Below are 72,089 nucleotides of genomic sequence, written 5' to 3'. Positions count from 1 at the left end.
TTTAAATCTTTTTTCAACATTTAAATTTCATAAATACCTAGTATCTGATTGGCTAATCGAGCAACTAGCCTATATCCTAAAGTTGACTGACGTAAACGAGATTATTCGACATTGTTTATACTAATCAATAATCATACGACATAAACTTTTATTAATTAAAGTTACTCCTTCTCGTCGTTAATTATCTATTGTAACACGAAATCATGTTGATGATTTAAATTTAAATGACTAGTGTCTACTACACTTGGTGCAATGGGTTCCGTCACCAGAGATTTTGAAAAATCGTAGCGCTTTTTAGAGATCATTACCTACGGTTGCCAATAAATATGAATAGCAATCTCTTCCTATCTCTAGTAAGTTCATCGATTCGAAACCTGAATTAAACAACTTTCGGTCTATAGAAAAAACGTGCGAACATAGGTCTAGAAATCACACAATTAAACATTAAAAATTAAAATCAAAACTGCTTTTAAAAATGCGTAATCTTATTTTTCTCATCGACGACTTATTTTGTTAAAAATAAAAATTCCATAAAACAATGAAATCCCCGATCCCGGGCACGCACGGCCGACCGCTCAGTGCTCAGCGAGCTGCATTCGGAGAAGGACCTGAACTCCTGCACCTACCTCTATCTGCATGTCTGTTACTTTTTCGGCGCTTAACTAACTGAACCCATTGTAATGCGGACCGAGTCGCGGGCACAGCTAGTACGAAATCTAGAGGCAGGGTAGTACAAAATTTTCGGGATATGATATAAATATCTGACTTATTAAACAAATAAAGTTTTAATTGCATAGGGTCGTTTCTCAAAAAGTTGGCACAGCCAGGTTAAAATTTATGTTTATCAAAAATTTTGCATTTTTGCATTTTTTTTTTATTGGGATCGTTAAAAGGCAACTTAAACTATTAGAAAATGCCCATACAACCATTTCCAGTCGCCGTTACGACGCGGTGTTGACACATCTTGTGTCGACACCGTCTGTTTCGGTCACAATTCCAGTCGCAGAGTCGTCGCCGTGTCGACACAGTTACCAGAAATGGGGAAGGGTCGACACATGACACAAAGTGACATAAAGTGTGGTCGCCGTGTGCACACATTGTTTCGGGTTTGCGACAACTTTATGCCAAAATCATTCGTTCATTCGTTCATTTTGTTCCTGTCAAATGGAAACTGTCAGATGGAAAAATACTTAAATAAAAATAAGTGACATTAATACGCCATCTCTAAAACGGATTACAAGACGTAATTATATATTGTTTGCATTTATATTACAATATGACTTAAATTATTATGGGGAATTAAACTGCTCGAGTGATTTGATAAACTAAGTGTAATATAATCAACGCGCCACCACATTGTTTTAGTTTAGCCGGAAATGAAATTGTTTACTTCTCAGTGCCTGTGTTCATAACTATATTATTTGAAGCATTTTTAGTACTTCGATGCGTATACTATACTTAAATAACAGAAATAACGCTTTACATACTACGAAACTTGTTAATTATGATGTATAAATATGGTTCAAGGCTGAGAAATATTGCAGTCACAAAGTAGTTGCAATGTTTCGACTTTGTGTCGACTCTGTGTTGACACATGACACGCGCTGTCAAAAGTAATAACAAAGTTACTGGTATGTTACTGGATTTGCAAAATGGCTCCTTGTGTTGATTTGTTTTCAGATATTCTCAAAGTGTAAAAATGCCGTGGTCAGAGATGGGCATTAATCGATTAACTGTTTATTCGACTAATTAATGGAATAAAAAAAGTTAATTCTCAAATTTTAATCGCGATTAGTTTAGTCGACCTAACATAGATTGAAATTGAATTAATCTGAATATTAATCGAATAAATTATCGATTAAATCTCGATTGAAAGTTGACAGGGGGCCATTTTTGTACGTAAAAATAATAGAAATCTCTTGCATGCAGATGGTAGCAAAACACTTTGTCATAAAAGTCGAGATGGGTGTCGATATATAGGTTTTAGGGAGTGCCGATTTCGAAAATAATGACCATTTTGGATTCCAAGATGGCGGCCATGCACTATGTCATAAAAGTCGTCATGGATGTCGTTTTATAGGTTTTAGGGGGCGCAGATTTCGAAAATGATGACCATTTTGGATTCCAAGATGGCGGCCATGCACTATGTCATAAAAGTCGTCATGTATGTCGTTTTATAGGTTTTAGGGGGCGCAGATTTCGAAAATGATGACTATTTTGGATTCCACTTTTATGACAAAATACGTAGCCGCCATCTTGGATTATAAAATGATCATCGTTTTCGAATTCTGCACTCCCTAAAACCTATAAATCGACATCCGTGACGACGCAAGTTATCTTTATTTTCAGATCTAACAAATTGCTACAGAATACAAAGGACAAAAAAGAAGCGAGGAGGTAATGAAACAAGCAAAAATACAGATGATTCCTCGACGCAATTGGGTGATTCTTAAATTGTGTCCAGATTTTTTTTGTCATAAAAGTTTATATTTTTCACATATTACTAAATCTATGGCAAAAGTTATAATATTGCAATGGATTCCATGGCATGCAGCGATGGCATTGAATTTCACTTGAAACATTATATGGGGGCAATAATGACTGTTTACATTTAGTCAAATTAAAGTGTCGCGAATTGTGGAAGGAATATTTCGACGAGAGATTTGTCCCTAGCAAAGGTATTTGGTATAAGACAATACAGCCACAACCCTTTAATTCTCCTTGGATTGATAATAGTGTGTTGTGTAGGCAGGATCTAGTTTTATTATTGAGATTGCGCTCTGGACACATTCCATTGAATAAGTTCGCCTACCTCATGCGTAAAGTGAATTCGGAATTATGCACCTTATGTAATCGCGTCGAGGATGTGTATCATATTTTAATGGAGTGTGTCCGAAATGAGCGACTTAGAAGACAGATATTTCATGACAATGACAGTTCCATTGGGTTATGTAATACCTACCTTTCGAACCCCATTTCTGAGGTTGTTGAAAAGGTACTAAATATTGTTAAGTGCGGTCTGAGGGACAGAAATGTGTGATGTAATTAAACTAGATGTAGCTATTTACTTTCTTTTAACTTTGTTAATTAAGTCTGTTTTTTATGGGGTGACATATTCGTTCAATCGAAAAAGCCCCTTAATAAAGGAAAAAAAAAATGTTTTTGTTTATCTATGAGGATCTCACTAGAATAGTATAATCAAGGTATGTTCATATTTGATGAATGAAATAGTAACGCAAAAAAAAATATATTTGTGTCTTATATTCCTGCCGAAGACTTTTATTTTACCTTTTCCTTCTACACAAGTTTGGCCAAGTAATAAGAATTTAGGGCTCCCAATTTTATTTTGACTTCTACAACAGTAAAGCTATGAGGCCATGTTTGGTATCGTTTTCGTATAAATTCGCAGTACCAAATTTAGTTAAGGTATCACATTTACACCATTCCGAAGTAAAAACATATAAACTTATTAAAATACTTTCTTTTAAACTCCTCTTCACGCTTAAACTGCTGAACAGTTTTAATTTAAATTTGGTACACATATATTTTGAGTCCCGAGACAGGATATAATAAGTTATCTCAAAAATCACCCTTTAAAGGTGTGAAATGAGGTTGTAGGGGGGAATTCAGAATTGACTTCTTGAAGTTAATACTGTTTAAGTTTAGGTTTGAAGTCATGTTTTTTCATCATTTTTAACTAAATCAAAGATGTAGACCATCCCAAATTTCATATAAATCGGTTCAGCGGTTATTGATTTCCCGTACAAATTTCCACGCCACTTTTCACACCTTCAAAAGATGATTTTGGTTATAAGATCTATCCTATGTCCTGTTCCGGGACGCAAACTATTTCTATACCAAATTTCAACGAAATCGGTTCAGCGGTTAAGCGTCAAGAAGAGTTTCAAAAAAACCGGCCAAGTGCGAGTCGGACTCGCGTATTAAGGGTTCCGTACATTAAGTCCGACTCGCGCTTGACTGCACATTTCTAATAGGTTTTCCTGTCATCTATAGGCAAAGAACTATTTTGTGTATTCAGACGGACATACATACAGACGCACGAGTGATCCTATAAGGGTTCCGTTTTTTCCTTTTGAGGTACGGAACCCTAAAAAGATTTATTTTTATTTTGTGGAATGGTGTCAATGTGATATCTTAAATGGATTCAGCACCCCAGATTTATACGAAAACGATACCAAACACGGCCTAGCACCTTCACTGATATAGATATATCAAGATAAAATTGAGAGCCCTAAATAAACTTTCAAGAGCGGATATCTCAAAAACTATTCAACATATCGAAAAAATTGACTGAATAAACTTGTAACAAATTAAATTAACTTTCATTTTGTATAAGTGGCCATGTCGCTGAGATGCATAGTTTCCGAGATATAATCGAAAAACGGGAAAATGGGACCTTCAAAGCCCCCTCTCTCCCCCCCGCTCAAGGGCTACGGCCGGGAACTTTTGATATGTTCACCTCCTAACTTGTCAAACCGAGTTACGGAGTCAAAAATTGTGTTCCGAGCATTTCCCTCTACAACTTTTGGAGCATTCGTTGCCTGACCTAAGTAGCTTATTGAATTTCTTTAAAAACTTTTCTGTAAAAGGTTGACGGGTGTTGGGTGTTTATATGGTTTCGGTCGATTATTATCATTTGCATTGCCCATGATGACTTACTAGAATTACGAGCACACGAGACACTAATAGTAGTTTGACAAACCTTGGTTTTCAAGAGGTATTTTATATTGACATTTGCTGTCACAAATTTGCTGTCAGATTTAGTCGCAAACCGCACGCAAAGTGCACACAAATGTGTCGACACCTTGTTACGGAAAAGTGTAGACACGGCGACGACACTTTGTTTCGAAACAATTCTAGACACATTGTGTGGACTCTGTTACGACACATCTGACATTTAGTTACCACTTTGTGATTCTGCGACTGGAATGGTTATATGGGTGTGTAAGGGAAGCAATTCCTTCAATTAGTTTAGAAGATATAGGCGGTTGAAATTCAGGTGAATGATATCAAGGACAGGTGAAAGATATTTTGTCTCCAGGTTATCGATAGTAGAAGCAGGTTATCGAGAAATAAGTACAAATTCCAATGAAAATATTGACAGGTTATCGAGAGGCGTCATTAACCTGTGTCCGTTGCCGTTAACCTGGTTTCTTGTCATCATTCACCTGAAATGAGTGTCATCCACCTGTCCACCACACCATTTTCAATGTCTTCTATCTATAATCGGAAAATGTGTCATTTTCTATAAAAAGGGACCTTATTGCCCACCACGATGATAAAAATTTTGGATTCTGACCCACCTCACCTTCGATTCGATTCCCAATTTAACAACAAGTTTCTGTGAATAAGTAAACATTCAATCTTTTGTTTATTGTTTATTTATTAAAGTACAACCACATCATACATATTATAACTTACGCTAAAAACATTTACAAGGTAATAAATACTGATACATATGACAATAGGCCTGTTGCAAGTAACAAAGAATCATGGAAATAATGGTTTCAACGAAACATATATGTTAATATGATTCTAAAAAATGGCCCAATCTCAGTATAAACTGAAGGATTATTAATATATTCAATAAAATAAAAGTGCAAAATTCTCCAATCGGCCATTTTTACTAAAACGCCAATCTGAAACGTTCCAAACAGTGACGTCATCAATCCATAACATATTTCTTAGAGCAACATAGAGAACCTCATTGACCGAAATCTATACGTGGGCACCAAAGAGTTCGAAAGGTGCAAAAAAAATGTTATTTCGCCACTAAACATTTATTACGTCCAAAAAATATTATTACACGATATAAAGTAGATATCTATTTGTTATTATTTAAATAAAATGCTAAATAATACGATATTTCAACAACAAACTTTTTTAATTATTTGGCTGAATGGAACTATCATTGCCATGTTGGCTGTCGTAACTAGAAAAAATGAAAAATTAAAAAGTAAAACCGGCGTTCGGTGATTTTCACTCAAAATTTACATGTATCTAAATAATTCATCTTAAACTGCAACCGTGTGAGAGTTTTTGTGTAAAATGAGTTATTGTGATAAATTTTAGTAATGTATTTATCATCCCTAATCGTAATATATGGTGCTAAATTAACAATATCATTCGGATTCAAGGGAAATTCGTAACTGTAAGTATGTAAACAATATCTACCACCCTACCACCAACTAAATGATGACGTCACAAATGGCATGCGAGGCGTTTTCGCGCGAAGTTTAAACTAGCTATAATAAAATGCAATTATCTATGTTAAATCTTTTGAGTATAACTGAAATATAGTGTTTTTCGGAACCAATACAAGTGTACCGACGATATTAAAAGGGTTTTCAAAATTTGTCATCAGGCCTATTATGGAGTACATAACATTGATAAAGTGTTACAGTGAGATCAAACTTAACCTAAAACTATACAATTAAATCTAAGAATTATACTAATTAATTATAACTATAAAACTACAAACAAAACGGATCTTTTTTTTTTCTTTTTTTTTTCTTGCTGTCTATTCACTCTGGCAGTACCTAGTGGAACTCAGGTTTGGTGCAACATAGGCACATGCAGTTTTGGTCATCCAACTCGTCTTGGTGAGCACTTGGGAGAGCAGAACTCAAGATAGAGCTGATGCTGGACCATCGCAGTACCTAGTGGAACTCAGGTTTGGTGCAACATAGGCACACGCTGTTTTGGTCATCCAACACGTCTTGATGATCACTTGGAAGAGCAGTACCCAAAATAGAGCTGATGCTGAATCCTCGCAGTACCTAGTGGAACTCAGGTTTGGGGCAACACAGACACACGCTGTTTTGGTCATCCAACACGTCTTGATGAGCACTTGGAAGAGCAGTACCCAAGATAGAGCTGATGCTGAACCCTTGCAGTATCTACTGGAGCTCAGGTTTGATGCAACATAGACACACGCTGTTTTGGTCATTCGACACGTCTTGATGAGGACTTGGGAGGGCAGTACCCAAGATAGAGCTGATGCTGAACCCTCGCAGCACCTAGTGGAACTCAGGTTTGGTGCAACATAGACACACGTTGTTTTGGTCATTCAAAACGTCTTGATGAGCACTTGGAAAAGTGGTACCCAAGATAGAGCTGATGCTGAACCCTCGTAGTACGAGTGGAATAGACTTGGTTAATCATAGGCATACGCTGTTTTGGTCATCCACCACGTACTGGGTGAGCAGTAGGTACCCTAGATAGAGAAATTGCCAAATCGCCAAACGTGAACTATGCGTCGTTGAAGAGTTCCGATCTGATCTTCATCAGCAGTTCCACTTCATCAAATGTCACGTTTGTGAATGTATATGCTTGATTTGTAAATAAAAACACAAAAATCACTATATGTATATGTATGCCTTTAAGATTTGAGGAGTTCCCTCGATTCTTCATGGATCCCATCATCAGAACTGGGTTTTGATAAAAACGGGACCAATCTGTATGCATATACATACAATCAAAAAAATAATTTTCAAAATCGGTCAGGTAAACAAACGTTAAGCATTGAGGTTTCAGATTATCATCATCATTCGCTTGCCCTCACTCCGGCCTCATCTCATCACACAATAAACAAAATGAGCAAGTTTTCACCTTTTTACAAAACATTTTAATAAATGTCTAAAACTAAAAACCCTCATAAGGTACCTTTTCCCGTGGGACGTCACAAATCTACTTACGACATTAGTGTATCTAATTTTACACAAATTTGAATAATATGCAGCTTTAACCGACAGGATAGTTTTTATTCCTAAATTAACACACAAAAGCGATATAACCGCTATATAATTATATAGTTACGAGTATTAGTTGTGGTATCAGTGACATTAACCTGCCGCAAAATCTCATCCACCTGGCAGTTTTAGCCAGGTGGACGATATGCAGGTGATGGGGAAAATGGCAGTTATATCGTGAATATACAAAATGTATTAGCTTGATGAACTCCATACTTAGGAATATAAAACTAAACGATTGATTACGTTACATATCTTAATAGTAATGCGATAGGTTACACAATTAGCAAGATATCGACGCCAGGATAAAGAGTACTTACCCATTACAAACTCCAATTTCCGATACTTTGTCGTTTGTGTTTTATTTGCGAAGCACAATAACCACGTCTTCGTCCTACCAGGTGATAGCTGATCAGTGACGGTTTCGGCTCGTGCGGAGTGAGACAGTATTAAATATGAGCGCCGCGCCGGCGCGCCGCCGCCGCCGACAAAATTTTCGCGCCGCCGCCGCCGACGCTGCGCTATCGGCGTGGCATCGGCGTGACCTTGTTAGATACTACTACTTTTAGAATCAAATAATATATATTTTATCTAGTTTAGATCTTTAATGGCGCCACTCCGAATAGCTTATAGACATTCAAAAGATATTTGAGGTCCATATAATTCAAAAATATCGATGGTTAATTCAAACTTTTCCGCGCTACTAGTGTAAGGGCAAAGAAATTACTAAATATGCCAGCTGGCTAGCTCATCCGTCATTCACCACGAATTTAACCATTGCAAGCATGGTTGAATGTCTTTGAAAGGTGTAAAAAGGGGTTAATTTCAGATATTTAGCATTTTCACGTCCAAAGGCCCGGCCGTTGGCTTCGCACGGAAGGGGGTCCTAAACGGAATCGGGGTCTCATTTAAACTTGGCCATTGTTCAAATTTTAAGCTGTGCTCTCTCGTATGTCGATCTTTGGCCTCGCATCGCTCTCATAGAATTAAGCCGCTATCTGAACCTCCCAAGTTTTCGGCCCTGTTTGGAGCCTAACTTTCGGCCCTGTTTGGAGCCTAACTTTCGGCCTCGCTTTTAAATTGGTTCTTGTCCGATCTTAGCTCCACTGCAGCACGGCCTTTGGCTTCGCACGAATGCGCCTGCAGGATAGCTCCAGGTCCTTAATACTATGGCCTCGGTCTTTATCAGCCTTCGGACTTGCTTACACTGGACCACTAGTTCAATTCCAAGCTCTGCTCTCTTGCAGCTTGGCCTTCGGCCTCGCACAGAAGCGCGCCGGAATCGACGACCCAGGCATTCGGCCGTCAGCCAAGCTCACACTTTGCGTTCGATTCTAAGCTGTATGCTTACCTGCAGCTCAGCTTTTGGCCTCGCATGGGAAGGCGTTGGAATGGAATCAGATCTTCGGTGTTAGATGGAGTTCGGCCTTGGGCCTCACTTTTTGACATAGATTGGTTTTGTTTGGTCGATATTGGTTAATGACGGAGCTTGATTTTCCTCACTTCGGCTGTATGGACTGTCGACAAGCCGTTTCCCTGATACAGTCAATCTGCTACTTTTTACTTAGCACAAGAGATAAGGGCCTCGCCAAGGTTAAGACCGCTTCTGTCTGATACCGCGCGATACAGTTTATACTATATAAAACATTTTTCGTACCTTTATTCAATAAATTATGCTTGAAATTGAAAAAATGCACTTATTTCATAACTTTCTTACAGCAGAAACATGTATTAACGGTAAAATTTTGGTTTAAATTCTTTTTCATAATCAAAGGTGTTTCAAGGCCACGCCGCCGATTCGCCGCCGCCGCCGACCGATTTTGACCGGCGCGCCGCCGCCGGCTAAATGCCTATCGGCGCTCATATCTAGACAGTATAGGTGCGGTGGGGGTTATACAATCGTCGTGAACGTGACGCGCCAGGTGAATGTTAAGAATTGCCTTGGACAAACTTTGAAGCCGAATAACTTAAAATATAAGTATAATATTGTTATGCGATAGTAATACTTTAAAAGTTGAGGATATATGTTAATAAAATACGGTAATGACGTTAAATTAAGTTAATAATTTGTGTGGTTTTCTTAGCTCGGAACATCAGTACCTCGCGTTGGGATTGGGACACGGCAGGTTAACGGATAAACGTAGTTACAATATATTTTTTTGTAATCAATTTTTATTAAATCTTTGTCAAAGTATTAGGCCTCTGTGTAAAAAGTCTCTCTAAATATGTGTTAAAATTTTATATATAAAAATTATACATAATGAAAAAACAGTTCTAATAACATAAACCTATTTACAGGTGGCGGTGCCAACTTTTTGAGAAATGACCATAGCTCTTTATATTTTAGATTTTGTTGATATCTTATAAAACCGATTTCGTCTCTGACTCACTCGCTGATGATCATCAAAATTCTTAGGGACTTCCTGAAGTCCCAGAAAGCTGAAAATTGGAATGTAAACTAGTATTAGTACACAAACAAAAATATTTAAAACTTGGACCTTTTACTCACCAACCCTTTAAACTAGGGGATGGAAGTTTGTATGAGATTTCTGCAAATTTTGATGCTAGAAGTCTGAAAATTGACATAGGGAACCTTTGTTACAAATTGTTAAAATACATTTCAGCATTTTTAATAAATCACACCCACCCTTTAATATTAGTGGATTGTTCCATCATAAGTTATATATGTAATAAGGTAAGCAACTTACAAAACAACTTACGATGTCATCCGTCGGGCTCTTGTTAGTGCCAAAGTACCTGCAGTCCTCGAGCCCAGCGGTCTGGCCAGGGATGATGGCAAGAGGCCCGACAGATTGACGCTGGTGCCTTGGAGCATGGGTCGGCCGCTAGTTTGAGACGCTACGTTGATACCCTGGCACCAACCCATGTTCCGAGCACCAACGATTATGCTGGCGCTGCGGCTTCCTCAGCCGAAAGCCTCAAGCGCCGCAAATATGCCGCTCTGGGAAGCAGCTACATATTTGCGGCGTTTGGCGTCGAAACTTTGGGGCCGTGGGGGCCAAGTGCGCGTCGACTGTACAAAGACTTGTCGGCGCGCCTAATAGAGGCTTCTGGTGACCAGAGGGCTGGCCACTATTTCGCCCAGCGCATTAGTATAGCCATACAGCGGGGAAATACGGCCAGCCTTCTGGGCACCTTGCCCATTGACGGCGATCTAGGCCAAATTTTTTATCTGTAGGTTTTTAAGTTTTATTATGTTTGTTTATTTCTTTCTTTGTTTTTATGAATAAATCTTCCAAAGAGTTACAAAAATAAGTGAAATCACACCAAAAACATTTACATGTAAAATGTTGCCAAGACGACAACTTTTTAGCAGTGCGAGCCATATGACCAAAAAGTTCTCAGATCTCATGTAGAACCAAGTTTCTAATTCTACTCGTCTGCCCTAAGCTCGCCCTAACTAACAAACTCTACCCCTACACCTTAGTCAAAATATTTGGCTCGGCCGTTTCGCTACCGTGTTTATATTAGATAGGCACACAATTACTTCTAGTTGCTACAAATTTCAAGATATTTTCATTTATGTGGATGTTAAGAATAAGACGTAGGTAAGGCCAAAAGGATCAAATGATATAAAATAACAGTATCTACTTGTTTAAAAAATGTTAAATCATTTATTTTTATTACTCCTTATCAGTAAACACAACACAATCAGCTGTTAGGTAATTAACCCTTTATAAGGCCCCAGTTATACAGATATGCTACGTGAAAGTTAAATACTCTACCATGTTTGTAATGCACTGGGGAACACATCTACGGCAAAAAAAAAACGAAATCATTAAGAAAAACATGTGGCCAATATATGCACTCAGCCTCCCATACAACCATTTCCAGTCGCCGTTACGACGCGGTGTTGACACATCTTGTGTCGACACCGTCTGTTTCGGTCACAATTCCAGTCGCAGAGTCGTCGCCGTGTCGACACAGTTACCAGAAATGGGGAAGGGTCGACACATGACACAAAGTGACATAAAGTGTGGTCGCCGTGTGCACACATTGTTTCGGGTTTGCGACTACTTTATGCCAAAATCATTCGTTCATTCGTTCATTTTGTTCCTGTCAAATGGAAACTGTCTGATGGAAAAATACTTAAATAAAAATAAGTGACATTAATACGCCATCTCTAAAACGGATTACAAGACGTAATTATATATTGTTTGCATTTATATTACAATAGAACTTAAATTATTATGGGGAATTAAACTGCTCGAGTGATTTGATAAACTAAGTGTAATATAATCAACGCGCCACCACATTGTTTTAGTTTAGCCGGAAATGAAATTGTTTACTTCTCAGTGCCTGTGTTCATAACTATATTATTTGAAGCAATTTTTAGTACTTCGATGCGTATACTATACTTAAATAACAGAAATAACGCTTTACATACTACGAAACTTGTTAATTATGATGTATAAATATGGTTTAAGGCTGAGAAATATTGCAGTCACAAAGTAGTTGCAATGTTTCGACTTTGTGTCGACTCTGTGTTGACACATGACACGCGCTGTCAAAAGTAATAACAAAGTTACTGGTATGTTACTGGATTTGCAAAATGGCTCCTTGTGTTGATTTGTTTTCAGATATTCTCAAAGTGTAAAAATGCCGTGGTCAGAGATGGGCATTAATCGATTAACTGTTTATTCGACTAATTAATGGAATAAAAAAAGTTAATTCTCAAATTTTAATCGCGATTAGTTTAGTCGACCTAACATAGATTGAAATTGAATTAATCTGAATATTAATCGAATAAATTATCGATTAAATCTCGATTGAAAGTTGACAGGGGGCCATTTTTGTACGTAAAAATAATAGAAATGTCTTGCATGCAGATGGTAGCAAAACACTTTGTCATAAAAGTCGAGATGGGTGTCGATATATAGGTTTTAGGGAGTGCCGATTTCGAAAATAATGACCATTTTGGAATCCGAAATGGCGGCCATGCACTATGTCATAAAAGTCGTCATGGATGTCGTTTTATAGGTTTTAGGGGGCCCCGATTTAGAAAATGATGACCATTTTGAAATCCAAAATGGCGGCCATGCACTATGTCATAAAAGTCGTCATGGGTGTCGTTTTATAGGTTTTGGGGGGCGCAGATTTAGAAAATGATAACCATTTTGGATTCCAAAATGGCGGCCATGCACTATGTCATAAAAGTCGTCATGGGTGTCGTTTTATAGGTTTTAGGGGGCGCAGATTTCGAAAATGATGACCATTATGGATTCCAAGATGGCGGCCATGCACAATGTCATAAAAGTCGTCATGTATATCGTTTTATAGGTTTTAGGGGGCCCCGCTTTCGAAAATGATGACCATTTTGGAATCCAAAATGGCGGCCATGCACTATGTCATAAAAGTCGTCATGGGTGTCGTTTTATAGGTTTTGGGGGGCGCAGATTTCGAAAATGATAACATTTTCAATTTAAAAATGGCGGCAATGCACTATGTCATAAAAGTCGTCATGGATATCGTTTTATAGGTTTTAGAGGGCGCAGATTTCGAAAATGATGACTATTTTGGATTCCAAGATGGCGGCCATGCACTATGTCATAAAAGTCGTCATGGATGTCGTTTTATAGGTTTTAGGGGGCGCAGATTTCGAAAATGATAACATTTTCAATTTAAAAATGGCGGCAATGCACTATGTCATAAAAGTCGTCATGGATATCGTTTTATAGGTTTTAGGGGGCGCAGATTTCGAAAATGATGACTATTTTGGATTCCACTTTTATGACAAAATACGTAGCCGCCATCTTGGATTATAAAATGATCATCGTTTTCGAATTCTGCACTCCCTAAAACCTATAAATCGACATCCGTGACGACGCAAGTTATCTTTATTTTCAGATCTAACAAATTGCTACAGAATACAAAGGACAAAAAAGAAGCGAGGAGGTAATGAAACAAGCAAAAATACAGATGATTCCTCGACGCAATTGCGTGATTCTTAAATTGTGTCCAGATTTTTTTTGTCATAAAAGTTTTTATTTTTCACATATTACTCTCACAAGTTCCGTGACATTTCGACCTTGTAATTTTTTAAGTAAATGTTTTTGTTTATCTATGAGGATCTCACTAGAATAGTATAATCAAGGTATGTTTATATTTGATGAATGAAATAGTAACGCAAAATAAAATATATATTTGTGTCTTATATTCCTGCCGAAGACTTTTATTTTACCTTTTCCTTCTACACAAGTTTGGCCAAGTAATAAGAATTTAGGGCTCCCAATTTTATTTTGACTTCTACAACAGTAAAGCTATGAGGCCATGTTTGGTATCGTTTTCGTATAAATTCGCAGTACCAAATTTAGTTAAGGTATCACATTTACACCATTCCGAAGTAAAAACATATAAACTTATTAAAAACTTTCTTTTAAACTCTTCTTCACGCTTAAACTGCTGAACAGTTTTAATTTAAATTTGGTACACATATATTTTGAGTCCCGAGACAGGATATAATAAGTTATCTCAAAAATCATCCTTTAAAGGTGTGAAATGAGGTGTAGGGGGGAATTCAGAATTGACTTCTTGAAGTTAATACTGTTTAAGTTTAGGTTTGAAGTCATGTTTTTTCATCATTTTTAACTAAATCAAAGATGTAGACCATCCCAAATTTCATATAAATCGGTTCAGCGGTTATTGATTTCCCGTACAAATTTCCACGCCACTTTTCACACCTTCAAAAGATGATTTTGGTTATAAGATCTATCCTATGTCCTGTTCCGGGACGCAAACTATTTCTATACCAAATTTCAACGAAATCGGTTCAGCGGTTAAGCGTCAAGAAGAGTTTCAAAAAAACCGGCCAAGTGCGAGTCGGACTCGCGTATTAAGGGTTCCGTACATTAAGTCCGACTCGCGCTTGACTGCACATTTCTAATAGGTTTTCCTGTCATCTATAGGTAAAGAACTATTTTGTGTATTCAGACGGACATACATACAGACGCACGAGTGATCCTATAGGGTTCCGTTTTTTCCTTTTGAGGTACGGAACCCTAAAAAGATTTATTTTTATTTTGTGGAATGGTGTCAATGTGATATCTTAAATGGATTCAGCACCCCAGATTTATACGAAAACGATACCAAACACGGCCTAGCACCTTCACTGATATAGATATATCAAGATAAAATTGAGAGCCCTAAATAAACTTTCAAGAGCGGATATCTCAAAAACTATTCAACATATTGAAAAAATTGACTGAATAAACTTGTAACAAATTAAATTAACTTTCATTTTGTATAAGTGGCCATGTCGCTGAGATGCATAGTTTCCGAGATATAATCGAAAAACGGGAAAATAGGACCTTCAAAGCCCCCTCTCTTCCCCCCGCTCAAGGGCTACGGCCGGGGACTTTTGATATGTTCACCTCCTAACTTGTCAAACCGAGTTACGGAGTCAAAAATTGTGTTCCGAGCATTTCCCTCTACAACTTTTGGAGCATTCGTTGCCTGACCTAAGTAGCTTATTGAATTTCTTTAAAAACTTTTCTGTAAAAGGTTGACGGGTGTTGGGTGTTTATATGGCTTCGGTCGATTATTATCATTTGCATTGCCCATGATGACTTACTAGAATTACGAGCACACGAGACACTAATAGTAGTTTGACAAACCTTGGTTTTCAAGAGGTATTTTATATTGACATTTGCTGTCACAAATTTGCTGTCAGATTTAGTCGCAAACCGCACGCAAAGTGCACACAAATGTGTCGACACCTTGTTACGGAAAAGTGTAGACACGGCGACGACACTTTGTTTCGAAACAATTCTAGACACATTGTGTGGACTCTGTTACGACACATCTGACATTTAGTTACCACTTTGTGATTCTGCGACTGGAATGGTTATATGGGCTGTTAGTGCACTTGAGTTTTCAGATGATCTGTTTCCAATACACCTATTCATTGACATTGACATGACAAACATAAGGTGCTTTGTCATAACTGCCATGTACGTAATACCATGCTAAAAGTTCTAATTACAATACTTATTGATATAGCATGTAACCTTTTATAATTTTATTAATCTTAACACGTTCGCGGACGCTCAGTCACACCAGTTGGACACCTAAATTTTGTATGGAAATATTGGGACTGTTATAGCATTCCTGTCACTACAAATATATCTTATAGGTTTGTATATGACGCGTAATGCTATGCAAGGCGAATGCTATGCAATCCGCGTCAATATGAAGTATATTTTTTATACGCTATGTGACAACAAATGCTATACAATTCGGATGCATAAGCATGTCTGTCACATGACGTAGTCAAGATGGGATCTTATATGACATCGCATGTTATAGCATTCATACATCGTGCTCGATGGACTTGATGGCTGAGACTTCTGACTTCCTAAAGGCGCGATTTTTGCTCTAAAGACTCATTTGCTGACCTCTTCAAACAATTTTCTTCTTCTGTTTTGTTCCCTCTTTGCTTATCATTGTAATATTGAGTCCATCTCATACATGCCCCATCCCAAGCACGTTCGCTGTTCATTCGACCTCAAATTATGCGATACTACCTACAAATTATGCGTTGGAGACCGGCTCTAATCTAAAGGCCCAGTCATGGGTCTCATAGCATGTTGTAGAGAGCCGAGTGGCAATGTTGAGCTCACTTAAAATGAGAGGTTTGTTCTTCTAGCTGTCCAAGGTATACGCAGCATTTTACGCCAACACTACTTCTCAAAAGTGTCAATATGTACCGCATTACACTTTTTGTGTTCCCTGTAACGCACCGCCGCGTAAGTTTTGGACGTAAAGCGTCCACCACTTTTCCTGCCAAGCGATGATTCACCCAACTTTATATTCTTTTTCGGATGCATCTGCACCAAATACCTACAAGGCGTGAAATATACACAGAATGATACCAAAAATGCGTGTCATAAGGTGCTTACCTTGTGGGAGGTGATCATCGAGCGCCAACAGGCTATAATTCACAATTATATGACCAAAACTATGACTATAGTAACGTAATTATTTCAATAATAGATATACACATTCATGCCTCACTTTTTCACATTAACCGTTATCAAAATTTTACTGTAGTGTAATTAACAGCAAGTAAACATGTTTTTTTAATAAAACACAATGAAAAACTTAAAGAAATTGTAAGAAAAACATTAAGTACGATTTTATAAAAATCCGTCAAAATCGCTATCGCGCACGAAATTCACCCAAATTGCATGGGTCCACTCCCAGACGCACCTGCCGGGCTACTAAGGGAGCTGCCATACAAAGACGAATGCTATAGCATCTGCGTCACAGAAAGGGGGGCCAATTTGGAGACGTCACAGGATAATTTTTAACTTCGATAAAACTATGTAATATGGCAGTACGCATTATTTGACTCTGGTGACTGGTAGAGGAAAAGTTGGTGAATAATATTATACTGTGGTTAAGCGGATTGATAAGCATTTCAACGAAGAAATTTAAAAAGAATAACGGATGCAATAGCAGGCGCGTCACCAGGAGGAGTACAAAAACGGATGCTATGCAATCCGCGTCCGCGAACGTGTTAAGTGGCAAATGATACACTTTCCTGACACTACAAACAATAGTACAGTTATTGCAATTCACGATGGAGAGTGGATTTATCAAAATTAGACCTTATCATCATACCAATAAGAGTCTCGCCACTCGCCATCGTGAATTGCAAGAGCTATAATTCAAATTATTAGATACAGCGACGTGTATATTAAAAATAGTATAATGGAAACAATGACGATAGCTTGCTTCCCTTGACAGGCATAGTGCATAAATTGACCACATACTATAGATTAATTAATTACACTAAAATTAAATACTGACCGAAAAAGTATGAATGAGGAAAGAAAGCCTGATATATTCGCTATATAATACCATTATAGTTAAATAAAAAAGAGGATGTTCTTCTCCGAAAATGTTTATTAACTAAGTGGTTTTCAAATCGTCTCTGCCTTATAAAGGGTTAAGGCACACTACACAGTTATTTTTCAAAAGGCATACATATATATAGGATAGGTACTTAAATGAGCATCTAAAACATTTTTGTTTCCTTTATTCAGCACACATTAAGCTGAATTCGATTTAGTAGATAGGTGGGTCCTATATACGTATATTTTTAAATTTTTGTAATATCATTGAGGCTGATGGTTGGCTGGTGGACTGGTGGTGTTTTAAAAATTATGAACGCTTCAGCATGTTGAATAGTCAAAACATGACCACTGTACGAAGCCTACCGGTGTACGAATCCTACCCATCTTCCCCCAATCGGTAAAAATCTTGATATTAATTTGTGACTCGACATGTCAGAAATATAATAATTTACCATTTTACAGGCGTAACTACAGCATGTTACAGAAATACAATTAAAGGAATCTTAATAAAGTTGTTGTGGCAAAGAAGCATAGTAGAGAGGTGACGGGAGCACAAGCCGCACACACCGATAAGTACCGATACGGGTTGCTGAGCCCGTAGCTCACGAGGAACTTCTGCCACTCGAGCCTCTCCCAGCGCCTCACTTGGACCGGATACCTGCGCAAGAGCAAGGAGAATATCCCGCCGTCCCCCAGTTCGGTACAGTGGTTGATTATCATCTCATCGGGAGTTAGTTTCAGCAGACGGACCACTTCAGGGTGCCTTGGAGGGTCGTCAGGATACCACAAATCTGAAAAAAGTACAATCGGCTTAAAAAGGGAGGGGGGAGGAATGAACATGGTGTACATATAATAAGCCTTGAATGCAATTTTTTTTTTACCTCCTAATAATTGTTCCGGAAACATTTTAATAACAATTTGTAGGTACTGCTAGTTAAAGATCAGTGTTACGAAAAGCAATTAAAATGCCACAAAATGGCCTAAAACACATTTAAATTTACATATACCTGCATTTATATATAATTTTCTAGCATTCGTTTTCTATTCAAAGATTTAATTAAACGTCATGGAGCCGTGGGTAACGTGGGTTTCTACCTTTATGCCTCTGACTGAGAAATACATAGTAGGTAGTAAGGACAAGAAGGGCATAACCTTCAATATTATTCAGGTAGGTAGAATTACGTAAACAGCCGGCCTAGCCAAGGTTACAATCGCTATCGCTTCTACAACGAAAAGCTTTATGTCTCTCTATCACTCTTCCATATTAGTGCGACAGTGACAGTTGCGTTTCGATCGCTACGGAGCGTAAGCGATTGGCATCTTGGCTACGCGGCCAGGTACGCTACGTCTTACGTAGGCGAACAACGCGCGAACGCGGCGCGCCGCGGCGCGGCGCGGCTAAATCAATCCTTTGATGCCCATAGAAGTGTCCTACGTAAGCGATCTCGTTGCGAACGCGGCGCGGCGCGATTTGCACGTGAATGTCGGGCGGCGCGGCGGCGGCGCGGCGAGACGCCGCACTGAAAAAACAAACCGCCGCACGAAAAAAACAAACATATGGAAGTGTCCTAGGTGAGCGATTTTGACGCGATGGCGAACCGGCGCGGCGGCGGCGCGGCGCGGAACGGGCGCGATCAATCCATTTGATTTTTGGACGCGAATATGACGCGGCTAGAGGCGTGGCGTATATAGAATTACCGGCTTTGATTTGATTAGTCGACTCCCGTTTGATTTCTTTATAGGTTTTCCTGTAATCTATAGGCACAAAACTAAAAAATATTCAAATTCGCGGAAATTGGCATAAAAGACTTAACTCCAGTAGCGTCTATGGCACTTACGACTATTCTGAGTTCGCTGTCGCTTTAATTTTTTTAAGCTAATTGCGAAGTCTACAGCTCACAGAAAAGAGCAACTACTTTCGTTTTTAACCGCCTTAAAAAAAGGAGGTTCTCAGTTTGACCCGTATGTATGTATGTATGTATGTTTGTCCGTGATTTTGATGCGGTTTTCAGTGGGATTGAGAGTGCGAGTGCGAGTGGGAGAGGGAGTGGGAGTGCGAGTGCGAGTGGGTGGGAGTGGGAGTGCGTCCCTGTATTACGTGCGCGCAGCAAGATCAACCGATCGTAAAAAACGAAATAAAAAAGTAAAAAATAAATAAATCAATTTAAATAAACAAACATAAAAGCAAAATAACTTAATATAATTTCTTCAAAAAAACCGGCCATGTGCGAGTCAGACTCGCGTTTCTAGGGTTCCGTACATAATTCCGACTCACGCTTGACTTCACATTTCTAATAGGTTTTTCTGTCATCTATAGGTAAAGAACTATTTTGTATTTTTTTTTTCCAAAATTTTAGACCCAGTAGTTTTGGTGATAAAGGGGGGAATGGTAATTTTTTGGCTATTTTCTTAAATAACTTCGAACCTATGTATTTTAAAATTATAAAAAAAGACATGTCCATCTTTAGGTTACTAATGTACATATGTGTACCAAATTTCAACTTAATTGGTCCAGTAGTTTCCGCGAAAATAGGCTGTGACAGACGGACAGACAGACAGACGCACGAGTGATCCTATAAGGGTTTCGTTTTTTCCTTTTGAGGTACTTTCAAAAACCCAACCCACTGAAAAGCACAAATTATTTTTTTATATGCCCAGACCCCACCCCTATCCTTGTCCAGTCCCTATCCCGTCGTAAAGCCAATTTCTGCCAAAACGTAATTAATACCTAATAATAAGCAAATTAATAACCACCCGGGTAATTGTGTACTTAGTTTTTGAAGGCGGTGCCAAATCAAAATGCCAGTAAACCAAAATTTTAGACAACGAAGAACGCTGCACTTACATACTTGCATAAAAAGACTAAAAGACATAGTTTACTCATAATTTAAATACGAATTTTCTAATAAACCGTGTCTGCGTGCGGCCATGGCGATCGTGGAGTGTCTCCCTAGTGACTAGGGCCTAGTCGGACAAGGCCTCCGCGCCGCGGCGCGCCGTCGCCGCGCTCATGTGTGAGTAGGACACACCTATACGTATCAACGTTTTGTTTCTTCCTCGCCGCGCCGCGCCGTTGCCGCGCCGCCGCCTCGCCGCGCCGCTTCGCGTCTAAATCGCTCATGCGTGAGTATGACACACCTATACGTATCAACGTTTTGTTTCTTCCTAACCGCGCCGCGCCGCGCTGTTTCGCTTCGCGATCGCGTGTTGTTCGCCTACGTAAGACGTAGTGTAAGTGTCACATGAACTAAGTTGTGGATTATATTATGATTTATGACACATGGTATGGGTATTCGTCATGTAATAAAAACGTTTATTAAATGAACTAGACAAGTTAATATCATTTTTACTGACCTACACCCCTAGCTCTTAACTCCCTTTCACCAGGCCTCCACTGTTCGATGGTCCACAGGCCCGGGTCCTCGGGCGAGTAGTCGTAGGTCTGCTCCATGGTCTCGCCGTCCTCGTCCCACAGCACGCGGATGCGCCGCTGCTGGAAGAGGTCCCGGCGCCGGCGCGACTGGTACAACGGGCCTGGCGGGGAGCCCCACGGGTTGCTGCCGAGAGACCACCAGTTGCTGGCGTTGTATCTTTGTCTCGCCTGTCAATTGTGGATAAAAATTCTAGAAACTGTGATGTGCTTTCAATTCTCGTTCTACTTTTTCAGTTGGCCAATTATCAGGAAACAATAATACTACATAAATTACATAATACTAATATGTACTAAGAAATCATCAAATTAGTATTTACAATAAATAAAAAAAAAATAAAGTCGAAAATAGTAGCGGTCTCCATTACTGTTATTCAGTTAGGTATTTTAAAAATTAAATGTAAATGTAACAAAATGGAGGTCGCGAGCATTTTGACTATATTGCGGAAGACGATGCTGAATCAACTGCCGAATAATCATTACTATTTATTACTACGTCTACTAATACATTAATTGGATATATTTTCAAAGAGAAAAATAATAATTTACTCACACTCCAATCGAGCCAATCGAATTGGTAATCGCCAGTAGCATCGCTGATATAAAGGGTGACGCAGCCCACGTCCAGGGGCTTATTTGTCATGTCAGGGGTGTGCTGCGCGAAGGCGACGCCGTGCCACACCCCGTAAGCGTTTACTATGTTCAACCGATGCGACCACCGCACGTTGTCACTACAGAAAGATTCCGCTCTAGCTAGCGCTAGTATGGTAAAGCAAAACAGTGAAACGAACATGATCTCACGGGACGCTGTAAGCGTGTGGTGTGGGGCGAGGCGAGTATCCCGGACGCCTGCAGGCAATTAGCAAACTAGTACCTTAGAGGTAGTAGATCCTCTACCTACTTCAGTGCATTACGCTAATTATGCAGCATCTGACTGGTTAGTGCGTGATCTATTTCCTAAGACCCTTACTAATGCGAAATAGCTCTATCATTCACGTAATGTTTACAATACCTACCTCTATGTATTAATTTATACCTTATTATTCATTCCAACGCATGCTTGGCATTTAAATTGGAATCGCTGACTGAATAGTAATATACGAGTAGGTATTAATACAAACCTAGTTAATTAATTATCGTACTCCTATCATTATAATGCCCACATTACTTATAGAGTCTGTTCGGAAAGAGAAGAGTCGTGGAATGTATGGGGCCCAATACATTCCACGACTCTTCTCTTTCCGAACAGACTCTATAAGTAATGTGGGCATTATAATGATTAATGATATATGGGGCCCAATACATTCCACGACTCTTCTTTTTCCGCACAGACTCTACATAACATTTTCAAAATAAATCAACTCCAACTTTCAGCTCCAGTATTTATTTTTAATCGACTTCAAGTATTCAAAAGGATCACAAATATTAAAAGTATTCACAATTCGTTTGTAAGCTTATTTATGTTTTTTATTCCATAACTCCGTCATTTTTCGATCAAATTGATTTTTTTTTTTGTTGTAAGTAGGTATATACTGGTACATACCTACAGAATAGTCTCATTTTTGTCAAAACCCAGTTCTGATATGATGGGATCCATAACGAAATGTGTGATAGTGGTTTTTGTATTTCTATCAAAAAGTAGTAAAATTGTCTTATCCAAGTTATTTTTTCGAGCGTATGTATATTATGTAAGTACGATGTACATATGTCTAATTTTTTGGCACGGTCTACTACAACCTACACCGTTTGACGAATTACAATGTATAATAAAATGTCGTCAGATTCGTCATACAGTTATTATTAAATGTAATGTAAGCCTAAGCTAAAACTGCTTGCGAAGCCTAACCGTAAACGATATTTTTTCGACTTGTTTTCAGCTATCTTTGCAGTTAGCCTTTCCTGTATTTTTTGCAATATTTGAAGTATTTATAATGGGTACTTAAACTGGGCCTAAAACCATAATAATAAAATTGCAACTACATTATTATTTTCATATCATTTTATTTACCTTAGACATACAAACAACCATGCTTACTTAAAACCGTGAGGTTTTTCTTACAATAAAAGGCTACTACTACGAGTACTATGATGTAGCTTGGAAGTACCTATTTTACAACCGACCAACCAAACCGCAGTCGACTATGATAATTATGATTTCCATCAATTGCCTGATTTAAGCAGTAAACCTATACTCATTTTAACTGTCTTAAACCGATAAGCAACTTATGCCAGTCAAGCCTCTCCCAGCGCCTGACTTTGGCCGGAAACCTCCGCAGGATCAAGGAGAATATCCCTCCGTCCCCCAGTTCAGTACAGTGGTTGATTATGATTATCATCTCATAGGACTTTTCTTACTTTTTTGCATTAGAAATAAACAATACTAAGTTACGATGAAGTAAATGCCTATCAGATACAGAACAATGTTAACGCTAAACCCGATTCTGTTGCCTCGAGACCGACGAAACCGTGGACTAGGTGCATAATGACTGTCCGGAGGTCGGCTGGAGTCTCTGTACCTAGCAAACTCGTCGTACGTCTCTATACGACTCCTCGGTCTTTCTTCCTGCTGAACCTCTGGCTCGGGAGGCTCCGGTTGTTCTTGTTTTGGTTCTTGTTCGCGCACTGGCTCTTCAGGAGTCGACTCTACAGACGTATTCTTTTTATCATCATTGTCGTCCTTAGATAAGCGTATAATGTGTGGATAAATATTACTTATTGCGTGAGTGCCGCTCCGGCGTATAACTGTACTGAGATCACTTGAAAGCTCAGTCACAGAATATGTCTGACAATAATTATTTACACCGGCTATGTTATATTCAGTGAAGGCAGTAAGACGGGTTAGATATAGGGAGTATCGAAAAATTAGGAAAAGAAAGATATGTATCGTACTGACGGACATTTTGTCATTTTTGACATTCCAGAGCAATCCCTTCTTTTGCAAAGTAAGTATAAAGCCGGTGTTGCTCGAAGGTATAAAGTAAGCTTAGACGGACTCTATGGAAACAAATTACTTATTTTGGGCCGATCCATAGTGCTGGTAGAGTTAGGCCAAGAAAAGTCTGCAGCGATTTTGACAGCCCACGCAATGCAAGTGTTATTTATACATCATAATTTCATAAAAGTTTGACGTTTAAAATAACAATTGCACTGCGCGGGCTATCAAAATCGCTGCTGACTTTTCTTGGTCTAACTTCTTTAGGAAAATAGAAATATTTCGCACTTAAATACAAACTAGGAACTACATAAATGCTAAATAGGGAATAAAAAAAACACTTTTATCGTAAACAATTACAAATATAATCGGAAAATACATGGAAAATATATATTACCAAATTATAAAAATATTTGTCTGTAACATTATGTACCTCGTAATTAGAGTTAGAGTAATTAAAAAAAACAGTGAAACACCAACGAACAAATAATACAGTTTTGTAGGGACAAAAATGTTCGGAGCAAAGCTGATGGAGTTACATACACGGTGTTTATTTAAAGTCCGTAAATTCCGGGGTACGGCTATTAAGTACATTTAAGGAAACTGAATGGCATAGTTAGTGCCTAACCTTTAAGTGTTTTATTTTTTTTAATTTTTCATAAAAAATAATAGCATTTTTGTAACACGGACATAATATTGAAATCCACCAAACAATTGAAAACTAGTATAACATATCAATGACATTTCGAATATCGATCGTCCGAGATACATAGTAGAGGTACTCGCGTTTAGTAGCAAATATAGAAACTCATACTAAACACTAATCAATGTGCAACGTTCGTAGGGCCCTTATTAAAAAAAAAATATTACCTACTTATTATCCTTAAAATGGAGTGAAATAGAATACCGGTTTTTTTGAGTAAGTTACTCAATTTAAGCAAGCTCAGGAATGCACCCTTGAACATAAAGGACTTTAAAAAAACACAGTGTATAAACAAAAAGGCTGTTGCGACAAATTAGCAATATAACATATAACTAATCCATATAACTTATAAAACCCATGAATTATAAATAGTTTTAATTCTTTAACGAATTATAAGTGTAACTTCATTAATATTTTTCCGGTATAAGTATATACATATGGCTATAAGACTAATACATAACGGGTAATATAATATTAGGTCGGAAGGTACCAGAACTTAAACACAGTCGCTGACATACTTAGTTGATTTTTTTAGGTTTCCGAAAGATATTATGCCCCGATATTCGTCTATTTTGTACAAACATTATAGTGGCAATGGGCAGAACGAACAGTAAATGAGAATTGTCATTTTACTGCGTCGGAACACGCTTTACATAACTACGTGCTTGGACAAGCACTGTACAACCACAATAATAATACATATAGTTCCATTACTGTTATCTATGCATCAGACCCCCATATTAACAAACAGGCCAGTAGTAACATGACGACCGAGAATTGAAGCATTGTCCCTGAATTGTCGCAAACTCGCTTCAAGGCCGAGGTGGAGAGATGTTTGGTCGTGAAGATGCTGTGGATGCTCGACAGGTCCTCGGGCGTCAGCTGATTCTCATTCCTTGAGAACACGACGCTGTAGAACTCTCGATAGGGCATCGTATTACAGAAGTTCAGGACCAAATGGTTATTGGCTACCTTTAGCACCTGAATTACTCCGCCGAAATAACGGTACATCTTTTCTACGGCTAAAAGAAAAATAAACATGTTAATAAGCATATCTATGCATATTACCGCAAATAATACCTACCTAGTCGGCCCATAAGTTATGTCACAAAGGTTTTTATGATGAAAAAGTTATATGTGCTGGGAGCCTAGCCATGATGACAATCTTTTGCGCCCTAGCGAACTAAACGCTATCGGTCTCTCTGTCACTCTTTACTCATCGATATCGTACCTAGGAAGGTACTTATTACATCCACGACAGCTTTTCACTTACCTGTGCTGGGTACATTCGATATCCAGAAGCCCATATGTGAAGTGTTAACTTTGACATGGTACTCGCTTCGGAAGAGGCCCTCGTGCCACTCGACGACGAAGTACCTCATCCGGTATTGTTCGGGCTGGTTGAACCCATAACTTGTGCTCAAGTATGAATATGCCAGCGGCGGGTACGTGGGAGGAGTAGGCTAGAGGACAAATTAACACTATTAATACTGTAAAACTATCATTCCTATACATTCATGGAAGCATGTTCCACAAGATAAAATAATGTACAGTCACCTGCAATAATATGTTACACATATCACGCTATGTCACGCTAAAATATCTAACACGATCTTAGTTGTAGAGCCATAAAAGCGTGTCACATATTTTTGTGGCCTTCGAAGATTAACATATTACTGCAGGTGACTGTATAGGTACAGAATGACAAAAGACGGTCGATCACAATTATTTATTTGTTTTACCTATTAGAGTCTGTGCGGAAAGAGAAGAGTCGTAGAATGTATTGGATCACATAAATTTCCCGACTCTTCTCTTTCCGCGCAGGCTCTACAATTAGACATTTTAATCTTACATAAAGGAGCAAATTAGGCATGGGAATCTTTTGAGAACTTAATTATAAAAAAATACCTAGGTACCTAATTGAGAAAAATAGTACTTTATGCGTACTGGTACTGAAACTGAGTATGTTAATTATAATATAATAATACCAAATAAATAGACTCACATACGTAAAATATATAAAACAATAAATAGGATTCTAAAAACGAAATTTATTCATAGGCTCTTAAATTCGGCCAAATACGATCAAGAGAAATTAAATGAAAAACTTATCATTTTATATGGAAATTTATATAATCAATTTATCACATTCGCTGCGCAAGCGTAAGCATTTAGAGAGCCAAGAACATACCTCCTGTTAAAGCGATTTATAAATTTTGTTTTTAGTACAATGAGTAGTTAATGTAATTTGTGTGATAGTCGCATAATTACCGCTCCGCCCACGGGCCGAGGATGACACCGTAATCACTCAGGTCCGGGCTGTGAACTGCATCTCATGACCCCGGTAATTAGGGTAGACCAGGACAGGGCACACATGTCCTGATTAACTCTTCTTACACGGCACAGTTTTAACCTCGTGAACCTTTATTCTGATTCTGAACCTTTATCGAGTAATGTACCAAATTCAAAAACTATAACTGCTACTACTTTCAGGAGGTTCATTCATGTATGCATTTTTCGTATATTTTATTTCATTTATTTCCTGTTCGTAAGAGTAAGAAATGATTCCTCCATAGCAGTAAGTCAGATTGATGGCAGGAAGCACCACCTCTCCCAATTAGTAATTAATAGACATCAATTGATTAGGCATGATTGGCATGAAAATATTTTTTACACACCACCACAATCGCATAGCGTTTTTTTCGTATAGGTACCTATGTTACTTAGGCTTTTTTATAATATATACATTTATATAACTTATTTATTTTTAATCTACTAATTAAAACACGGAATAGGATAGTTAAGTGATTATGTTTTTATATTGTTGTCATAAATATTTGTCCACAACTTAATATAGGTAGGTGAGTATCTAACCCGAAACGTTGTGATAGTTATTAAATCGCCTGTTGTTATCTACAATTAATATTAGTTGATGATTTAATTTAACGTAGGTACCCATTTGATAAAGTTACTACGGATTTTTTGAAATACAACTTCTTCTTATTTCAAATAAGGACAGAGGGCCTACCGCGATCCACGTTCGACGTGTTGCCTCCCTGTCACACTTACGCACGAATTTACAAGTGCAACAGAGAGGCAACACGTCGATCGTGGTTCGCAGTATAAGAGTAACATTGTTTATTTTCGTCGAGCAACCCTGCAGTTTGCGTTTAGGTACAAATCTACAAATCTTCCGCACTCTTTACAAGTATCCCTAATACCAACCTAATGGGGTCCCTTTGTTTCCCATAAAGTTTTAAGTTATAATGTATTGTTTGTCATATTATCGTTAGACATAAAACTGAAACCGTTAACATTTCAGGATTTTCATAAGGTTATTCTATAGATAGGTTAGGTTAGGTTTGTTTTATGGCATACCTGAAAAGTTACGCGTTTCTGATAAAAACCAATTATGACTAACGAAAATTCGGACAAACAATACATTATGACTTAAAACTATTTAGGAAACAATAGAGACCCCAACCTAATACATATCATTTCATTTATTTCAACCTATTACAAGAAGTGCATAATTGTTTTCCTTCGTATTTTCTCGGAAACGTTCGTATTTGTCATGCTACATCAGTCAACCTCAGTACTTTTTTACCAAAACTGACAGAAATAGCAAGACACGTTCGTACGTTTCCGTGAAAATACGATGGAAAATAATTATGCACTACATCTGTACCTATTTTAAACGCCGTCGTGATATTAAAATACCACGATCATTACCTTGTTTAACTTAACTAAGCTGCAATTAAAATTGATATGTTTTAAGGGTGAATTCCCACACCAGCTCGGAAAGGCTTACTTTGCACTTCAAAAACTGATAGCAAAGTTGCATTTTATTCACATGTGAGGCAAAGTAATCAAATGCAAATTTTGAGTGGTTTTCTTATATGTGCTGGTAGAATTGACTTTTAAATGATGATTTTGGATGATAAATATTTAATAAAATTCATTTGAATTTGATTTGGTTTGATTTTGTTTGATATTTTACATTTAATATTTGCTTCGGGTTGGTGTGGTGAACATTTTTGTGTTTCACACGGGGGCAAATTTTGTTCAAGTCTCGTGCTTTGAAGCCCTCGCAACGCTTAAGATTCCATTTTTCGATTTTGGAATCTTTCGATTGCTCGGGTATCAATATTAGCACGAGCGGTTAAACAACAACTTTGCCCCCGTGTGAAACAAATAACTATTACTTAATTGGTTTCGTTCAGCTACCAAAATTAGGTTATTAGGTACTCGTAATTATAATATTACCTACCTTATTTTCTATAATATAACAATATTTTCGATTATTTATACCTATTGAGTAATTAATAAATTATTCGCAAATAGAACTATACTATAAATACTATAATAACATGCTCACAAATATTATATTTAAATTAGAAAAATACAAATAAACGGATTGTTATATGTAGTAGAATAATTAGTATCAACTTAGTGGTATTTACCTAATACTAGCGGATTACAATGTTGTTAGGTTACGACACTTACGACTAAGAGTAAGTACTTAAGAGCCTATCAACGTGCACACTAGCGCCACTGCTAAATAATCGTGATTATTTAAATTTAACGACAGGTATTTAAAAAAGGGGCCGCTACGTACTGTATTCTGTATTTAAGTACCTTTTGAATACATCAAACTAGTTTTTATGTTGCTGGATTAGTCGAACTAGGACCTCAAAACAAAAACGGCCGTTTTAACTTTCTAAGACTAACGAATCCAGCAACATAAAAACTAGTTTGATGTATTCAAAAGGTACTGAAATACACAATAGAGTACGTTAGCGGCCCCCTTTTTTAATACCTGTCGTTAAATTTAAATAATCACGATTAATTAACAGTGGCGCTAGTGTGCACGTTGGTGGGCTCTTAAATACTCACAGCGTCATAGTAACTATGGCTATACTTTTAGGGTTGGTTCGATACACCTGTACACGTACAGTCAGCCTGACAGCAGGATGAAACAACGTGCCAAAAGTATCTGCATTCCTGGAATACTTTTCCAACTACATTTCTACAGTATGCGTTTCTACAGTAAGTGTTGTACACATAGAGACATATCTTTTTCTGTTAAGCTGTGACCGGCAAGTTACGTGGGTAACAAATGCCTGGCCATGCCGCCTCCTCCCGGTACGGGAAGAAGAGGCCGGCCCAAGAAGCGATGGCTTGATGTCGTCAACGAGGACATGCGTGCCAACGGACTCACTACCAGGGATGCCGAAGATCGGGCAAAGTGGTCACGAAGGAGTCGGAAGGCGGACCCCGGGTTCTCGCGCCCCGCGCGGGGGCACAGCCGGGATTGACGCCAGGATGATGATGATGATGTTAGAGACTGATGAACTTTAGATGCTGAATGTACGCATATACTTAGGTAGGTGTAGTTTGTTACATCGGTACAATGACTGTCCATGCAAACAAGAAAGAATATTATATATAGGTAAAGCGTAGTAAGTATCTTCAAGTTTCTTATTTACTGACCTGAACATGTTCCTCCTTTATATCAATGTAGAAGCACTCCTTAGTGTAGTCTATTTTGTATTCGCCTTTATTGTGAGGTATTTTTTCGACTCCATACCAAACTCCGGAAATAAGATCCAAACTTATATTTCCGTAATAAGGAGACAAATCATTGCAGAAATTATTATTTGGAAAGTAAGGATCATAATTTAAATGATAATTATTATAGCCCAAAACGTATGTTAGACATACGGAAAATACAATTATAATTTTTTTATTTTCCATTTGGATTATTATGTTACTGGGATAATATGGAGTTGATCTACCAGGCGACCAAACTCTGCGGGCGGTAGCTGACAGATTAACTCGGGAAAATAGTGACGGGCGAGTCGGCTCAGCCGTAGGCGGGCAAAAATATACTAATTGACGAGGAGCAGACAAGGTATAGTACTTACATTAAGAACACGTCTCTCGAGAAGATCAATAATAAGATATCAAAAGTAAAATTATATAACTACGCACTAACCTCAATTTTATCTGTTAGAGTAGGTAGTTCATATTATACCTAAAATGCCTCTACTATTTTGTAACTACATTCTATTGCTGCGAATTCGCGGCAAGTAACGCCTATTAATCGCCTCATTCTAATGATATTTTTAAGGGACGGAGAAATTATGTATATAGGTATACACTAGGTACACATATAAACCTATATGAATATATTATTGATGTCAATCAACGGTGCCGGGTTACTCACTTGACCAACTCGTATCGAATTTTCGCGGACGCGCGCTTTTCTCTTCCATCACACAGACTAGGACCGCAGCGGAGAGAAAAGTAAGGGTGAAAAATCAATATGAGTGCTGTATGACGTCACTCGGGGTAAGCATCGATCAGATATATGAACGAGACTTTAATTTATTGACCCAATGCATACAGGTACAAAAATAGAGGATTAATCCTAGCCGTGTTAAATTGGTTATATTAAACCTAAATTATTAAAATACCTAATACCTTACTTTTAAAAAATGTAACATTGCAGTTATTGTATGTCAGATACTTAAACTAATCTTCATGAGATCAGATTATTTTCGCTCAGTGAGGAAATGAACACTTACTGTGCTAGGTAGGAAGTAGCAGGAAACTGTCGCGTCATTGTCGGGCTCTCGCAGTGTACCTGTACCTCTACCTACCTAAACGACTAACGGCAAACTAATGGAGTGAGAAACAAAATTTAACTTAAATACTCTTCGATGATTGTAAAGAAATGAAATATAGTGGGAAATTACGCGAATTGTTAGAAATCCTGTCAAGTAAATAAACTATTGAAAAACTATATTATAGGTAAGAAATAAGAATACATTTTTTACTATCAATAAAACTATGGTATGCGACTACGTATATGTATAGTATGGTATACTAAAGGCAGTGTAATAACTAAACTGTGCTAAAGATTAAAAATGCTTTCGGGAAATGAAGCTATTGAGAAAAGTGGTAAATTTTACAAATAGCAAATTCGTAACTTGGAAAATCTATCTCCGGATATAGTAGCACCACACACCCTTCGATCCTAATACGAGAAAAAATATGTGCCCAAAATTTCATACATTTATTTGTAATATTGTAAATCCGTTGTTGCGACCAAATGGACCAAAAAGTTGCCTCTGCTTTTTTTACATAAAACCCGGTGTTTTTAACCTGGCTAAGATGTGCTACGGGCGATGCCATGAAACTCGTAGCATTGTACATGTTCATATGCAGCTAAAGCTTTGCTAAACGCGGATAGGTAATAAGTGTTATAAGAATTAAGTAACTTTTTAATTTAATCATTAATTCATGTGACAGTTTCAGTATTACGGATTAGTATAAAATTAATTTCCTCACTCCTAAGCCAAGTTCTACGCCCCCTTGCTACGACGTGACGAACTACGCAAACCCATACCGAAACCATGCATTCTCCAACCCTAGCCCGATATTTGGAGTGACGAAACGACTGACTACGACGCTACTAGGACCCCATAACTTAAATTAAATTCGCAGGGCACCGACGGTGGCGACGCCGTCGGCGCTACGAGCCGCCCCGCGTAAGTTAGTGCAGCAGAATAGGGTGACAGGACAATGAGGACGTACGAATAGTTTCCTTCACTATCGAATACTACTTATTAGCTGGTTTGTTAGTGCACACCGTTGTATGGGGACCTTGCACTTTGTGACTATGCGCTGAAACTTGGCACAGTTGATTCTTAGCTGGTCTTGAGCAGAGAGCAGAGCGCAGAGCAGAGCAGAGCAGAACTGACCGGGAGCCGTCGAGAGCTACCTCTCATTTAGTGGGGGGGAGGAGGGAAGTTCGACGCTGCGGCGCTTCACTTGGAGCAACATTTCTCTAAAACTATACCTATTAGGGCATGTACTATATCATTTTCGGATAAATTGAGGATGAGGAATCTATTTTTAGAACAAAAACAATGCACTTTCTAACAAAAAAAAAGAATAAAGTAGAAAAGACTAAAAAACGAATTTTTGATTTTTTTATAATTACCAATTTTTTTTTAATGTGTAGCAGGAATCTGAAATCAAAAAATATAGTCGTAAAGCTACACTTATTACGTTTAAAAAAAATATAGTTTATTATACAAATCTTTTGATAAATGGGAGATAAAAAATATATTAAGCGTGGGTCAGAGTGATCTCATATTAAGGTGGGAAAGTTACTTATAAAGTTATAATTTGTTCTACAAACGTTTTTTTTTTAGTTTTTCGAAAATAACTCGTAAACGGTAGCCCACAGCAAAAAAATATCTTTGACGTAAATAATCTGTTTCAGATTTCTTATAAAATATGTGCTACTTTTTTTCGCTAGGATCAATATTAAAAAAGGGGACCTTGGAATTTATTCCCTCTCTTTAATATTGATCCTAGCGAAAAAGTTTGAATAACCTTTTTGTACGAAATTTTATGTAAATTATTCATGTAATAAAACATGTTTTGCTATTGGCAATCGTTTACGAGTTATTTACGAATGACTAAAAAGGGGACTTTAGAATTTATTTTCTCCCTTCAATATTTTTTTTTAATATTGATTCTAGCGAAAAAAAGTAGCACTTATTTTATAAGAAATCTGAAACAGATTATTTAGGGTCAGTTGTTCTACATTGAAACAAACGGACACAGTGAAACTTTGCGATATCTCGGAAACTAAGAGTTACCAGCTAGTGCTGTCTGTCAAGCAAGGGCAAACTTAGGGACCCCCAGCACCTCACCAATACTCGAGCGCGCCTCGGAGAAGGAGCACGTTGCTAGGGGCTATTCACAAATTACGTCATTTCAAATTGGGGGGGGGGGGGGGTAGGATGACGGTAGCATGAAGTAGGAGGAAATGGGGTCATTTGAAGCATGATTTTTGGATGATTATAGGGGGGGGGGAGTCAAAACTCGACAAAAATCGATGACGTAATTTATGGACAGCCCCCTACGAGCGTTATTGTGAATTCGTGCGGCAAAAGTATTTTTTTTTTCATTTATGTTTCGCAATATTTAACCAAGAAATAGAATCGAGTTTGGCGATATATAATTTTTTGCTGTGTTCTATATGTATTACACTTTATTTGGAGCTAAATATTTTTAAATTTGGTTCACTCTTTGGTGCAGTTTTTTTTAATTGTTTTATAAAACATACCCTTGTCTCACAATGAAACATTTGTATGTAGTATACAATGAAACAGGTCTCATGTTTAATGAAACATGATGTTAACTGAACACCATTTACCAGTACACAATGAAACAATCTCATTATTTTTTTAAATAATTAAAGAATATGTGCGACATTTGTGAAAGTAAAACACTGTGAAAATTGATGATAATTTGTCTATCATATGGCAAAATATAAGATACTTAACTTTAGAAACTGCTGAGATAGGATGGTTTATATGTTGAATGTTTCATTGATGGCATGGTTATAGGTCACTTGTCGAACAATGAAACAGTCGTTTATAAAACACTATGTTGCCAAAAAGTGTATGATATCAAGCATGCAGGTGCTGAAAATCCTCCCGCGTCCACCTAGTTGGCAATCATGCTCGTGGACATAAAAGGCATGCCTTTCTCGCAGCATGCCGTACGTGCCGACCAGATTCTCGATTCACAATGAAACTCAAGTTGTATATAATGAAATAAATCTTTCGCTGTTATATATTTTAGCAATCTTATAATCATTTCATATGTCGGAAACCTTTTAAATAAACAATTACAGCCTACCACTATTTTCTCCTTTCCTTTCTCATTAATTGATTGAAAGCATATATGTATTAATGTCACTTATTTATAACACCGTTTCAATGTTTATTAACGATGTTTCATGGTAGACTAAAATTATTACATCTGTTACACTGTAAAAATTAGAGTGTTTCATTGAAAACATGCACAAGTACACAATGAAACAAAATTCATTACAAAAAAAAGGTTCATAATACAAAACTGTTAAAGATAAGTAGAAACCAAGAATGCCATACGATAGCCAACTAAATTGTTTATCTTCATACGAAATATCACACTCATAACTTTAAAAACACCAGAGATAGGAAGGTTTGAACTTTTAGTGTTTCATTGATCAACAAGTTACCCTACGTAACACATATTTTTTTGCTGTGGGCTACCGTTTACGAGTTATTTACGAAAAACTAAAAAAAAACGATTGTAGAACAAATTATAAGTAACTTTCCCACCTTAATATGAGGTCACTCTGACCCACGCTTAATATTATTTTTTATCTCCCATTTATCAACAGATTTGTATAATAAACTATATATTTTTTTTTTAAACGTAATGAGTGTAGCTCTACGACTGTATTATTCCTGCTACACTTAAAAAAATTGGTGATTATAAAAATATCAAAATTTTCTGTCTTTTCTACTTTATTCTTTTTTTTTTGTTAGAAAGTGCATTGTTTTTGTTCTAAAAATAGATTCCTCATATTAAATTTATAAGAAAATGATATATTACATGCCCTAATAGGTATAGTTTTAGAGAAATGTTGCTCCAAGTGAAGCGCCGGCGCGTCGAACTTCCCCCCCCCCCCCCCACTACATGAGAGGTGGCTCTCGACGGCTCCCAGTCTGTATCTGCTCATGACCAGCTAACAATCAACTGTGCCAAGTTTCAGCGCATAGTCACAAAATGCAAGGTGTCGTGCACTAACAAACCAGCTATATGTTTGTAAGGATAATACATATAATATAATCAGTGATCGTACATTTTCCACCGTTTTTGGTGCATGAAGTGTTGTTAACGGAATTGGTATAAATAATTTCAACCCTAATGATTAATTAGCGTTTATTACGTTGATATTAACCTTCATTTACCATTTCAGTTGAAATTATCTACACCAATTCCGTTAACACCACGCGAATCGATTTGGTGCAGCGGAGTGGTGTTAACGGAATTGGTATAAATAATTTCAACCCTAATGATTAATTAGCGTTAATTACGTTAATATTAACCTTAATTTACCATTTCAGTTGAAATTATCTATACCAATTGGTATAGATTGGTATAGAGTATAATTCCGTTAACACCACTATGCTACACCAAAAATGCTGGAAAATGTACACTGTCGAACGATGCATATAGGTAGTGTCTCACTAGCTATATGCATCTTTCGACGTAGTGAGGTATTTTTTTCATCTCTCCTGTTCGGAAAGTTCACCTTTCATAGGTTGATAGCCGGGTGGAAAATTGTATTTCCCAGGGTGGAAAGTATATTTTTTTAATTTGTACTTCGAGCAACGACTCACAGCCGTATATGCCATATTATTCAAATAAAAGGTCTCATATTAGCTTCGGCATTTCAGACCAAGTATTATCGAAATTGGATGTCAATTGCATTGCATTATTAAGAAAAATTATACTACTTGTATTTAATACTTAAATGTATGAAATAAAAACATAAATATTTACTTAAATGATGATTAATGTTTAAAATACTATCATTACATTACATTCATTGATATAGTTTCATTTTTTTAAGGCGCATATAAATTAAGACCATTTCGGACTCATCCCAATTTAAGATCGGTTTGTCTATGGTTTTAGATTTTGTCCGATATAATTGGCGCCAATTCCAGTCCCTAATTCTCTTAGCTGTCAAAATATTTTCTTGTGTTTGACTTTCCTCATAGTCGAAATGAAAAGGAGAGTGTTTAACTCGGGTAAAAGTAACCATCTCACCCTCGATCTATTGGCGCTCTCACTTTGGTCGAGCGCCAAAATATCTCGGGTGATATGGTTCACTTTCCACCCTTGGTTAACAATATACTATTTTCACATATGCGTAACCTAGGAAGGCGCACGATTAAGGCTAAAGGAAGCCATTTCAAACTTACGTTAGCATCCTATATGTACCTACATATTTGGCTTTCCTAACTCCTACGAAGCCTTAGTAAGCTGAAAACGTAATGCAAAGAATTCGATGTTTTTTTTACTATGTTGCGTTCCTCGTGTTGTGTCTATTTACATTTACTAAACTATTAAGTAAAATATGTGGGGGTAAGCGCAGACGTTCCCGGGTTAAGTGCTGGCTATGTAACAATATCTACCCTGTTCAGTTTAGAAAGACGCATGATTCTTAGAATTGTTAATCCGCCCATGCTCTATTAACCCGTGGAGCGCCCTACACAGACACGTGTGCTGGTAACTAGTATAGGAGTTCCATACTACGGTAATTTTGGGGCGCTCCAGGGGTCTTACGCTACAAATACAGGAAAAAATCTGATAACTATAATTTTGGAAAATTTTTAAAGAATAAAAATTTGTTAAATTTGTATGAATACCTCGGTGGGCCAGACCGACTCGTCCGGTTTATTTATAAATATAAATATTTGGTTTCGACTAACATGAATAACATGATAATGAGGACTGTCCGCTCCGCCCCCGCCCGGCCCCAGCCCCACGCCAGCCCAAAGCCGTTTAGGGCGGCGACGTTGTCCCGTAAAAACATCTGTAACCAGGAACTCAGAACCGACACGCAGTTTATTACTGCGGTTACAATAATACTTAGGTATGTAATAACTACATAATACGCAAAATAGCCACTACACAATACAGACAAGCCTGCGTGCGAGAAACTTCATTTACGAGTAAATCAATCTATATATATTCGTCTTAACCAATAAGCACAACTACATAAATTCTAGGTTCACTTATATACCTTATAGTACTTATATTATTAGGTATTATCTGTTTAGATATCTGTGTTAAAATTGGTTGCAAAACTAAGCAATGAAACTGACCGTGTCGGACAGTGGAGCTAGTCCCGGAAATAGTAGTTTGTGATACAAGGGATCAAAATGATATATTTCCGTCAAGGGCGTACATTGAATCCTGAATGAAACGATGTGATTGATCCTGAGCGTAATTAGGGATTCAAGTGTTAACGCCCAAGACGAAATAATTTTGATACCGTGTGACACATACTGCTTTTCACGAGGAATGGAGGAGGAAGCTTTTTATTTTATGAGGAAAATAAAAAAATCTTAGTCTTGACACAATCTGATGCTTAAACAGATTATTTAAACTAAAAAAATAATGTGCAAAAAAATGTAAAAATAGTGTAAGGGAAGAAAAGTACCACTTTGATCCCTCCATCAGGGAAGAAAAAGCCCTTTTCCGAATAGGTGATATGAAAAAGATATTAGTAGGTACATTACAATTTTGAGAGCAACGAAAACCTTCTAGTTTAGTGAGCTATAAGCTTTATCCTTATAACTACATATATCCGGGCGTCCGGCAGATTAAACGGTTCGGTCAAGGCCAAAGAGTCAGGCCAGCAATGGGATCAAGTCCCGGCTGGTTCCGATAAGTTTGACGGTTAACTTACGTACAGCTGGGAAAACTCGAAAGGGATATGGAAATTCGAGATACCACGCTCTATCTACGTGCGTGCTCCAATCCGACCGTCTATGTAGGTCTACTAAACTGAGGACGTAGGAAATAAATTAGAAATTACAATACGTGTCTTGTTTGTATAAGTAGGTAAAACTGAGCTGCATCCTACTAAAAAACCATCGCGCAACTACATTCATCAACCGCCTTTAGATATCTAGGAGGTAGATAGGTAGGTACCTTCTATTTAAAATTGTACTTGAACCAATGTTTTTGGCAATCTGGTGACGTAGATATGTAGGCAGGGTAGTATAGTTGACGTGCGGTAGATTCTTGTGAATACGCTGGGTGTTTGCGTCGCCGGCATCGTAGGTCGTGACGCGGCGCGAGTGACGTCACTGCGAGGGTGGAGGGCGCTCAGTCGCCGCCAGGGCAAGGGTAGTTGTAGCCATCCCCTAGTGAAAGTCGACTCGACGACGTCAGTACGGCCCGCCTCGCTAACCGAATCACACGCGTTGCTCTTCAATAACACTATGCACTACGAGCAAAATAACCTGAAATTATCACATCTTCTCGCTATATTAACAAGAAATTATTACTGAAAAGTTTTAATACAGACCGCCGCTCTCCGTTTTCAAATTTTAAGTAAGTGATCATTTTAGTATTTACTTAAGCAAATGTGTTCTTAAATCCGTTTTCGAACCGGTAAATATTTGTTTTATATTGTGTATTCTATACCTAAGCGCATAAAAAGCTTAACCAATATGTTGGTAAAATTACATTCGCTTACTCTTTCTCAAAATTTATGAAACTTGAATCTTTTAAAACTAACTTGTACTGTATGTATTATGTGTTGACAATAAATGTTTAAATACAGTGATCAAAATTACTTATTATCGAAATAAGTTTTATTAATTAATGTTAAAATTTATCATTAATAAATCTGTCGTGTTAACAACTACCTACCTGTGTACCTAGAGTAGAGGTAGAGTTTCGTTTGATATTGGGTATTTACATATATTTATTTATAAGCGTTATTGTGATTTTGTAATACATAGGTATGTACCTAATAGTGTAACTTTTCTTTAGTTTCTTTCTTTAAGGATAAATACAATACAACAAGACATTAAAACAAATTTATCGGTAGATCACTTCTGACCGTGGCCTATAGTATACATACATGACGCAAACTAGTTTCATCTAATAAGTACCTTCAAATTGCCGGGCACAATAAAAATACGTTATACGCCAATGAAGAAAATTAAACTATACAATCTTAGTAACATATTTTATTCTATTCAAATCATAACTACACTTAGTACTTTTTAATTAAATGAACGATGACCATTTAAGTTTGTAAAGGAGGAAGAAGTTTGCCTAGCTGGATGGAAATGAGGATTGAGGACTACGACTCCTGTAACCCAAAAATTTTATTTACAATCTAATTTCAGCATCGATGCATGAACGTGGCTAAAAATAACTGGGGTTCGCGCGCTCAAGCCCGCCCGCGGCCGGCTCGCGTTTTCACTCACTACCTACACTATTTCTGTCTATAAGGAAGAAATAACATGTTGATTTGCAAAGTCTGTGGACGAGTCGTTTAAAGACAATGAAAAAAGTGCGTAAAAAGGAGTGTCGCGACGCGGTTGTGAATTGATACTGATCTAGTGTATAATGTTTACTGACTCCCCAGAGTAAAACTCGACAGGTGAGTGCTTATCATTGAAGTCCGGAAATATAAATCGCTGCATCGGAATCATTTATATGGTAGTGTCTGCCCATTTTTATGATTAGACATATCAGAATCAATTAGTACCTGCCTACCTATTGCATACAAACAAGCTTTCTCGTGTAGGTAATGGGGGATTACCACGAATATCGAAATTTTAACATCTATGTATCTATCTCCATCTCGATCGGTCTTGAAATAATCAAGCAATAGGGGCGAAGATATGCGTTTCCATGATTCAATATTCGCGGTTATTGCCTAGAAATAAGTAGGTACTTACATATATATAGCGTCTGCCAGCGAAAGTTATTGCTTTCAAGAAAATTGTATACCTACCCTACCTACTGTTGCATTACTACACCTCGTTTTTAGTGTTCCGGACAAAACGTTGTTCACGGAACACTTACGGGATCACTTCGGTCTTGGAAATCAGTTAAATGCGTTTTTCTCAGAGACCGTTTGACGTAGATACCTAAAATTTGGAACAGTTATAGCTATTACCACCACTCATATTGTAAATAAGTCAAAACTGCTTGTTTCTTATTTAAGGGGGAAATTTAGGGGGTTGAGAGGGGTAGGCTGAAATTTTTTTTATTTGTAAGAATCGTGTGGGGTACCGTTAGAAAGCTTGCAAAAAATTGAGCCGATGGACTGATTTAGACTTCATTTTAGAGTGCAATAGTTTCGATAAAAAATGCATTTAAAGTTGCAAGTTTTCATACAAAAATTTTCACCTCTGTCCTGGCGAATTTCGCGAAAACTATAGCTAACAGGCACAGGGGCGTATTTACCCTAGGGCCATCTGGGCCATGGCCCGGGGCGCCAACCCGCCAGGGGCGGCAGGAGCGGCAACGCCGCCTCTGGCCGATTGCATTTTGTTTTGGTTTTGGCGCCACTCAACCAACTTTTCACTTTTTAATTTTTTTCTTGTCTATCTTAATAATAACATAAAAAATGGGGATAGGCTGTATCAGAGAATCAGCCGCATTGGTTTACGTGAAACGTTGCGTGGAAAGTTATTGCAAACGCCGCTTAGGGCCGCTTATAGGGGCCCCATAGTGTAAAAGGCACTGCAGGCGCCCTGTATTGAAAGAACGCGTTTCGCGCGACCTTACAGTGTGGAGTGCGCCACCACCGGCGCCCTGTAAATCAGAGCTTGCAAAGCGTATCGCGTAAAGGGCGCCTCAGGCGCCCTGAATGTAAGAAGCCTGACTTTTTAGTGTAAAAGGCCCCGCAGACGCCCTGTAGGTATGTCAGAGCTTTACCCGACGTTACAGTGTAAAGGGCGCCGCATGCGCCCTGTATGCAAGAGCGTTCTAATCTTACAGTCTCAGGCGCCCTGTACCCGCTATAGCACCGCCGCGGATGGCCCGGGGCGCCAAATTTCAAAATACGCCCCTGAACAGGCAGCTGACCAGTCAATACCCAACTTAAAGAAGCATGGAGACGGCGGGAAAATAACAGCTTAAAACTTTATCTTTATTAGTTTTTCAACTGCAGCCTGATCTTTGGTTGCTTAGGGCTAGCTAACTGATGCTTACACTGGTCATTTCATATTAGGAAGTAGTTTTAGCGAGAAAGATCCTTAGTAAAAACTTTGGCATTGAAATTTATGACTTATGTCTTTGACACAAAGTTTAATTCTGCTTGCTTATTTTTGTGGAATATTTAATTTTATCTGTATAGCCTACTATAAGTATGAGAGAGATCTACAAAATATAACCTTATTATATTGCAAAAAAGTTTAAATTTCGAACGGGCTAAGAATCATATTTATTATTACAGTTTATCAGAAAATTTCAAATTAAGAATTCCGTTCTTCACTGTCGTTGTGTTTTTTTTTCACAATAGGACACATAGAGTTAGTAAGGCGTGTAGAGATAATAAAGTCATTTAATATTTATTAACAGCTATGGCCTCATCTATAGATTTTATGGAGAGTATCTGATTCGTCGAAACAATATACACAATATTCCTTTTCTTAAGTACCATTACATTTGGATGCTGATAAGCAATAATGTGTTAACCCACATGAGCACCATTTTGAGAAAATGGCGTCCAAAGATTTTTTCTTGGTTTTTGGGTGTTTGTTCTAAAAATTAAAGATTTTGTTCCAACTGTTGAATTTTTCAGTTTAAATACAACGAATACTAGTTATTTATAATTATAATAATCGAAATAAATTTGAATTTGTCGCAATAATCTTCTTTTTGTTTATTGCGAATTGCATGATGACGTGATACTTTCTCAAGAACGTGTCATTATACTTAACACAGTTTTGCTAATTATGTTAATCTGCCCTTGAACTTATAATCAACATGTTGTAGCACTTAACTTGTTGTTGTTTAATACTAATTTAATATACATTTTGTTTTGCAATAATCATTCAAGCCTCATAATGCATTGATATGTTAATTTTTCGATTTGTAAGTATGATTCAAGTCTAACAAGTTATTTAAAATCATTATACTTATAAAAATAACATTATTTTACGATTGTGCATATATTCAAATTGTTGAACTTGGCATTTAAAATGAGTTGCTAAGAAAAACTACAGCATTTTGCGGTTTTGTTAGGTTTATTTCGGCAAACTTATCTCAAAAATAAATCCTTTAAAACTAGTGTGACTAATACGCTTTATAAATACGTTATTTCGATCAGCTTTAGTTTTTATCTCTTGAAAACCGCAATAATTAACAGATGTGTACACTTAATTCGTAAAATCACTTATTATAGACACAATTTTTAGTACACTTACCTTTCATAGCGCTTCTGGTAAAACAGAAATGTGATTTCCTCAATAATGAGTTAACCTTTCTTAAGTCATTATTGACATTTTAGTATGCGTTCTGCCCACTACTGCAATATGTTAAGGTACTAAACGCATTAATGCAAAACAGACAACACGTGTTAACGGATTTGTGTTATCTTTTTTCCTTATTTTTGGATATTTATAAATTTCAAATCACTAAGGTCATTTTTGCAAAATGAAGTCGAGTGGACCAGCTACAATATGGCATTAAAATCTCGTTTTTTTAGTTTTTGTGGGTTGACACATTATTGCTTATCAGCATTCATTTATGTATTAATTGTATATAATATGTATTAATTGTATTCAGTACTTATGTATATTTTTGAACGGATCGGTGAGCAACCAGATCCCGTCCTGTTACGAGAAAATAATTTTGGAAGACGTTTATAGTATATGACAGTTTTTGGAAACAAAGGTAAAGTTGACGAAATATAAAGTAAGCCGATCTTGTTCAAACTTGTTTGAGAGATCGGCTAACTTTATATTTCGTCAACCTTACAGCCAGCGCAGATACAAAATGTCATAGTTAAGATTTGGTACTCATGAATCCCAGTTCTACTAAAATATTTTTTGTTTTAAATACAGTAATCGAAAAGATTTTCTTTTTTAAATTCTTTAAAAAACACGTTTCCTCGGCCAAAATTCAAGACGTGCAGAAAATATTAATAACTGACTCATAACTTATATTTTTTTGTCACTTTATAGGTAAGTAGAGTAATAACACTAATAACCTATTAATGCGGTTTATATTGCATTAGAAGTACTTACATTATAAAAACTTAGAGTTAGATCAAGAAAAGTCTGCAGCGATTCGATTTTGATAGCTCACGCAGTGCAAGTGTTATTTATACGCCATAATTTCATAGAAGTTCGATGTTTAAAATAACGCTTGCACTGCGAGTGCTATCAAAATCGCTGCAGTCTTTTCTTGGTCTAACTCTAATTATATAAACTCGGACTGAGTTTAGTATCAATTGAACGTAGTTTAGCGAAAAGGATTCATCCATAAACTATGTCATTTAAATTAATGGCTTTTGTTTTTGAATTTTATTTAACAGATTATCGTGGATTAAGTATATCCTTTTCCTTAAACTACGTCCAATTATTGATAGAATCGGACCAAGCTAACTCTGTATGGAATTTCCAATGACAAAGTGTGACTGTGTCATCATTAATGTCAATTTTCTATGAAAATATGACGTTTATCTCACTCTTACACTCTCTCACTTTGTTAGCTTAGACGGACTCTACATTTTTTAGCAGTTCTAAATAATATTAAAGTCTATATATATGGCATGGAATAGCTCGCAGGCAGCTGGCATTAAAATACGCTCTTATGTTGGCGTTGGCTCTCCATTTACACTAACAGGTCGGGCGAAGTCCGACATTCTGCGCGCTCCGCGCGCTGTTACTTACAGGGCACCTTCGGCGCCCTTCACAGTAACAGGTCGGGCGAAGCCCGACATTCAGCGCGCTCCGCGCGCTGTTACTTACAGGGCGCCTGCGGCGCCCATCGCACTAACAGGTCGGGCGAAGCCCTGCATTCAGCGCGCTCCGCGCGCTGTTACTTACAGGGCACCTGCGGCCCGAGCACACTAACAGATCGGGCGAAGCCCGACAAGCGCGCTCCGCGCGCTGTTACTTACAGGGCGCCTGCGGCGCCCATCACACTAACAGGCCGGGCGAAGCCCGACATTCCGCGCGCTGTTACTTACTGTGCTAAAGCATGACATTTGCTAAAGCTCGGCCTTCGGCACTTTTACTATTGTTGTGTTTAAGCACTGACATTCTGGACGCTTCGGGCCTTCGGCCCTACGCAGAGCTCGGCCTTCGGCCTTCGCATTAGCTGTCCACACCACGTTTCACGTCAACCATAGCGGCTGTGTCCCTGATACAGCCTGTCTCCATTTTTTTTGTAATATTCCGAATTCCATATTTACTTATGTGTTGAAAGTTTATTCAGCCACCACAAACAAATTAGTCTCAGAATTAATGATATATTAAATATGTAGTAAAAACTACAAGGGTTGCAAAACTATAAGGGTTCCTATAGGGTAGTTGAATACGGTATCCTAAAAACAGGCAAACAACCTATCTGTAAAATGTAACGATGCGAGCGGAACACTAAATGCCTCGAGCTATCTCGGGCTTGGCCAAATTATTTTAGCATTATATTCAAATTTTACCGCAAAAAAAGCCCGATTTCATGCCACAAGCTTACTTCTGCGAAGTTCTTTCTAATGCTAAAAAAACGAAGTGAAGTTATAGTACCTAATTACCGGAAGGATGCAATCAGAAAATATTTCAAGGTAAACGTATTGTACGGCGTTGTGAAGTCACATCATCGTCATGTGAATTCTCTACAATTCTACCGCCGTTATGAGGTTGAAAGCAGAAATGTTCTAAAACCGTTATTATGAACAGGCTGATTGAAATTTTGACCTTAATCTGCCAGGAGCGCTGGGTCCATATCGATTGACGTGTTGACTATGGACCCAGCGCTCCTGGCAGATTAAGGTCAAAATTTCAATCAGCCTCAACAATCATTTATCGACAAACGACAATAAAAAAACCGGTCAAGTGCGAGTCGGACTCGCGTCCCAAGGGTAGGTACATTAAAAAACCCGTAGGGGTCGGATCAAAACTAAGTACATATTTAAGTCCGATTCACGCTTGACTGCACATTTCTAATAGGTTTTCCTGTCATCTATAGGTAAAGAACTATTTTGTGTATTTTTTTCAAAATTTTAGACCCAGTAGCTTCGGAGATAAAGGGGGGGGGGGGAATGGGCGGACAGACAGACACACTGAAATTGTAACTCAGCCTATCGTTTTCAAAGAATAAGGAGACAGCCACGTCAAATTAAGCTGAAATTGGGCAAGCTGCGGAAATAATTCGTGTAGTTTTGAAAATTGGTACAGGCATACCTTGTGGTGTCCAGATAAACATACTAAAAGTCCTTGAGGGTAGGGGGTGTGCTGGGGGTGTAGAGGGGGGGTTGAAGGTATCTTTTTTCATATTTTTGCTGAATCTCGAATATCTGTACGAATAGCATTATAATTACTTCGGACAACATTTTTAACATAAAATTTACTACAAATTTGTTTATGTTTATTTTTACTCTGCGATCAATACTTTAGGAGCTACAGGCTGTTAAAGTTAAATAAGAGATAAAAAATAGACGGTTTAAGAAAACGTCGTATTTTCATAATTGTTCATCATAAATAAAATTTTTAGTTTAGAATAAGCAAGCTAAGCGACCTGCTGATAAAATATAAAAAAACCGGCCAAGTACATGTCGGGCCATGCTCAGTGTAGGGTTCCGTAGTTACCCGTCCGTCAAAATAGACTATTTGCAAAAACTCAAAAACTGCTAGACCGATTAGGTTCGTTATATTTTTCCCTGAAAGTCTTTACTAAGCTTAACTTTTACGATTTTTTTCATATTTTTTTGGCCCATGGTTCAGATGTTAGGGGAACTAAAGTGGAAAACATAACTTTTTTTCTTTCAGATGGATTATTTCCGAAAGTATTAAGTTGATCAAAAAATGGTTCTTGAAGACCCTTATTCGTTTTAAAAGACCTATCCAACGACATCCCACACTATAGGGTGGAAGTGAAAAAAAATTTATCCCCTCTTTAATGTAGGGCAACCACCCTAAAAAAATGTTTTTTCTAATTTATACTTTACGACTTTGTCAACTTGACTGATTTAATACATTCGTGTCAAATTTAAACATGAAAACTAAAAAAATATTTTTTCATGGTGGCTGCCATACATTAAAGTGGGGATGAAATTTTTTTTGGCTTCCACCCTATAGTGTGGGGTGTCGTTGGATAGATCTTTTAAAACTAATAAGGGTCTTCAAGAACCATTTTTTGATCAACTTAATACTTTCGGAAATAATCCATCTGAAAGAAAAAAAGTTGTGTTTTCCACTTTAGTTCCCCTAACATTTGAACCATGGGTCCAAAAAATATGAAAAAAAATCGTGAAAGTAAAGCTTAGTAAAGACTTTCAGGAAAAAATATAGCGAAACTATTCGGTTTAGCAGTTTTTGAGTTTTTGCAAATAGTCTATTTTGACGGACGGGTAACTACGGAACCCTACACTGAGCATGGCCCGATATGCTCTTGGCCGGTTTTTTTTATATTTTATCAGCAGGTCGCTTAGCTTGCTTATTCTAAACTAAAATTTTTATTTATGATGAACAATTATGAAAATACGTTTTCTTAAACCGTCTATTTTTTATCTCTTCTCTCTCTCTTATTTAACTTTAACAGCCTGTAGCTCCTAAAGTATTGATCGCAGAGTAAAAATAAACATAACCAAAATTGTAGTAAATTTTATGTTACAACTTTTGTCCGAAGTAATTATAATGCTATTCGTACAGATTTTTGAGATATGAGCAAAAATATGAAAAAAGGTACCTTCAACCCCCCTCTACACCCCCAGCACACCCCCTACTCTCGAGGACTTTTAGTATGTTTATCTGGACACCATAAGGTATACCTGTACCAATTTTCAAAACTACACGAATTAAAACCGCAGATTTTTCTAATTTGCTTAGGCTAAGACTCTCCGAGCGGATGTGGGGAAAAAGATATGTGTATTATACAAATATGAATAAAAAAAAACTGTTTTGTTTATTTTTTAAATAAAAGTAAATAAGTTTGAGTAAAATGAGCTAACTTAACCCTCTACTAGGCTAAGGGATTTATATTTCCCACATACGGCACTTCAAACATGTGTTTTATTTTCGAACAGTAAGGCTGACAATCGATTGTCATTTTTGAACTGTCAGCCTGGTAAAGGTATTAAGGCACTTTCTCTCCACTGCCCATTATTTTTTTCCACACTGTATACTTAATACACTACACCTTTATTTATACATTTAGCGTTTGCGTCAAATCCGGTAGTTCTGATTTTTCTTGCAGACTTGTTTATGATGTTGGCTCAATGAATAATCCAAGTTTGTAACCTCGAGTGCCGAACGCAACTTAGTAAAAAATGGAAGCGATTTTTTTTAGATTTGCGTGGAAATATAATAAATGTTTCATATAATTTAGGGACGAAAACATTATATTCATACCTACTTTTAAAACGCTAACACAAATAGTTTCCACAAACCATTTCAGATATTATTATAAGACAGACAAATGAAAACAAAATGCTTCACACTCAACAGCAATATAATCATGATAAAAAATAAAAATGGCTAAGATGATTTGGTTACATTGACTATGACTTTAACAACTAACTAATAAACATATTATTTGTATACCTACTGCCATGTATGCTTAAAAAGTAAACATTGATGCAAATCACTGCAAAATATTAAAATACTTATGCTGTCTAAAACTATTAAAATATAAGTACACATGTATATTGACTATAATTAATTACAAATGTGGAAGACAGATTTGAGAATTGTTATACTTGCTTAATTGTAAGTTGTACCAAAGTATTAAGTGTATAATATTTTTACATGATTTTATTTAACATTATACTTACACAAACTATAGTACATTAGCTAGAGCAGTCTTTACTAATCTAATGTACCTAAGTCATTATGTCAACTAATCATATCAAATTAGCAGATATGGTTTTATTTCATCTAAATCTAATTGATAATGGCTTCTCTTTAAATACAAACAACAACAATGAGTCCAGGCGGCTTAGCAGGGTCGCGTTTTTATCCCTTGTCACCATGCCTGTCACGTTCTAACAAGTATGTAAGTGCGAAAGGGACGCACATAGTGATAGTCAATAAAAATGGAACCGTGCTGAGCCCGCAGTTCTACTTAAACATACTTTACAAAACTTTTAAAAAATTCTAGCACCAATTATTAAAGCTATCTTCTAGTCCTGTAGAGCACTACTTCTTGTTAAATATAGGATCCAAAAAGGCCACTACCTTTGGCCAAATTTCATCAGAAGTTCGTCCTTCAAATTCTTTAAGGATTCCCTTTTCTTTATAAAAATCAATAACAGGGCGAGTAATACTATCATATATTTCAAGACGTTGTCTCACTGCCTCTGGCCTGTCATCAGGACGTTGAACTAAGTCTTCATTTGTGATATCATCTTTACCGGGATGTTTTGGTGTATTGAACCCAATGTTGTAGACTCTTCCTGAAGGCAAATGCACCCAGCGGTTTTTGACCCTGTCAATGATCACATCAAACGGCACCACCAGGTTGAGCACTACATCGACGGGTTGAGTTTTCCATAAAGCATTTGCCTGTGCAACCGTTCTGGGGAAGCCATCTAATAACCATGGTTTAGTTTCAACTTTTTTCAGTTCAATTATCATAAACTTTATTATTAAATCGTCTGGGACTAATTTTCCCTCATTTAAATATTTTTTCACTTCTTTCCCCAAGTCTGTCTGATGCTCTATATGTTCTCTCAATTTGTCTCCACTGGACACATGTGCAATGTTGTATTTTTTTACAATACGAGATGAAATAGTACCTTTTCCCGATGCCGGAGCACCCAAAATTAGCGCCTTCAATAATTTGCCTTTCAGTATCATGATTTTGAAATAACCTTAATGTGACACTACAATGGTATTCGATTTCACACCTTGACAACGCACAAGTCAACAATTACTGATATCATAAAAGTAGTTGCAGCAGTATTATCTTTTATAAAGAATTGTAGATAAGAGAAAATGAGTCTCTCACGAAACTTACAGCTGCTTGTATCTTGGGTCAACGCCAAAAGCCATGGAATTAATTTCGTTTACTTCATGTAGATATCACAGTTTTTAATATTGTTAACAAACGACACAATTCAAATCATTTAAATTTCACAACTCATATCAACTCGAGCGTAATAAAATTTGAATTTTGTGCGAGTTCAAAGTACAGTGTGGTACAAACTTCAAAACACTTCACTTGAAATGTCAAAGTGGAAAGCGATCATTTTGACAACTGCAGTGTCGACGTGTGTTCGAGTAGACTACGTAATGCGTCGCTAACCGCTAGATGCGAACACGGCTGCTAGTCTAAAAACGAATCAACTCGGCCTGGGGTGAACTATTATTATTTCGCATCTACTTCCTAAGACCTACCGTGCCTACTGGGATGCCGCGCTGCCAAATAAAATTAAGTATCTACCTAATCACTCGTACTGACTAGGTACTAATTATGATATTTTTGAGTAATTAATTAACGAGCCAGGTAGTTATTCTACTTGCTTAACGGGAGCGGGATAAAAAGCACAGTCATAACATTATTAGCTAGGTAGTTAAAAGGATCTAATCATTCGTATGATTTAAGACTGGGTCGACCGTCCAGTGGCGCCCTCTTTAGGGGAATTGTGTTTTCTAATAAACCATTTTAATGTATGTATAAATCAGTATATAAATTTTGTTGCCCTACTGATTCCCAAATTTTGGTGTTTGTCTATAGTTGTCCCGGTATTTTCCCACGGCTCACTTGGCAAGTCTGGGGTCCGCTTAGCAATCTGATCTCAATGATTTTCCAAGAGGGGAAACTAGGCCGTATTGGGACTAGTCCGGTTTCCTCACGATGTTTTTGTTCACCAAAAGGTACGATTAGTAAAATACATCAAATAAAATATTTCGTACATAAGATTCAAGAAACTCATTGATACTCACTCCCTTCGTGTTTTAAAATTCGCCGCTCATTGCAAATTTCGCACTTGTATTAATGTAGGTACTATTATATCAGGATGGCGCTCGTCATGCTCCCCTGCGACCTGCCGTGGTGGACCTCGGTGCAGCGGCACCTGAAGCACCTGCTGCTGGCTTCGTCCCCGTCGAAGCTCGCTGCCAGCATGCTTAAAATTCACGACATGTGCAAGTGCGTATAATTTTGAAACCAACGAACTAAGCATTACTATGGAAGCCTAACTGAGCTCAATAGTGTCACGTGTATTGTGCTTAGAGTATTGTGCCTAGTGCTACTCTATACTCAACTCTGTACAGTCAAGGTACTTATTATTAATACTATTTTACCTTCCTCGGATAGGTAATACCAAATAGACCTATATCCTCCTCGACTCGATTAATAATTGCGATGTTAAGTCCCTACTGTCCCTATTAGGTCCGTACCTGATCGAATTAATACAAAAATAATTATAATTGCTTTTCAGCATTGGCATAGACCCAGAAGACGATATCAAGGATCCTGACTTAATGAAAGGATTAGAACAGTTCCTTACTGACGAAATGGGAGCAGAGGACTGTCGACACTTCCTAGATAATACCATTAGAATAATGGTAAACAGAGCGTTGCATTTGAAACGTTGGCGACCGCCCAAAGGATTAATGTTTAGTTTGCAACAACAGAGTTAGTATCTCAATATAATTATTTTCCCCTTATTAAAGCTACCATGAATGATTACACATTTGAGTAGTACCAACTTAATACCGTAAAACTGGGAAAACAGAAATCGTGGGGTGAATAGAGAAATTTTGAACTTTTTCTTTCAAGTTGTTATATTTAAAAACGTACATCTCTAAAATTAGATTTTTTGGAATGCGTATAAAGTAGACTATTTATTCTCTACATTGATACCAAAAGAACTTAATCAAACTGCCTAAAATTTAGATTTTTTTGACTCTAAAGTAAGGTCTCACCGAGGTAAGAAATGAAGCCTGTCTGAACTTTGTTCTAGCGGTAAATGTTTTGACATTAACTAAGTAAAAGTTAGCTAACCTGGTAATATAGTATCTGTAGTACCTAAATAATAAATAATATCACTAATTTTCTCTATAATAAAGCATTTTTTTGCAAAAAACCAATAACAAGCAAATTTACGTGATAAAGGGGTCAGTGGACACGCATATGGTGTGAACAGTTACGCCATAGGGGGTGATTAGATACAACAAAGGGGTGTAAAGACACGCCTTGGGGGTTAAAAGACACGAAAAAATAATTTTGTGTTAAATAGCTGTTTAACAGATATATATACCATTTGCCAATAGAGTATCCACATAATAATGGCCAAATTCGATGCCTATGACAGCTAAAACTTAATATTTCTATTCACCCCTTTCTTGTGTCTATCGACCCCGTTTTAAGGATATGGAGAAAACAGGTAGTTTTATTTGATTTTCTCTGAATTGGGTAGGTAAAAATTTATTTCTCCAATGCAAAATTGAAGAACTAACCAAGACTCAAAAAATGATATCAAAATTATTACTTTTATCGTTTGGATTATTGGCGAAAATCGTCCTTGAAGTTGAAAATCGGGTCTTGTCACCCCGTTTTACGGTACAAGCTTTATTGGCCGTAGCGATAGCGAAGGTCCGTTTTAACTCGGGTATTTGGCTTTCGTATGTCCGGACGTTTTCTTCTACAGGTCGCAATTCTTAACCGATTGTCATGAAACTTTGTGACCAGATTCTATGATCAAATAGATTTTTTTATAGATCCAGTTTTTGGAAATTTTCCAAATTGCGGAAATTGGCATAAATGACTTTAAGCGCGAATTCATAAGTCTGTAAATAAAAATCATGTCAAACTACGTACACTCCAATAATGTCTTCTTAATCACAATTACTTACAGATGACGTGACTGAATTAGATTACAATTTCGTATCATCTCTGGTTGCTCATGCTTTCTTCTCGACCCTTCCCAAAAGAACGCTCAAGACGCATCCAACTTTACAAGACTTCAACTTTACTCACTTTTTTAAGAATTTACACAGGTATTATAGTTTAAGGATATTATTGTTTTATTAGTATTTTGTACTGATTACCTTATAAGTAGGTAATTTATAAAGTTTTAAACATTTTTTTTTTTCAGAAAATCACAAATAAATAAGTTAAAAAGTTTACTCCATTATTTTGAGTGGTTAGATAAGAATAATAATGAAGGATCTATCAAGATAAGCCGACAGGTAACAGATTTTCTAAGTACCTACTGTACCTATACGATAAACTGTTTAAACAAATCGCGATCCCCGAAAATATGTAAATGAAATAAGGTGCAGGATGGCAATTTCGACTGCGGGATAATTTCAACTAATCGAAATAAATATTCCATCTTTTATATATATTATTAACTAGAGTCACACACAACACATTTTTTTCGCTATCTGGACATATATGGCACCATAGTTAACAATAATAATGTACCTAAAACATGAAAGATATTTCGATTAGTTGTAATTACCCGGCAGTCGAAAGGGCCCCCCTGCACCTTAAATCAATAAGTTATGCCAACCAAAATCACGCTGTATGCTATTAGAGTGCCAAGTTAAAATGATCTGAATCTACCCGCTGCTGCACGCGGCAAAATAATATACTTAGAGCTCTTCAAAACATTTCAGGTAATGACCTCGAAGCAGTGGTTAACTATCGAAGACTGGTTGGAGTGCACGCTCCCACTGTGTAAACTGCAGGTTCGTCATAATAGTAGATATACCTAGTCTCTAAATCCTCCTGGCTATTGATCTGTAGAAGCATTAGCTTGACTTTCTAAAGGGGTTTTCTACTGTAAGAAAGTGACCATTATTAGAACGTTTTAAGTGTACTTAACTACACTCTTAAGAGAACATTTGACGCGTTTCTTATCAATGATATTGGGCAGGTGCGGCACGAAGGCCGACCCGAGCGCTGTGAAGCCGAAGACGCGCTCCGCATCTGCTTCGCCTCCAGCCGCGTAGGCGGTGACGCACTCATCGACGGAGATTCACAGGTTATAAACCAAATACGTGTACCATTGATCTTTTATTAGTAATGTAGGTATCTAATGCCACTAAAAGTGCAACACGCAAAATCGCTTGGGCGACGTAGGAATTGTCGAGTCACAAATATGTATGTCAGTCGGTTCCAACTGTTGCAAGACTCTGTTGCTGGTGTCTCTGCCTTTCACTAATTAAGTCGTTTTCCACAGTCCATCTGACTCTTGTTTCTTAATTTCAGGAATCCCTGTCTATGTTCATGATGCCCGAACTGTTACCTGTCATGTTATCAGTAGAGGCTTTGGAAGACAATGAGGTGTTAAAAGTAGAAAACGTCAGAATGGTTAGCAGAATTCCCGATAAGAAAAACAAATCAAGTGTAGAATTGTTAGAAGAACCTAAACCGGTAAGTAGGTTTTCTTACTATAAATTTTGTGCTGCCGTTTAGCATCATCTACCGCAATTATAGTACATAAAATGGTGGACCATGAAATGATATTTATAACCGTTTTACAATTGGACAATATTTATTCATCACACTTGCTGGTAAAAGGTGTTTATACACGAAGGCGATGCGGTCCGTAAATTCTAAACTTTAACCTAGGGTTGTAATGTAAGTCCGAAATTAGACAGTTTAGTTTTTTCCCCGTTTTTTCTTCACAAGTGTGATGATTGTAATGAAAACCATTGTGTGTGCCACCAGGGCCGTCTTAAACTATGCTGGGGCCCCTGGGCACATAAGAATTTGGGGCCCTTTCGGAAAGTAAAGAAAGCTAATTAAAGTAACATTTTTCTACTATGATCTTTTCTTTATTAAGGGTAATCAAATATACTGTTACTGTCTGTCCTTCGGGGCCCCCTGAGGATGGGGGCCCTGCGGGCTCAGCACGGTTCCATTTTTATCGACTATCACTATGCGCGTCCCTTTCGCACTTACATACTTGTTAGAACGTGACAGGCATGGTGACAAGGGATAAAAACGCGACCGTGCTAAGCCGCCTGGGCACGAGCCCCGTGTGCCCTTATGGTAAAGACGGTACTGTGTACCACTGGCGGTACAGGAATAATAAACTCGAGTTTATTAAGCCTTATATATAGCCTTCGGCTTCGGATTCACACTCGTTCGTATGTTCTTGTTTACCCCCTTAATATACAATGTATGTATATGTAATAACAGGTCACGGTGTGTTTGATGGACGCCGAGGACTACAGCGTGTTGCCGTTTAGCCAATGGGAAGAAGACAACGTGTTGCGTGAACTAAACAAGTGTCTCCTCGCCTTCCAACAATCTCCCATGCAATCTCGCGACACTCTGAGGCATGAGAGGAGGCTGTCACCAATAGGTTACTTATTTTTTATATTCCTATTTATTGCGATTTTCCTAAAGTAAAATTGTTATTAACTGAAGGTATATAATGTCAGCCGTCTGCCACAGATTTGATCCGATTCGAATAACGATAATACGTAACAAATGCAGTCCAGCAACCACAAAAAAATATAAATAATCTTATCAAATTTATTGTGTTTAGGGGAATCATTCAGTCACACACCACCCGAGGTAGAAGCGAGCGTGGTGATCAAACAGGCGTCGTCGTGCAGCACGCTCAACAGCTACAACAGCCGAAGCCCCTCGCCGCAGCCGTGCGACCGCCGCGACTGCGCCAACACGCTCAACCTGAACGATCCAAGTGAGCACTAGCATTTTCTATTGATACCTATGTGCTATTGTTTTCCAGTTTTCATGCCTTCATGTCTTCATGCCACACTTTAAACATTTAAAGACCATTCTGGCCTAGCGTGGGTAGCCTATGAAGCCGATGGTTCTGGGTTCAAACTTCAAATCCCAGTAAGGACATATTTGTTTGTGTGATGAGCACGGATATTAGTTCCCGCGTCTTTCTTGGGTGTATTCAAATGTATTTATATATTACATACATAATTATATCATTGTCTGATTACCCACGTACTACACGTTACAAGCTTTCTTGAGCTTACAGTGGGGCTGCCCTACTGCAAAGAGGGGCTTAGTCAATTTGTGTAATATTGTTCAATAATATTTATTTAATATTATTTTTTATTAATTGCGTATTTTGTCCTTAGGCATCGAAATATTAAAGCATAAGTGTTGGCTGTCACCCGACGGTGCGACGCTGAACAACCGGCGAGGCCGGTTCATCGTGCTGGGCTCGTCGGGCGAGTGCCTGCCCGTGACGCGCGCGCCCGCGCAGGGCCGCGACCAGGACGACAGCCTCTACTCCAGCTGCGACTCCAGCGACGAGGAATACCACAGTGCCAATGATAGCTTCGACTATGGAAAATGTAATGCCTTTTTCATTGTGCTATCGTTTTCAAAAGTCAGTAGGCTACTTCCCTACATGTAGGTTATTGCTAATTCTTCCAATAAAATACGCTCACTTGTTGGTGCATTTAGGTATTAATTACAAGCCATTCTCCCGCGTATGGCCTTGCATTAGTTGAAGTCGTCTCAGTTTTCCTTATTAGCCTATTCCATTCCAACCAGGTCTAGATTCATTTTTGCCCATTCCATAGTCTCTAAAACAAGCTACTCTTGCATCTCCGCTCGGACTGATCTAGCTATTTTCTTGCAATTTTTGTGTATGAGGTACCCGAGAGAGGAGTTCGATACTATACATGTTGGAGAGCTAGGAATCAAGTTACGTTTTAATTTCAGATGGTAGCGAAGACGAAGGAAGGGGTGAAAGTGCTCGTCCCAACTCATTCCAGTATTCTAAAGAGTTGTCCACCGAGGAGCGTCGGCAGAGCTTCGCGGGGCGATTGCGGGAGGCGCTGCAGGAAGCACAGCCTTCGTGCACCTCGAGCACCGGCGACTGGTCCAGCGACAGTTCCAGTTACGCCGTCGGCATCAGCATCTCCGGCGCCGAGCTCAACGACAACGATATAAGGTACCTAGTTTACCTACCATACTGTCCAAATTGAGTACAGTGGAAACTGGATAAGTGGAACCTGGGTTAGTGGAAAACCTCTTTAAGTGTACCTATATCATACTCATACTCCAAGTTAAGCAGGCGTGAGACTATAGCCAAAACCTTGAACAATGAGATGATGACTGGCCGTGGAACGTACCAATATATTACGTAACAGAACCACTTAACTACTTAAATATTCACAGTCAAACTACTTACATGTACACTGTGCAGTATTTACATCTTCAATGTTGTTCTGTCTTGTTCATACTTTTGACGAACTATTAACTTCTAATTATCGGTAACCACAAATAAAGTCAGGCCGATCACTAAACTTCAATAACATCACTACTTTCATTTACACTTTGAGTATATTTTATTAGGACAAAGAAACTAGGGTTTACCGAGACTACCCGAGACAAAATCTTTGTGGGTTTGATTGCAAAATTTGCAAACCGAAAAACCAACTGTCTAGTCTATGCTGCTCATCAAAGAGCATATAATCACTGCTCATTGGCTGATTTGAACGAACTCTTGCGCGCATGCGCGATGCAAGTGAGGTGTTGCCAACTTAGCAATAAAAAAAAAATATACGCGTCGACTTGAGAACCTCCTCCGTTTTTTTCGTCGGTTAAAAAAGATAAAAAGAGGCTACAAATAAGAAATTTCTCCATCAAAAAAGATTTTTGAATGCTCGTTGATATCGAAAGAATAGGAAGTATTCCTGCAATGTGCCGCCAGAGTGCAGCACTAATTTGTTTAATAAACCATAGAGTAACTTATACATACTACGCCTCAAACAGTTTTTTGACAAGTTTTTACTATGACGTTGATGCATCAAGGAGGTTTGTTTACAGGTGGTACCGCGAAACGCGAAAAATGAGAAAAATCTAAATTTCGTTATCTGCCTCTCTATCGATCGAATAAGCAAGAGTGATAGAGAGGCAGAAACGGGCCTTATGCCAGAAATAGGCTACTTTCCTACTAGCAGCTACTAGTCAAATCAGCTTCTCTTTAAGAACTGTCAGAACTATTTGCTAATATGGAATTTATATGAAAACGAGTATAGTGACGTCACGGTCAATATATTTTATATTTCTATCCCATTTATTAAATAGAACTAGTGTTTAAAAATAACTTATATCCCTTTAATTCGTGCACGGCGTGAAATAATTTATTTTAAGTAGGTATATGTAGAGGAAACTTCCCTATCATAGCGGAAACATATATATATATGCATAGTCTGTCAAGCCACTTCAGTCAGTAGAATAAAGCGGCAAATTTTAAAAATGTAGGTGCAAAGGGTTATTATCCCATAGAAAATTTGAATTTCGCGCCTTTTCTACTGACAAACTTGTTTTACCGGCTTAGTAGACAGGTAACGTAGGTACACAGCTTAATTTTAATAAGACTTTTTTTATAGAGTGAAACGTGGAGGTTCCGTGGGATTCGTTTTAACGGAAAAGGAAACGAGCAATGGCAATCCCTCGCCGCGACACTGCGCGTTGGGGCGGAAGGAGACCGGGAATAGTTCTAAATACAGTTTCAGCACGGAGTACACGTTAGTATCTACCCCCAAAACAATATAGGGTCATTGCGCTAGTTTTCGTCCACTTGACGAAATTTTAATATAAACCTTCATTGCTGCACACATTTGGACTTACCACAATCCTTAATATCTAAACAATTAATCTATCTACATAAAAAATACATTTCGCAAGTAGCAAATTAAAAATAAAATGTACTACATATTTGTCAAGTGGACGGAAACTGGAAACTGACGCAATTACCCTATCTCTAAAGGCACGTTAATATTAAACTCAAAGAAAACGACTTATTGATCATTATTTGCCGTATATTGAAATATGGATGGTAGAGGTACGTTATACTCTACATATATCTAAAGCCCGGGTCCAGACTATGTGCGTGAATCGCGTCGCGACGTCGCGGAGCGAACATATCGCGAAGTTGACGTATGACTCCACACTCGCACACTTCACGGCGATTTCGCAGTTTGGTTTGCGGCAATATGGCGGAAAAGCATCAGCTGATCGAGTTTAACTCATTTAACTGTTAGTTATCTATGGCATCATACGTGATTTAGCTGTTTTTCCATTTTGTTTTATTGTAAAACCGTAAAATATAGCTGCTTAATATAATATAATTAATATTTATCTTGCCACAGAGGAGCCAAAATATTGTGTAATGTGGAGTCTTGCAAGTTCGCGCTTCGCGTCTCCTTTGACGCGGGCCGAAATACCGACAAAAAAGGCGCGAAGGCGTGAACAATCTGCGAAATCGACGCCACACTCGCGTTCGCGGCTTCACCCGCGATTCACGCGCATAGTCTGGAGGGGGCTTTAGCACGTGCACATTTCTCGCTTGCCTAGAGGCGCGACTAAAGGCAACTTGTATTGTACAAGGCAAGCGCTTCAATTTTGGTACGCCTATAACCTACCTTGAGTTATAATATCATTGATACAAGGTAAACTTCACTCCACCAAAGCCATCTCACGACAAAATGTTCACCGCTCTCATAGAGATATATCGTAAAAGTATAGAACTTTGCCCCCCGCGTCACAGTTCAGTAAAAGCGAAATAACTCAAATTTTTTTACAGTTTCTGAAGAAAGTGTATCTGTATGTAGTTATTTCGCTTTTACTGAACTATGACGCGGTGGGCAAAGTTTTATACTTTTACGGTAGGAGATTTTAGCTCTACTATAAATCAGGAACTATGATTACTTATGGTTGTGTTACAGGTCTGAACTAGAAGAAGTCTACGAGCAATTCAATAATTGGCTAAATGATCCTATTATCGATAACGAAGGTGGAGAACATAAACGTGAAATGGACTCACGAGATTTAGCCGTCATAAGGTAAATATATATATATATATGTATACCTACCTAGTTATTTGATAATTATGACTGAATATGATTATGGTTCGGTATTGTATAATTCCGTATTCGTTTCGTTTACCAACCTTAAGGTATTTAACTAATTCCAAAAGTGTGGTCTCATCGGACAGGAAGCATGAAAACACATGCAAATTCAACTACTAAAAAAAGGTCTGCATGTACGTTAAAGGTTCGCGGGGTCGCTGTTGAAGCGGACGTTGAGCGAGTCGCTAGCGGGAGGCGCGGGCGCGGGCGCGGCAGGCGAAGCGGAAGCGGCCGAATTGTATCCGCGCGACGGACGCGACCGCGCCGCGCCACGCCGCCTTGCACTTGCTGCGCGCTCGCTTTCTCTCGAGCTGGCGCGCCACCGCCACCGGCTCGCCGCCCAGTTGGTAAGGCTCGCTCCGCTTTCAGAAATCATTGTGTTCCGAGCTGTGAGTTCGTCCCTAGTATGATTGGGCGCTTAAATTCGTAATACCAACTTAGAAAATCTCAGCATCAAGCCTGCAGGATGTAATTCAGTACGAATATATGGTAGCCTGGTAGGTATCATGTTCATGTAGTCTGTCTAGGAAAAAAGTAACAATTTCTACATAACCTCGAATCAAAAGGGGTAACAACGTGGTGTTGTTGCCTTGCAAGCTGACTTGTCTAGTGATGTGATCCACCTTTTAGTCACTGGCTTCGAATGGCCTCGCATGTCAGTTTAATATAGGTTACACATACGTGCTACATTGAATCAAATAGATAGTCATGTGGACCACCCACCTACACCTTGACTCTTATCATCTCCTGAAAGGACAGACAATGTCTTCTAATCTGATTTAAAATTAAAATGTGTTTTGACAGAGACGCAAAATAAAAGAATCTATACCGGAGAAGATAGTGCAAAATATGGAGGTCATGTGCTCCGATGATGATACAGAAGCAGACAATAGCAAATGGGCGTCAGTTAGTAATTCGACAGAGACGAACTCTACGCAACTGTCGAACCAGAACGTTAGGAAGAAAAAATTAAATTGGATGATAAACATGATAGTTGAAACGATCGAAGAAACCGTAGAATGTGAGCCGGTGACGATTAAGCTAAAAAAACCGAAGGTCAGGCTTTTTCTGCGTCTTTTCTGTCAATAAACGAGTCATATACCTGAACAAGTTGCCTAATTTTAAATCATTCATTTCAGTAACACGATTTTCCTCACGTAATATCAATCGTCGTTCTGACACAGTACCTATCTACCATGAAGTAGGCTTCGCTTTTGTTACTGCTGATAAGTACTTATAAACTGTTTGCATGTGCACCAAAACTCTTGTCCCAAACGCTACCTACTCACCTACCGACGAAAGTAGGTACAGTCGAGTTCACAAACATCTTTTCAAGCCCACGTTCCAAAGATGTATTTTATTTTACACGCCTCTAAGACACTGACAATAAGGTCGTGTAAATAAATATATTTCTGGAACGTTGATTTGTAAAGATGTTTGTGAACTCGACCGTACCTACCCATCTATTATATACATATTAATTAAATGATGTTTATAGTATGTACAAAGTCTTCCTTCTGTTCTGGTAACAAATTTACTATCCTACTTATGCAGAAAGACAATGTTCTTATTAAAACAAATTAATAATCTATACCTAGCTACTCGAGTGTTATTTCACTATAAGTACACAACTTATAACATGATGAAGGCTATCTTTTAGTCATAGTATAGTCGGCTGCTGAAGTGCTGAGATACCTACCTCACCTGCAGAATAGGTATATGTACAATTGTACATGGTATCTGGGGTATTGAAAGTTGTACCCCCAACTTGTAATTGAGGTTTTGGAATTTTTATATTATTTTCGCTCAGAATCACGAGCTCTTACGATCCTAATACGAGAAATAAAAGTGTCCCCAAAATATCATACATTTTATTTTTATCCGTTTTGTTACGGTCATAGAAGATTGTATTGAAAACGTACCGTATAAATACTTGGCCCTTTAACATAACTTTGCCCACCGCGTCACAGTTCAGTAAAGCGAAATAACTTAAAAGTATATTAGTTACAGATACCTACACTTTCAGAAGAAAATGTATCTGTAACTACTTTTAAGTTATTTCGCTTTTATTGAACGGTGAGGCGGTGGGCAAAGTTACGTTTAAGGTCAAAGTTTTATAAATGGACCAAAAAAATGTGGACATTTTTCTTTCTCGGTAAAAATGGAAAAGCTAAACAATATTAAAAATTCCCAATTCTACCACAAAAGTTTGGGGTAGAACTTATTTAAACATAAATGCCCATCTAATAAGAGTATAATCGCACACGGCGATTTTTCTGAACTATAATCGAGCAAGAACAACTCTTCACAATACCAAAAGCATCATGTGGGATGTTTGTAATAAACTCGATACCCACACTAGTTGATTTCTATGTGTTTGTACTTGTCTGCAGCTAAGCCAGCTGGCACACAAGATAGTATCGGGCGGGTCGTGCCGGCCGGTGGCGACCGGCAACTGGGGCTGCGGACGGCAGCGGCGCGGTCACCCGCAACTCAAGCTGCTGCTGCAGTGGCTGGCCGCCAGCGTAGCCGGCGTGCCCGCACTCATATACTACACCTACGGCAATGAAAAACTTTTCAAGGTAACAAGTTTTCAAGAGTGCTTATAAAAAGTAATCTCATGGTCAAACGTGGTAGGTATAACAATTAGAGCCATTCCATTAACCGTTTTGGTAATAAATACGTGTTATGTTACGTTAATCGTAGCTGACACGTCAATCTTTAATATGCTGACGCGACAACCGAGGAATGAATCTCTCTTCTCCATACTGAACATCATTTTTAGGTGGTATTCCTTCTGTGCGTTAATACCTTATAATAATGTTAGCTATGTAATGGTCGATGTTACAGTGCGACACACTGGTGCGCGTGCTTGTGGACCGCAAGTGGTCGGTAGGGCAGCTGGCACGCGCGGTGCTGCGGTACGCGCGCGCGGCCCTGCGCGAGCCGCGCTCCTCGCCCGCTGACCACTCGCTCTTCGACGACCTCATCGGCATCGCCCGCACGCCCGACGACCTCTAGCAGCAGTACCTCGCGCTATTTGGCGAGAAGTACAAGGAATACCCCTAGCCTAGCTGCTATAACCGCCGTGGTATAAATGTACAAAAGCCGCGCCTTAAGTTATGCAGAACTTGAAAAATACTTTCGTAATAAACTTAGAAATGGTTAACATTTTGAAGCATAATTATCTGAAATCACACAAAAGTCGCCTTGTATATTTAAAACAGTTTTAGATAAGCTCAATTCATTATTATTAACATAAGACTTGAGTTTTTCACTTCTGTTCCCACATGCCACGTTCTCATATTCTCGATCTCGTGGTCGTGGCAAGTGAAGAGACAGCTCGAGAGCTCGGCGAGTACTTTTATTGCATTAAATAGAGCATCTCTATTTAAATAGCATAAATAAAATCGAACCAGCTATAGATTTGACTCCTGCCGTTATAGCAGTAGTGGATAGAGGTGGAAGTTTGTGATATGCATACATTTAGCATTTACTACATGACTACCAACGTGGTGGAAGACTACCACCTCATTAAAAGGCCTTTTTCATCCTGCATAAATAATTGCCGGATGTCTAGTCCTCATGCGGATAGTGCCTCTGTGGAAGGGCACATTTCTGCCCTTTACTTACGGGTTGCAAGTTGTGGAAAGTTTTCAAACAAGGGTTGGGAAAGTTCTCGGAAACGTGTAGAAAATTTTACAAGAAATAAAGGTAATTTACATTTTATAAAAGTGACTTAGTTAGTGTATGTTTCTTTCCATGTGAACAATTTCGCAACAGTGGAATCATTCTACTTAATTAAAAAGTCACGTTCGTCATAAGTCAAAGGCTCGAAATCATACAGTCTGTTTGAATGTAACTCCAAAATCCAAATCCACAAACATTAATTAATCGCTGTTTTGTATTTGAGCAAGTATGCCTGTGTTTCGTCTATGTGTGGTAAAGTCCATAATTTAATACTTACATACAATAAAATACATACTTTTAAGTACATATAACATGGGCAAATACGACCGGGATTTAAGTCACTAAAATTGCACGGAAACTGACTAAAAATGGGGTTTTGTGTCCTTCCCCAGAATCACACCGCACATAACAACCTAGCCATTAGATGTCGGTTCACAGCATCACAGAGTACAGGGTAAGGAGGGCACGCAATATGTTTTAGCTATACGCTACACGACTTTCAATATGTATGTACTTATTAACAGGTCTGTCGTAATGTTTGATTGATACCAATACTGCTGATATCTCCAATTCTGCATACGATTTGAACCTGTAAGGGCCACTTGCACCATTCACTAACCCGATTAGCTGGAGTTACCATGGTTATCAGTACAATTTGACACTGGATTAACGGTTAACCCCGGGTTAGTGGGATGGTGCAAGTGGCGTAAATTATATTTAATAAAAAAAAATCATTTTTACAATTTCGACATACCGTTTACCTTACCTATACTGTAGTTTCATAAGTGCAATAAAATAAGTAAACTTAAACGCATAATAATACCAACATGTTTGTTACAAGGTAACATCAATAATATCACTTATTAATAATAGTGCAAGTAAAGCAATATTAATAATGTAAGCCACGTATTACTAGTTGAAGAATACCTATTTTTCAATTTGAATATACTCGCACACTATATCGCTGGCCCAATATTACAGGGTCCTATGTTACATTTTCAAGATAGTTGAAATTCGACTTTCATGTCACCATGACAATGTTCAAATTTCAGTTCGATAAAAGGGAAACATAGAACCCTGTAATATTGCGCCAGCGAAATAACAAAGTGTCCCAACTCTGGAGGCTCGTATTCCCCATGTACTACCCGTTCGTTTTAAGTTGGCCGTTACCTCCCGGCCCGCTTCCCCGCACCACGCCCTCTGACGCCTTATCCACTTGACTAAAACAGGTTTACAACTACTTACATTTTATACTATCACAAAAATTATTAAATGAAGTAGGTTTCTGAAGAAAGTGTATCTGTAACTACTTTTAAGTTATTTCGCTTTTACTGAACTGTGACGCGGTAGGTAAAGTTATGTTAAAGGGCAACGTTTTAAATGTTTACGGTAAGCATTAAAAAATAAAGTACGAAATTATTTTTGTCGACAGTACTTTAGTAGTACGTATACAAAGTTAACAAAGTCATTATATAACGGCAGACGGCCAACTCGAAGTGAACGGGTAGTAACTACGAGGAAACCTCATGGCGACTGCACAAATGTACCGTTGCACTTATTTAACGCTAACCGCTCACTCCATAGTTACGAGTAGTTAGGTATTGAATTGCACTAGTTAGTTGCATCTCTTTCCTCAATATGCCAAACGAAAGCAACGCGGCGACGCAACCCCATACAAACCTAAACATAATTATGGGCACTAAAGCGACACTTTAACCGTCACGTGTCGTGGGACATTTCTTCCCTCATAAATGCGAGACTTAAGGCGGGATTCCACCAGTGTGCGGCAGTGTGCAGCACAAGCATTATTGTACTGAATATGCTTGTGCCGCACAGTGCCGCACACTAGTGGAATCCCGCCTGGACGGTACAACTTGACATTGTGTCGCGCGACTTTATGAATAGTATCGCCCAGTCGTGGCCACTCGTGCTATTATCATGCCGCGATCAGAAAGGGATTAGAAATAACAGATTTCCATACACTTACGTCAAAATCAATATGGATTGACAGCTATCTCAATCCCTTTCTAATCGCGATTCAGTAATAACCGTGCTGCTAGTGTTACGGTATATTTTGCCTTAGTTCAGAATAGATAACTAATAAAATTTTAAGTACTTACTCTAAATATTTAATATTAATATGGGTAAATAATTAATTATACATACAAATTTTTTTTTTTTTTTTTTTATATAATAATGATTTATTTAGGTTCGCCAACAGGTGCAATACAAAAAATACTTATAATAAGTGACAAGTAAAAACGACCTAAAATTAAAAACTAACTAAAATTAAAAACTACCTAAAATTAAAAACTAAACTAATCTAAACTAAAGTAAATCTAAAAAAGGCCCCCGCGGCATTGTGCCAAAGATGCTGGCAGCATTCCCTCGCTGAATGGCAATACTAATGCGTTGCGAGAGAAAGCTGCCAGCTCTCTGGTCACCGGTGGTATCGGCCAGCTTTTTCGACAGTTCTTTAAAAAGAACATGAGCGCTTGGACCCCACGGCCCCAGTGTCTCGACACCGAATGCCACAAAATGGTATTGGGGGCCGAGACCTTGATACTTTGAAAACTTTTTGTTTTCAGCCGCCTCGGCAGCCGCCCCAGCCCTGGTCGAAGTTCTTGGTAGATGGGACGGTGCCAGTGTATCGACGCATGTGGCGTCCCAGACTAGCACCCGTCCCATCTTCCACGGGACCAGGGACATACCGTCCGGTCTCTTGCCGTCGTCCCTCAAAACGCCGTTAGGTTCGAGGATAGCTGGCGCATTGACGGTGGCAAGAGACCGGCGGATGATATCATTTAGGGCAGCGTGCCTGGAGAGGCGGCCAGCACTTAACCGACAAGAGAGGCCGTGGTGTCCAAGCACGTCGACGGTAGCGCCGCAGGGGCATCCGTGGGGGGCGCAGACCTTGACCCCTAGCCTAAGGCTTACGGCTAGGCGTAGGGTATCCGGTTCTAAATATGTACCAGAGGGGGGGGAGGGGTAGGCATGCAGCCACTGGCCGGATTCCCGTTCTGCAGCAGCGAGCAGCCGCGCACGTGTATTAGGACCATCAGAGCTGGAAAGTAGTACCTCAAAGTTAATTTTGCACAAATTATAGAAAATTATATATCGACTTTGTATTTTTTATAAATTACATCACGGTATTACTATTACGTTTATGTCGACGATCAGGGGCCGGATTTTTGAATTCCGACCGCTCGATTTCGTGTATTTCGTTCAATAATATCTCCACTACTAGGCATTTAAATTCTACCAATAGAATTGAAAACGAGTGGTCAATACCACTCGATTCCCAATTTCTATCGCTCGTATTTCAAAAGTTAGGATTTCTCCGTTTTCCATCGATTTTTGAGTGCCGAAATCGAGCGATCGGAATTCAAAAATCGGCCCCCTGTGGCGGACATTGTACTTTAATCATAATTAAACGAAATTGAATCATAAAAATACACCTACTGGATTTTTGAATAACATTTTTAATCAATATTAATAATTGATAGAGGCCGAGGTAGTTTCATATAGATATCGATACTAACTAACAGTAAAGCGTAAGGCATGTAAAGCATATAGCACACCATAATCATCAGTTCATCACACACAATGTTAATCCGATGGTCTTCCATTGCTCGCATCTCAAATGTGTCCAAAATTAATCGTTATTGTAATTCCGTAATTGGAAATGTACCTACTACTTAAGAGATTCAGTGATGAAAAATTAAATAACATTAAATATTGCTAATGTTTTTTTTAACCCACCAATATCTACATGAGTTATTGATATTGATATATAGTGCAGGGTCTCTGGAATAAAGTCGTATGCATAATAATTGTCGTTGTTTGACTTCTGAGCCTCGGTGTCCCAAGAAACCCAGTCTAATACTGTAATATGCATAAACATACGACTGACTGACTGTTCTGGAGACCCCGCACTAATAGTTAGAACACCTCTTCTATCTAGTCTTCTACCTAATCGTGTCCTCTAGTATGGCAGCCGATTTAAGATGCCCTATAGGGGACGTGCATGAACTATAGGGGGCAGCATAGGAGCCGTCAATTTTTTGTGCGCGAGGCGTAAATGTGACGTTTATGCTTCCGATGTAGCCCACAAGATGGCAGAATTGGCAGAACCTACTATGCACAAGGAAACGTACCAACGAGAACGGTAGATGGTAGCACTTGCTTTGGCAATGTACATGTGCACATATGTTTCTGATTCAAGCCACAAGATGGCAGACCCTCCAACGCGTACGGTCCCTATATGGCGCTGTGGTTTCTACTTTCTACTGACTGAATTGTCAAAGCTCGAGATTTGACAACGATATCTACTTCAGCATCAAATCGAAGCACACATTTCTCTTCGACTACACCTCTTCTTTGTACAAGGTATAAGCGCACTTTTCCTAACCATTCAAACGCAGCTGGTTACATTTGAATCTACTCTACAGATTAATAGTTCGTAATTTTTGCATTAGGCTTAGGTACACACATTACATGGACTAAGACGGTTATGTGAAAGAGAAAATGCGGACGCAAGTTACAAAAAACATAAAGATAGACAATACATCATGCTAGGTACATCATGCCGGCCCGCACGTGAGTCGAGTGTTAGCAATGTTTTACTCGTTTTGTATAGGACACACTTACTTGCCGGCTGACATGATGAAAACCGTAGTGGTTCCTATAATAAAAAACAAAACAGGCGACGTGAGCGATAAGTGTAACTATAGGCCGATTTCGCTTGCCACCATAGTAGCCAAGGTGCTTGACGGTCTGCTCACTTGCCAACTAGACAGATGTTTAAAAATTCACGACAATCAATTTGGATTTAAACCAGGCCTGTAGACTGAATCCGCTATCTTGGAATTGAAACAGACCGTCAGGTACTACACAGACCGCCGAACAGCTATCTATGCCTGTTTCTTAGACCTTTCCAAAGGCTTTCGACCTCGTGCACTACTTGACATCTTGTGGCAGAAGCTTGACGACATTAACTTGCCACCTGACATTAGTGGAATTTTTAAATACTTGTACCACAACCAGGTTAATGTCGTCAGATGGTCGGGATCCTTTTCTCAGCCATATGGCCTGGAATGTTGTGTACGGCAAGGCGGGTTAACCTCACCGAGGCTATTCAATCTCTATATTAACGCACTGATAGAGGAGCTCAGTAACACCCGTATCGGCTGCCATATCGATGGAGTTTGCCTCGGCCTGCGGATTGGCTAAGCTAATTTCTATATGTGAAAAATACGCATCTAGCCACGGTTTGCTGTATAATGTGAACAAAAGCGAATGCGTTGTCTTTAAGAACGCAGAGCGTTGTCCGTGAGAGCTAATATAATAGCCCGCAGGTTTGCTCACTGCTCCAAAGATGTAAAAGTCACCCTTTTTAGGGCTTACTGTACGACTTTCTACACAAGCAACCTGTGGGCTGATTATACCAAGGCCCCAACGTTTTCTGTTCTCTTTGACGGCGCAGCAACTAGTATGATTTCTCTCTCCTCGCTCTTTTAAAAATGCCGTTTGTCAAAAAAGGACAACTATACTGTTGACAAGATGTACTTCAAATCAAAGTGTTGCCTTTTTTGATGCATCCAGGCTGTGTATGTGTACGTAAAAACGTGTATGTGTGCTCTTTTAGGGATGTTAAAAGTCGATTTTAATCATGTTATATATCGATAAACGCTACACAGCGGAACGAAATAGCTATTAATTGAAGCTTCAATATCTTCGTTAAACATAAACATAATTGAAATGCTAATGAATAATAAATATATTAGAATATAATAAAATAATTCAATTATTGCGGAACACATATTTTAGTAGGTATTTATGTATTTTAATTAAATATCTGAACTTTCCCTTCGTTCCCTGATGGGGCGTGACGATAAAATTGTGATCTGATAACCACAATAAAGAATAAAAACGTTTTTGTTCATTTTAGGTATCGTTAAACCTTTGCAGTAAAATTAAAATTGCAAGAAATGTCGATAGTTTATCGATATGACTTTATCGACATGGCTACAGCAAGGTGGTGTTAAATTGTTAATCGTACACTAAACAAAAGTGGCAACAGTGACAGCTCGCTGAGACGGTATCTCTATATATTATTAAATCTATGGATTATACTCATAAACGGTACAGCGCTCTGCGTGTTCAATATAACAACGCTTTCAGAGTGCTGATGGGGCTGCCCAAATTCTGTAGTGCATCGGGGATGTTCGCGCAGGCGCGAGTAGACTGCTTCTACACCACCATGCGCAAGCGAGCTACATCCCTTGTGCGCAGGGTGAGGGCCAGCTCCAACAGCATTCTGAGAATGTTAGCAGGCAGATTCGATTGCCTGTATTTGAATAACTGCTGCTTGATACACGCACGCAGTAATAAATAAATGCACTGCCTTTTGCCCTTTGTCTCGTCTTGGCGAGGGCACGGCGTGCCCCCAGATACATGTATAGTTATAGTTATTAAGGATAGTTATGTATAGTTCTAACACTAGGATAAGCCTATTTATATTACTAACACAAATGATCCTCGATGGTCGTAAATAAAGAATTTATTATTATTATACCTATATTATAATACCAACGAACGAACGGTGCGGGGGTGCGAACGGCATCGCAGCCATAATTGTGTGTTTTTAGTTTTAAGGTAATAATATGTATGCTAGTTTTAAGGTATTTATCTATGGGCCAATAGTTGCCTGAAAATAAATATTTTCATTTCATTTTCATTTCATATCTTGCTTATGTTGGCTAAAAATACTCGACGATATCTTATAATTTGTTGGTACACCGGTAACGATACCGTTTTGAACGCCAAAGTCTGTAACCGGACCTAATAGGTAACCTATCGCAGTAAACTTATCGAATACCGATACGCTGCAAACGTTATTCCTAGGTCCAGGCCCTTGACAGCTGTTCGTCGGCGGAGGTCAGAGTGACAGGCAGCTAAGAGATTGGAACACTACTTGTAAATTTGGTGTGGTTGGTTTGGTGGTGAGGTGCATTATAACTTGAAAATCATTTAGTATGTAGGATGTAGGTTACACTTAAATGTTATGTGTGATGTCCAGCGCCAATTAAAAGTCGGAATTAAGTGAAACATCTTTAGTGTGTATATTTATGTAATGGACATTCGGAGTAAATCTGTAAGGAACAGATCATTGAACACATACGTTAATCTATTTCTGCGCTAGGGCAGTATCGTGCTTAGCTGGGTCTATACTTCGTTTTTTTAGCATTAGAAAAATGCTAAATAATCTTCACGAGTCTTTTTATTGAACAACACTTCTGGAAAATAAGACACAGCAAATATGTAACCATTATATAGCATACATGTATGTATTCATTTCATTATCATTTATATTATTTGGTTTCATATGTAATAATTAATAATTACTACCTATTTCTTAAGTGTTTTTTAATTAAAAGTCGGGACAAGATTGTTTACCCTTTTTCTAATGCTAAATAAACGTAGTATACCTAGCTGAGAAACCTGGGAATACTATCGAAGATTACATACCACTATGACAGATACGCCACTCTCGACGCAAGTTAGATGCCACAGCAAGGTCACCTATGATAATTAAGATGTCAGACTCAAGGTCTCAACAAACTCAACATTTATCCTCCTAAGGCTCAAGGAACCTATACTACTTATTCATTTTGATGAAATTTAAATCATATTCAATTGGAACAGAGTTTCATTTTGTTTTGTTTCGTTTCATTCTCAAACAAAACAAAATCAACTCTATTTCCTACACTACAGGTTAAAATTTTAGATTTTTAATTTTATATGGCTTTAATTCGTTTAAAAGAAACAGAGTGGTACACTTTAGAAGAAAATATATATACTTGGTCAAGCAGATCTTGTCGGTAGAAAAAGGCAGCAAATTTGAAAAATGTAGGCGCGAAGGGATATCGTCTCATAGAAAATTTGAATTTCGCGCCTTTTTCTACTGACAAGATTTGCTTTAACCATCTATAAATAAATAATTTCTGTTCATTCATATTGATAGAGCCTGTGGTTAACATAGTACTATGCCTTATGGGAAACGGTCGAAGAGATAGTTCAGATCCGGAAACCGCTACCAACTTTTAGTATGTTGTTGGGCATGGTATTGGGTCTCCAAAACTGCCGGGAGACAGCGGCGCCGGCCATCTACTTCAGCGGAATGACGTCATCAAAATGACTCCCGCCTCGTTGCGAATATTGCATAAAAATTTCTTTAGTTAAACATGTAGTGTTTATTGCGACAAATGTATAGTTAGATATCTATCTATTTGAAATAGGTCGCAATTATTTAATTTATTTTGGTACTTTAATGTTTATTTTAACGACAATAGGTTAATTTTACACCGGAAAGTACCTAATCATTTATGCTCTGGTTAAGTTATAGAATCCAGGTCATATTGCTAATAACATACTAGAAGCTTATGCAGATTATCCTGAAAATGACCAATTTGGATTTTTTTAACTTTAATGCATTTGTTCTGGCGAATACCTACATTTTGATGAATAATTTCCACAATTTTGGTAAAATTTTGATTTTATTGGCATCGGTGTAAGGCTTGAGACGTGGTCATTAATATTGTAGTACATTGCTTTAACGTCCCCGACTCTTGGTCCGACTTTTGGTTTGGTTGTAAAACCCAAATTATCGAATATTTTTTTACATCATTTTGATTTTTTTGTAAATTACTCTTAACCTGCTGTATATTTTGGTACACACTGTATAAATGAATTATAGCATATTTAATTGGCTTTCATTCAATACCCCACACGTGTATGTGCCATGCATAGTTTGGATGAAATATGCAATATTCGCAACGAGGCGGGATTCATTTTGATGACGTCATTCCGCTGAAGTAGATGGCCGGCGCCACTGTCTCCCGGCAGTTTTGGAGACCCAATGCCAACAACATACTAAAAGTTAGTAGCGGCTTCCGAATCTGAACTATATTCCCATAAGGCAGTGCACTAACATAGGAGAATTGCAAGGCATTTAGTTCAGCTGTTGTCCCAGCATTAAATAAATAGAAAGTGGCGTATCGTATGAGCACTAGTGTTACCTGATCTGGGCCAAAGCGCCAACGGCGAATTCATAGGATTGTTTTCAACTACATTCCAATTAAATATATGAAATTGATGATCAGTAAGTACCCAAATGAGAACTTATAATATAAAATAGCCGTAGCGCAAATATGCCTTAAACTATATTCCCAAGTACAAGC

At 38.2% G+C, this 72,089-nt stretch overlaps 4 protein-coding genes across 5 annotated transcripts; 1 reads left to right on the top strand and 3 right to left on the bottom strand.

The window, feature by feature from the left end:
• Window positions 1-17,348: 17,348 nt before the first annotated feature.
• Window positions 17,349-21,917, bottom strand: LOC134804864 (uncharacterized). The gene is made up of 3 exons (XM_063778164.1): window positions 21,634-21,917; window positions 21,005-21,251; window positions 17,349-18,441 (listed from the first exon to the last, which is right to left on the bottom strand). Exons 1-3 carry the CDS (start codon window positions 21,871-21,873, stop codon window positions 18,143-18,145), a joined length of 786 nt encoding a protein of 261 aa, XP_063634234.1. The 5' UTR covers window positions 21,874-21,917; the 3' UTR covers window positions 17,349-18,142.
• Window positions 21,918-24,460: 2,543 nt separating this feature from the next.
• LOC134804868 (uncharacterized) lies at window positions 24,461-30,554 on the bottom strand. The gene is made up of 3 exons (XM_063778173.1): window positions 30,209-30,554; window positions 25,989-26,178; window positions 24,461-25,737 (listed from the first exon to the last, which is right to left on the bottom strand). Exons 1-3 carry the CDS (start codon window positions 30,470-30,472, stop codon window positions 25,436-25,438), a joined length of 756 nt encoding a protein of 251 aa, XP_063634243.1. The 5' UTR covers window positions 30,473-30,554; the 3' UTR covers window positions 24,461-25,435.
• Window positions 30,555-39,630: 9,076 nt separating this feature from the next.
• LOC134805326 (uncharacterized) lies at window positions 39,631-62,419 on the top strand. 2 transcript variants are annotated; one of them, XM_063778649.1, is made up of 17 exons: window positions 39,631-39,770; window positions 50,306-50,437; window positions 50,730-50,926; window positions 52,149-52,290; window positions 52,389-52,482; window positions 52,915-52,986; window positions 53,175-53,282; window positions 53,510-53,674; window positions 54,446-54,611; window positions 54,798-54,956; window positions 55,369-55,587; window positions 55,961-56,192; window positions 57,637-57,774; window positions 58,975-59,091; window positions 59,303-59,504; window positions 61,551-61,739; window positions 62,008-62,419. In XM_063778649.1, exons 2-17 carry the CDS (start codon window positions 50,307-50,309, stop codon window positions 62,176-62,178), a joined length of 2,502 nt encoding a protein of 833 aa, XP_063634719.1. In that variant the 5' UTR covers window positions 39,631-39,770; window position 50,306; the 3' UTR covers window positions 62,179-62,419. The 2 variants fall into 2 exon arrangements, with proteins under 2 accessions (XP_063634719.1, XP_063634720.1); XM_063778650.1 differs by lacking the exons at window positions 61,551-61,739; window positions 62,008-62,419 and adding an exon at window positions 59,962-60,359.
• LOC134804174 (GTP:AMP phosphotransferase AK3, mitochondrial) lies at window positions 47,780-49,518 on the bottom strand. Its single transcript, XM_063777103.1, has one exon. The coding sequence runs from the start codon at window positions 49,141-49,143 to the stop codon at window positions 48,484-48,486; it is 660 nt and encodes a 219-aa protein (XP_063633173.1). The 5' UTR covers window positions 49,144-49,518; the 3' UTR covers window positions 47,780-48,483.
• Window positions 62,420-72,089: the final 9,670 nt, after the last annotated feature.

The sequence above is a fragment of the Cydia splendana genome, chromosome Z, assembly GCF_910591565.1.
Source record: "Cydia splendana chromosome Z, ilCydSple1.2, whole genome shotgun sequence".
Taxonomy (NCBI): Eukaryota; Metazoa; Arthropoda; class Insecta; order Lepidoptera; family Tortricidae; genus Cydia; species Cydia splendana.
Note: the sequence above shows the minus strand (reverse complement) of the source record. Positions and strands in the feature narration are given on the sequence as shown.

Bases quoted from the DNA above. Each gene is read 5' to 3' on its own strand.
- LOC134804174 (XM_063777103.1), bottom strand. From the start codon at position 49,143: ATGATACTGAAAGGCAAATTATTGAAGGCGCTAATTTTGGGTGCTCCG.
- LOC134805326 (XM_063778649.1), top strand. From the start codon at position 50,307: ATGGCGCTCGTCATGCTCCCCTGCGACCTGCCGTGGTGGACCTCGGTG. The intron at 52,987-53,174 runs GTTCGTCATAAT...GATATTGGGCAG, and splicing joins TCCCACTGTGTAAACTGCAG to GTGCGGCACGAAGGCCGACC. The intron at 53,675-54,445 runs GTAAGTAGGTTT...ATGTAATAACAG, and splicing joins TGTTAGAAGAACCTAAACCG to GTCACGGTGTGTTTGATGGA.
- LOC134804868 (XM_063778173.1), bottom strand. From the start codon at position 30,472: ATGGAAAATAAAAAAATTATAATTGTATTTTCCGTATGTCTAACATAC. The intron at 26,179-30,208 runs GTCAGTAAATAA...TTTGTCCTCTAG, and splicing joins TAAAGGAGGAACATGTTCAG to CCTACTCCTCCCACGTACCC. The intron at 25,738-25,988 runs GTAAGTGAAAAG...TTTTTCTTTTAG, and splicing joins ATCGAATGTACCCAGCACAG to CCGTAGAAAAGATGTACCGT.
- LOC134804864 (XM_063778164.1), bottom strand. From the start codon at position 21,873: ATGTTCGTTTCACTGTTTTGCTTTACCATACTAGCGCTAGCTAGAGCG. The intron at 21,252-21,633 runs GTGAGTAAATTA...CACAATTGACAG, and splicing joins TCGATTGGCTCGATTGGAGT to GCGAGACAAAGATACAACGC. The intron at 18,442-21,004 runs GTCAGTAAAAAT...TACTTTTTTCAG, and splicing joins GTTAAGAGCTAGGGGTGTAG to ATTTGTGGTATCCTGACGAC.